The 72,089-nt window shown below is 34.5% G+C and overlaps 2 protein-coding genes across 2 annotated transcripts; both read left to right on the forward strand.

The window, feature by feature from the left end:
* Positions 1-25,137: 25,137 nt before the first annotated feature.
* Positions 25,138-28,924, forward strand: LOC131042880 (uncharacterized). Its single transcript, XM_059212742.1, has 4 exons — positions 25,138-25,141; positions 26,019-28,087; positions 28,192-28,355; positions 28,453-28,924. The coding sequence occupies exons 1-4, from the start codon at positions 25,138-25,140 to the stop codon at positions 28,922-28,924; spliced, it is 2,709 nt and encodes a 902-aa protein (XP_059068725.1).
* A 42-nt stretch (positions 28,925-28,966) lies between these two features.
* Positions 28,967-30,997, forward strand: LOC131859179 (uncharacterized). Its single transcript, XM_059212743.1, has 2 exons — positions 28,967-29,903; positions 30,069-30,997. Exons 1-2 carry the CDS (start codon positions 28,967-28,969, stop codon positions 30,995-30,997), a joined length of 1,866 nt encoding a protein of 621 aa, XP_059068726.1.
* The last annotated feature ends 41,092 nt before the right edge of the window (positions 30,998-72,089 follow it).

Raw genomic sequence — 72,089 nt, forward strand, 5'->3', positions numbered from 1 at the left:
CGATTCTCTTGATAAGTCATTGATAAGTTCATGTTTGTGTTTATAGAAACTCGTTCATGCACCTCCAGATTCTAAATGGTATATTGGATTTTGACGATTGTTTTTGTTGTTGTCTTCGCATGCAACTTAATTTCTTATAGCTATTGATTTGGCTTCTAGGTAGTAACAACGCATGTAGTGGGATCTGTTATGTGCACATGAGTAAAAAAGTTCATTTTTCATAGTGTTGCTTGATATCAATTTAAAGATGCCCTAGTAACCATGCACTTAAAATCACCAATAGTTATGCATAAATGCCCCCAAAAAAACTAAAAAATGAGTGGCTATTGGTACATGTGTAATTTATTAATGAGCTTTTAGCTATTTATTTTTGGATGTTTTTAGAGCTAGTAATTGAGTTTGGGTGTGCAAGGAGTGAATGGTTATTGGAACATGAATATAACTGATGGTGTCTCATTTTTACAAAACCAATCATTAAATTATTTTCATTTTGATTTTTTTCTTTATTTGAAATGATTTGATTGCATTAATATTTTTCATCTATAAAGTAATATTTTTTTTTATTATTGAATGCTCATTGCGATAATATTGACAATAATAATAACAATAATTAAAATATAATAATATATTAATTATAATAGAATAAAATAAAATCAATATAATACATTAAAAAATAATATCATATAAACATAAATTCATTAGCCATAAATTCATTTAGCTTCACATGGAGCTTTCCAAGCCCTTATTGACAGGAAAAAGAAGGAATGCATCTAGTTTGTGCTAGGTACCTTTGACATGCAGAAGACCTTTTTTTATTACCATGAATCTTGGTTATTTGGAGTCTTGACGAAACTAGCAAGAATGAAAGAAAATGTTTATGGAAGTGATAAAATGGAATCACAAGACTGTTACACTCAAAAGAATTGGTGAGGATGGCCTCTATTTTCATTGCTTGCAACTTTGTGGAAGATTTCTTTGTTTTCTACGCAGGTTTGGTTTATTGATTTTTTGGTACTTAAGTTGGTTTTGGTTTCTTACAAAAATTACAAGCTTTGAAGTTGCAGGCATCTGCGAGTCACAGTGCATTCACATGGAAAAGGAACCAGACATCGCGAGCTTGGTTTTAGTATTGGCAATGGAGGCATTTACCCAGTTTCAAGAGGGGCCTATCTATTTTTAGTAACTACAATAAGAATATTAAAATATCTGATGTTGCCCATGGTAGAGACTTATATGAGCTTCACATCATGTGCACATCATGTGAAATCAGTAATTTTTGGGAAAATTAAAAATATAAAAAAAAATTGTATGTTTCTAAATTGTAAACATAAAAATATAATGTTTCTAATTTAAAAAAATCAAAATTGTCTGAATATAATGTTTCTAAATTGAAAAAATCAAAATCAAAGTTATATATACATGTGATTTTTCTATTATCTCTTAATTTTTATAAGATTAGAGTTAGAATAAAGTAATTAATGTTAATCAAAGGAAAGTTTAAATTATTTTAAAATTTGTATTAGTAAGATTATTTTAATTAAAATAAAGTTTAATCTATTTTAAAATGCCTTTATTATATTACAACAGAAGTTAAAGGTATTAATCTCATAAAAATATATAAATAATGAAAACTAATTCATAAGAAAAGTACATAATAATGAAGTTTCTTTTATATATTTTATAATAAAATGATAATAAGTTTTATGAATGCATTATCCTATAACAACAACTGTAACATAGCCATAACTTGAAACCTAACCTAAAACGCAACCCTAACCCTAAAAAATTAACCCTATTTACATAATGCAAAACATATCCCTAACTCTAATTCTATCCCTAATAATGATGTATACACTAGCCCTAAACATAATCCTAACCCTAACTTTAAAATCTAATCCTAAATCCTAGCCTTAGCCCTAACCTTAACACTAATCCTAAACATGAAGTAAACCTAACCCTAACCATATCCCTAAAAATAACCCTAAGCCATAACCTGAACTATAATCATAATTCTAACCACAATATAAACCCTAACCATAACCATAACCTTTGTTAGACAATTCAAATAGCCAGAAGACAACTGAGGTGGGGGGGGGTGGTGAATCAGTTGTCATAGATTACTAGAACTATTAGCTATTTAAAACTTTAATACCAAAACCCAAAACATAAATATTGGAATAGAATTTAAACCAATTAAGCATATAAACAATAATCATAGAATAAAAACCATCCACATGACACCAAGATTTATATGTGGAAAACTTTGTAACGGGAAAAAGCATGGTGGGAAGCCTACCCACAGTCAATTAATACTTCTATAGTAAGTATGTGAATTGCAATTGAGGAGCCTGCACTTGCAGGAAGTCTAATAGCCTAGAGCGCATTGCTCATCACAAAAGGAGCCTCACTAAATACATATAAATCCAGACTACAATCTGGAGAAGTGTCGAACTGAAAAACATAGCATCTCCTATGCCTGAGTATAGTTTCGGTTAAGATCAATACCAGAGGACTAAATCCTCTTACATAAACCCAATTCGATCTCCAATGATCGACCAAATCCTCTACCTAAATGATATTACATTATTCGCACATTACATTCCTTGACCATGACCTCTAACATAACCATGATAATCTTCAATGAGATCTTACATCTATATATACAAACCCTCGACCATAAACAGTTAGGTCGGCCACCAGATAATAAAACAACTATATAATTAAAAACCATGTTGGCCTTAGAGCAAACAAATAATATCCAACACATAGGACATCCCGAAAACACGTCGAGAGGTCCAATCCACATGTTACATTAAAGTCAGTCCATAACCTAGATCAACCAGGACCCAGTATAGGTCCACATGCTACAGCAATGATCTCCATCCGCCAAGTCTCAAAAATGATCACCAACAGTATCCTGAAACTCCATCAAAAGCTACACCAACACCACTTATGCAGTTCATGAAGGATCTTCACCAAAAGCTCTGTCAGTGAAACCCTCACCGAAACCATAAACTAAGCTTCTAAGCAAGCATGATAACATCCAATCACCAAACCAAAACCAATTGATCGAATATAAGCATGAGTATCATGAACAAGCCAATTCCATAACCAAATCATACCAGAGTCTACCGGATCATGCCAAATCCAAATCAACCATAAACCACTCAACCTACTGAGACCACAAGGGTGTCGGTAAAGCATCCAAACAACTATTGTTGGCATCAATGATAAAACATCAATGCAGCACATAATCAATTCCACCAAATGACCAACAATCTCCCCCTTTGGCATTAATGGAAACACTAGATGTGAAAAACATCTAAGTACCAAGAAATGCCAAACAAGTCTCCCCCTATGGAAGCCAACAATATCCCACATATAGCTCTAAAAATATCTCTCCCCCTTTGAATTTTTATTTTTCTTTCTTTGTCTTTTTTACATCAATATCTCTCCCCCTTTGACATCAATGCTAGAAATCTGACAAAAATATCAAAGCAAAAACATAAACCACTGAATAAAAAATCTGACTACTCCCCCTGAGCAGTAGCATCTCACATCAGTACTGAAATGAATGGTATCTCTAATAGTGCATGTCGAACTGATTCCAAACCGCATCAATCAAGTCTCTACCAGAGGGGTGGAAACTCTCAATCTGTCTCTCAGGTACTCAAATAATTCCTTGGGCAAAGGTTTAGTGAAAATATATGCAATCTGCTCTTTAGTGTTCAAATAAACTAGTCTAACTTCATTTGCTTCCACCTTTTCCTTTAAAAAGTTATACCTGATAGATATGTGCTTTGTTTTAGAATCAAATATCAAATTCTTTGATATATCAATAGCAGCAGAGTTATCATAGTGAATAACTATCGGTGCATCACAATCCACCTTTATATCCTTCAACATTTGCTTCATCCATAAAACTTGTGTACAGTTAGTAGGAGCAGCAACATACTGAGCTTCAATAGTAGATAAACAAGTACATGATTGTTTCTTGATGATCCATGAAACCAACATCTTTCCAAGAAAGAAAGCTCCATCAGAAGTTCTTTTTTGGTCATCAATATCTCCAGCCCAATCAGCATCTATATATGCACATAAAGTAAAGTTATCATCTTTAGGGTACCACAAACCCTATTTTGATGTACCTTGCAAGTATCTAAATATAATTTCACCGCAATCTCACGATTTTCTCTAGGATCACTCTGAAATCTTGAAACAATACAAACAACATTCATAACGTTAGGCCTAGTCTGAGTTAAATAAAGCAGACCTCCAATCATAGATTTGTATCTTGTAGGATTTACCAGTGCACAAACATCTTTTCTGGTCAATTTCTCACTTGTAACCATAGGAGTACTTACTGGTTTAGAATCTCCCATACCAAATTTCTTCAACAATTCATTAGCATATTTAGTTTGATAGATGAAAATACCTTTTTCAGTCTAAGTAATCTGCAAACCTAAGAAAAATTTCATCTCACCAATCATAGACATCTCAAATTCTTTCTCCATATTCTTAGAAAATTCTATGCATAACTTATCTTCACCTCCAAAAAAATGTCATCAACAAATACTTCAATATTCAGTATATCATCATCAGTGATCTTATAATATAAATTACTATTAGCACTGCCCTTACTAAAACCAAGCTTCAAAAGATATTTATCCATCCTTGCATACCAAGCTCTAGGTGCTGGTTTCAATCCATATAAAGCTTTCCTTAACTTGCAAACCATAATTGTATTATCTGATAGTGAAAAATGATCAGGTTTCTCAATATAAACTTCTTTATCAAGATCACATTTAGAATCCATCCAATAAACCTTGTAGTTTTTATAAGCAGCATAGGCAAGAAATAATCTTATAGTTTCAATCTTAGCTATAGGTACAAAAGTCTCTCCATAATCAATTCCTTCCTTCTGAGAATATCATTTACAAACCAAACTAGCCTTATTCCTTATAACTTGACCATCCTCATTCAATTTATTCCTAACAACCCATTTAGTTCCAGTAACATTTTTTATTTTTTAGGCTGGGGAACTAAGGTCCATGTGTTATTTTTCTCAATCTGATCTAATTCTTCTTCCATATATTTAAACCAATATTCATCTTTACATGCCTCAATTATTGATACTAGTTCAGCTTGTGAAATTAAACATACCTCATTAATTGTCAGTCTTCTTCTTGTCATCATTCCATTTCTCTTATCCCCAATGATCTGATCTTCTGAATGATTCAATCTCACATACCTAGGAGCCTTCTGACTTTTTGTTCCTCTTCCCTATTCTTCAATTACTATAGAATTCTCTGATACTGTCAGAGTAACTGGTTCAACACTTTGTTCAAATAAAGGTGCTACCGGTTCAGATATAATCATTGCCACTATCGGTTCCTTCTCATAAACTCTGATTTGACTTTTGTTCAGCTCATCTACTTTGACATTAGCACTCTCCATAATTCTCTGCAATCTCTTGTTATAACATCTATATAATTTTTTTTCATTAGAATAACCAAGAAATATGCCTTCATCATATGTAGGATCAAATTTCCCAATGATATCATCTCTCCTGATATAACATTTACTACCAAAATTTTTGAAATACTTAACTATAGGTGTATTGCCAAATCATAATTCATAAGGTGTCTTACCGGTTTCTCCTTTGATATGTACTCTGTTGAATGTATAAACTGATGTGCTCACTACTTCTCTCTAGTAGATATGAGGTAGACGAGCTTCCATCATCATTGTTCTAGCAGCATCCAAGATATTTTTGTTCTTCCTTTCCACAACTCCATTCTGCTAAGGTGTTCAGGGAGCAGAAAATTGTCTTCTTATACCATGCATCACACAAAAGTTATCAAACTCACCGTATGTGTATTATCCACCATGATCTGACCTCAAACATTTAATCTTCAATCCTCTCTAAGTTTACACTTTAGCCTTAAATATTTTAAACTTTTCAAATGCTTCAGATTTCTCTTTTAAAAAAGTAACCCACGTCATTCTAGAATAATCATCAATGATTAGCATGAAATATCTATCACCTTGAAAACTTTTAACTCTAGCATGGCCACATAAATCAATATGAATAAGATCAAGAACATCATTTGATTTATCTTGTATACTCCTAAAAGAGGCTCTGGCCTGTTTACCCATTTGACATTCTTTACATGTCGGATTATAGGGCTTCATAATCTTAGGTATATCCCTAACTGCCTTAGCTGAACTAATCTTTACAATGCAATCAAAATTCACATGACACAGCCTTTTATGCCATAGCCAACTCTCATCAATCTGTGTAATCAAACATGTCTTCTTACTAAAATTCAAATGAACTATATTAAATTTTATATATGTATTAGTTGCAATCTCTAAACCAAATCTATTAATGATTTTGCATTTTCCATCCTTGAACTGTAATTGAAATCCTTTATCTACAAATTATCCTACACTCAAAAGATTATGCCTTAAACCTTCAACATAATAAATATTGTTAGTATTTTTCTTACCATCCAATGATATAGTTCATTTTCCTTTGATCATACATGCTTTGTCATCTCCAAATCTAACTAGACCACCATCAAATTCTTCCAAAGATAGAAACTTCTCTTTATCTCCAGTCATATGATGTGAACAACCACTATCAATTACCCATTCATCCTTGACTTTAATTTTAGCTGCAAGTACCTTCTCTTAAGGTACATTCACTTCTAGTGCCGGATCATCTTCCTAGATATCTAGTAACACCCATTCCTTCCCATTGTCAGAACCACTAGCAGAGTCTTATGTCGGTTCATCATCAGAATTAGTAATGCCTTCCTCATCCACTATGTAGCATGATTTGTCTTTGTTTTTCTTGTACTTGTACTTGTTCTCATATCCAAGGTTAGGCTTAAATGATCTTCTATCTCTTTCTTCAAATCTTGAATTCCTTTCAGAACATCTAGATACACATTGACCAATCTTATTACATGCAAAACATTTAAAAGGTGTTTTTCCTTCATACTTACTTCCTACCGGTCCTTTAGGTACTCTTCTAGCAAATAGTGCTTCAAGTTTCTCAAAATTGTCATCTTCTCTCTTCATATCTTTTAATTCCTTTGCATACAAATCTTTCCTGTCTTGCTTACCAGTTGTAGATGTAGATGCATGAAAAGTAGGTTCAGTCTTCACAGCTCCAGAAGGTCCCAATTCTTCAAGCTCAAAAGCAGATAGTTTCCCAACAAAATTATCTTTGTTGACAAATGTATTAGCCATTGTTCTCAACTCATTAATAGCAGTAGCCTTTATTTGGTAAGCCATTGGTAGGGCTCTTAGAACTTTAGAAACAATTTCATCTTCGCTCAGAGTTCCACCACAATATTGAATCCCCATAACAATCCCATTTACCCTTTCCATGAATGTAGTAACCCTTTTGTCTTCTTCCATCTTTAGGTTTTCATATCTCACTCGGTAACCATCAAGTTTAAATCTTCACTGTAGGCTCACCTTCATTAAGAGTCTCCAACTTATCCCATATATCCTTTCCAAATGATTTGTCAGTTAATCTCATTATTTGTTGATCAGAAAGTGCACGCGAGAAGGCTTCTCTTTGTCTACAATCATTCTCAAGCTCCTTATCCAGGTTTGTCGGAGGAGGATTGCCAGATCCCAAATTATAAGGTGTGACACCATTCTATGTGATCTCCCAAATCTCATTGCCAAGACATCTCAGATAAGTCTCCATCTGAATCTTCCATACTATGTAATTTGTTCCATCAAGCCTCGGAATATCCCTTCGAAAGATAGCTCCAGAAGAACTGGATGAACTTGAAATTTTAGTCGCCATAGGATCTTCCTCAAGCATTTAAGCTTTCTACAAAGAGGACCAAGGCTCTGATACCAATTATTAAATAGTTCAAATAACTGGAAGACAACTGAGAGGGGGGGTGAATCAATTGTCACAGATTACTAGAACTATTAGCAATTTAAAACTTTAATACTAGAACCCAAAACATAAATACTGAAATAGCAGTAAAATCAATTAAGCATAAACAATAATCACAAAATAAAAACCATCCACATGACACCAAGATTTATACATGGAAAACCTGATAAAGAGAAAAACCATGGTGGGAAGCCTACCCTTAATTAGATAATACTTCTGCAGTAAGTATGTGAATTACAATTGAGGGGCCTGCACTTGCAAGAAGGTTAATAGCCTAGAGCGCACTTCTCATCACAAAAGGAGCCTCACTTGTTAGGCCCAATCTGGAAAGCTAATGTACTAAGAGGGGAGGGGTGAATCAGTACTTCAAAATATTTCTTCAATAATAACTTAACTGTTATGCATAAACTAAATAGAGCAGTAACATAATATAAAGTTAAAACAAATAGATAACAGTCATGCATGATTCACTCCATAACACATATATTTTGGTTACGCAGAAACTCTTGGTTAGAGAGAAAAACTATGGTGGGGATGGCACCCACAACTTCACTACTGCAATAATAAAGAGTGCTCAGTTAGAGCTACATGTTTAGCTATTTCTGATAGCTTACCCTGTTAGGAGTAACAAGATCTGTTAGATCTACCTTGCTAAAGGATTTCTACAACACTTAATCTAAAATGTTGCACCTGGTTAGAGGCTTTACAATTTATAGACTTGATTAGAGTCTTTTACCCTGTTTAAGGTTTCTCTTATAACTTCAAAATATTTCAATAAAATCATTACAAATCTCTGCAACTTTACATCTGGAATGTTATAGCAGATTCTATGTGCTCAGAATAGATTACCTTGCTTATAGCATACCTCGGTAACCCATATAGTAACTCGATAAACCCTTCTGTTTACTCTGTTCTTCGATTGTTCTTTGAAAACCTTCTCGGTGACCTCTGTGTCTCTATAATAGTCTTCTTACACTTATGCACTACTATATCTTCCTTTCTGCATGTCTCTTACTGATCTCAATCCATGTTGTATAAATAGATCTCTTATGATGGTGATCCATAAATTGCTTTGATCTTACAAACATGATTTATCGAATGAATAACCATGCAAATAATTTCATTGGTTAGATGACCTCATAATCATACACAATCTTCTAGTGCAATTTCCAATGTGATAATGATTAGATGTGCCTTGGTCTTGTAACACGTTTTCATATGCATGTCTAGGTTCAATGAATCTAGTAACATGTTTAACTCGGTGTATATAAACACGGTGTGTCATCTTTGCTGCTCGACAAACATGAAAAGATACTTAGTAGACAGCTCGGTGTATACTGCATTCTGTAACTACTTTCTTCTGTAACCGACTAGACTATGCATACCGACTTCTCTGTGTATACCGACTGCATGATTTGGTAGTGTTAACTAACTAGAGTATATAGTATAACTTTGACATAAAACTAATGGAAATCTGATAAGTAGTAACAATCTCCCCTTTTGACATTAGTTGAGATGTTTGACAAAAACTACTTTTAAAGTTATAACTCAAAATCTATATACTTTGCAAAATGACTATATTGACAGTATATACAATAGTCAATGAAATAATATATCAGATTTTACTCCCCTTGTCAATATACTGTTCATAACTCTGATTTTGCATGCTTGGTGATCTTTTCTATGTGCTTTGCTTACTAATTTGTATACTGCTCAGTTCATTGCTCTTGGATACTCTACTTACTCTGCTTGGTATACTCCCCTTGTATACTATACTCTAAATACTATATCATTCTCTGTATCATGTATCAAAACTGTATCACTCCCCAAATATATTGTATTATTCCCCCAAGATTGTATGTATTACTCCCCCTTTTTGACAAACATCAAAAACTTAATTTCCATCCGGGGGCAGTAACTGATCAAAAATAGATTTGTAATTGTTCCGAGCGTTGGTGAGAGCGACAGAGAGTGCATCCTTTACACTGTCCATTAAAGAATTTTGTTCTTGAATATTAGCCAATAGTGATATTAAGCCATCAAAAGTGCTTCCCTCTTGTGTAGTAGACAAGGATGTAGCTCGATTGATCTGTTCTTGGACTGATGAAAGATGAGGAAGGAATAATGTCTGAAGTGTCATTATGTCCATCTGGATCTTGTGTTCTTCATTTCTTATGTCCAATTGTTGAGCCATGAGCTGTTGTAACCTTGTATGAAAATTCTGAATTGAATTTGGCTCTGTGGTCAACTTATTTGAGAGATTGGTGATCTCTTTCTCAATCGTCTCTATTTTATTCTTAATGTCTTTAATGAATAAAGAAAATGTGCAGAGTTTCTGAAATAAATAATGAATGTGCTTGAGTTGAGGAGTCAACTCAGCAATAAATTTGACAAGTTTTACTTTGCCAATAGATATAGCTTTTTGTACCTCTTCTATCATATTGGCAGTGAGCTCTTTGTCTTTCAGCTTGCTCAAATACTCTAATGCATCTACTCTAGATGTCTCTATCTTTGTCAGGAGTTCATCCAGTTGAATGTGGATGGCTACATCTGTTAATACTCTAGCTTCAAGTAGCATACTTATTAGGAGTGCTTTTACCTTCTGAAGTACTTTATTTTTCTTTTGAATGGCCATTTGCTTCTCTTGTTCGGCATTTGCTTTGCATAGTTCACCGAAATCAATGAGTGCTTGCCCCTTTAATTTTGATATATCAACATTGGGTAACACTATTGGTTTTGACAAATCAAGTTTAAAACTATGCTTCTTTACTTTCTTTTGTTTACCTTTCACCGATGGAACTAGGACAAGGGCTTGTGAGGCTTGCTGACCCTCGGTAGGTTACTCGATAGAGGAAACACTTTGATCGGTTCCTTTAGCCTCTGTAGTGTCCTTAGATGTCTTGGTACTTGGTGTATCGATTGCAACATTTTTAGTGCTTGAAGGTGCTTGAGATGTTTGTTCTTGAGTAGTACCTTCTCCTGTTGTAGACTTGTGACCTTCAGTGCCTTGTGTTGTATCCTGAGGAGCTTCGGTTGAGATAGGTTGATTGGCCGGTGGATAAGGCTAAACTTGTTCCAAAATGGATTCACTAGATACAAGTTTTGCATATGTAGTGCCTTCTGTCATTTCCTGCTCCATGATATCTTCATCTATTTGAATGGTGTTAGTAGGGTCTTGCTCGATAACATCAGGGTCTTGCTCAGTGACATCAATAATTTCAATTTCTGCTTGTTCACTGACATCCTTTATTCTAAATATTTCCTACCATTTTTCTTTTATTTCATTTTCTACATCTAGGTAGAGTCCATTCATCAATTTTAAAGCTCTTTGTTTCACTTGGAAACGTTTGTGGTAGTTTGACAGATGTTCTTTGATTTCAGCTACTGACATATCTGGAAAGAGATGTACCAGACTTCTTTCTCTCATTTGCATTTTTGTCTCCATTGCATATTTCCACCTGTTATCAATATGCTCATACAATTCTTTTGGAAGAGAATTAGATACATCCAATGGGACCAGTCAGAATTTTAGAAGTGTGCAAATGACAGCTTCTTCAATTTGTCTCTTCTCATCATTATTCCTAGTTTATACTTGACATATCTAAATGAACCAAATCCTCCATATTCTTTTAGATTAGCACAGAATTTTTAAACACTATGAATATTTTCCTTCTTGCTCTTGACAATCTGAAATTTGTTTGCATCTTCTAATTCTGTATCACTAGACTCCTTTGCTAAAATGAGTCTCTGAGTAGATTTCTTGTATGTCTTTGTTACCTTGGGAACAGTAACACTCTTTGTCTTCTTACTCGGTGAGGCTGCAGATGCTCTAGTGTTAGGTCTCTTGGTTGGAGGAGTCAGTAGGGCCTTTGAAGTGTCCTGTTTCTTTCTTTTTAACACTTTACCCTTAGGCAATTCGATGCTTAGTGTTATTGCTATAGAGTGCCTTTGACAGGTGTCGAGGAAGAGTCTTCTCTGAATTTCTCTGACAATGCTTTAATCATCTTTGATGCCTTTCTTGTAGCTTTGGGTACTACAATGCTCATTTTTACCTTTTCCTTTACTTCTTCATAAGTACCATACCTCAGCTCGGTAGCATGCCTTGGAAATGTAAGAAATGCATCAATTTGTTGTTGTGTGATGTCAAAGTCAAGCTCGTAACCCATAGGTGGCAAAGATTGAGTCCTTGGTTCCATAGCATTCACATAATAGTAATCGGTGTCTACTTCAAAATAGATGTCATCTTTGTATTTCTCCACTAGCTTGGGTGGAATTCGGTACCTATTGTGTATCTTCTCTTGAAATTTACTGAAGTAGTCATCCATGATATCATTGAAATTATCTCCTAATTTCTTGATGAAGTTGTTAATCTAATGGGTTATTGGTCGATGTATCTCCCAAACAACTTTACCGACTGTTGGAAAAAAAATTTCAAAGTAGAAAAACATGCATACCAGAACTGAACCAAACTTTAGAGTATTTGTCAAGTTGTTCTCCTTCGACTTCCTGATTGTGTTCAGATTCTCAAATAGGTTCTTCAACAATACCTCACATAGGTCAATTTTCATACCCTTTTTCACAATTTTGTAGGCTAGGTCTACTGCTGCACAGGGAACACTATTTTCCCTTGCTGATTGAAAGAAACAGTAACCAATTACTCTAATAGCAAACTTATGTTCTACATTAGTGACATTGATCAGTTTCAGTCCTCTATAATCAAATTCTACTCTAGTTAAACTGATTAATTATTTCCTTGGTTATCTTGAATTGTTTCTCTTCTAGCCACATGAAATCATCATGAACTCTGCTCAGAATGAACTTGACCCACTGGGGTTTGAACACACAGGGATAGGTTAGGGCTTCAGTTAATCCCTTGATTTTGATATGCTCATACTTGCTATCCATTTTACCATTAGTACATAGCTCATCATATGTGTCTTTCATTTCAACTTGACCGAGTTCTTCAACACGACATTTGGTGAAGAATCTCACATCTTCGACTAACAATACTCGATCTGGGATGAGTGAAAAGGCAGTTTTGTCATCCGGTTCGGATGCAACTTTAGGAGTCAAAGAGTATTTCAGTGAGGGCTTCTCTACATTCTTGATAACTATGGGATCTTGGATCTTGGGCGCCATTGAAGATTTTAGGTAAAAACTAGCAAAGAGTCCTTAGGGTTTGACGGTTTCAACTGACAGACGCTTCACACTCAGTAGATAATAACAATTTGATAAGATCGATAAACTAGCTTAACAGTGCGAAGAGATTGATGTAAATACCTTGGATTTGCTTTTGAATGAGGTTTTGATCACCTTGGAATCACTCTGCTTTGCTCTCTTGAAAACTTGGTGAATGAAAATGACCGCAAAAATGCTTTTAAGTACACAAAATACCTTATCAGGCTCCGTGTAGGTTAGGTCAAAACATGAAATGCACTCGGTTCCTCTTAAACTTTCTTTCCTTTTTGTGCTTTATCTGAGTAACCAAATTTCTTTCATTTACCGACTTGAAAGGCTTCCTGTATTCACCAACTTGACAGGATTTATGTATAGTCCTTCAAAAGACTTTGATAGAATTTCAAACTTACTACTACATCTTAACTATGCAGATTTTAATTTAAGTACATACTAGAATAGGAATTGTTAAGATTTAACTTTGAGAGAATGCATTCCTTTCGTACCTTTACTGATTAATTTGGAATAGGTGCACCTAACTCGGTAGGTAAGGTGCTTTCTTTATTTGACACAATTTCCTTCTTTTTCCAAATCATCTTAAATTTCTCTTTTATTTCTTCAGTGTTCTCTCTAGGTTGATCTCTGCAATCTCCAGCCAAGTGTCCAACTTTATGACAATGAAAACATGCCATACCAGGATTTCTCCATGATCTTCGGTTCTACATTCCAAACCTTATAAAAAATTTGGCACTTATATATCCATATCTCCCACAAAATTCACACCATATCCTTGTATTGTAATCCCATGGTACTGTAGAATACTGTCCGTAAGGATCTATGTGTGTTCGGTAACCTCTAGCTTTTGCTTGGTGTGCATACCATTTGGGGTTCTTTTGCTTAAACCAACACTTCTCAGTACTATGACCATATCTATTGCAGTTTTTACAAAACCCTTTGAATTTTGCCTTCTGATAATTGTTAACAGACTTTGTCCTATATTGATTAGATGTGTGACCATATTTATTGCAATTGTAACAATAACCATTGGACTTCCTGACATTTGGTTGCTTACCTTTTATGATTTGGCACATGTTGGTAGTGTGACCTTGATTTCCATAGTAGTTGCAAATAGGCTTCTTCCTTTTGATGTTATTCCTGATTCCAACTTGCTTTCATGATTCTCCTCTCTTGGTAGTGTAGATTTCCTTCTCGGTAGAGTCTTTTCCTTTGTAACCGAGTCCTGCATCTTTGTTGGGTCTTCTTGTATTCAGTTGCTCATCCAACATCTTTGATGCTTCATAACTCTTCTTCAGTGATTCTTTGGATTTCTTCTCTATTTCAAGTTCATCGGTCAACCTTGATACTTCAAGTTTCAATGCTTGATTCTCATCATTCTTCTGATTTGCTTCATGATGTGCATAGCCTAGTTGATCTGATAGGTTTTGTTGAATTCCAGTTAACCTTGTGATTTCATCATTCTTATCAAATACTAAAACTTCAAGTTGATGTTTCTCTCTTTGTAGATCTCTTGCTTTATCCTCAGTTGTCCTCAATGCATCTAGATTTTTAGTCATCTGTGTGCTGAAATGTTCATGTTCTCTCTTCATTGCTTTGAGTTGATCAGCCGGTGCTTTGTTCTTTTCTTTCAATACTCCAATCATTTCTTCAGTCTCTTCAGATATACTATTCTCAGATGATGTCTCAATTTGTTCCACTAAATCTTGAGAGTCCTACAAATCATCAAATAATCTTCTTCTCACTTTCAGAGATTTTTGCATTTGTCTTTGCATGTCTGCAATCACTTGATTAGCATGATCTATCTCTTCTTGCAGATACACATTCCTCCGAGATTGTTTGTAGCCTTCCATTAATAAGATCTTTCTCTTTAGGCAGTAAAACCCTTTTACAAGATTCAAGCTCTGATACCAATTGTTAGGCCCGATATGGAAAGCCAATGTACTGAAAGGGGAGGGGTGAATCAGTACTTCAAAACATTTCTTCAATAATAACTTAACTATTATGCATAAACTAAATATAGCAGTAACATAATATAAAGTTAAAACAAATAGATAACAGTCATGCATGATTAACTCCATAACACATATATTTTGGTTACGCAGAAACTCTTGGTTAGAGAGAAAAACTGTGGTGGGGATGGCACCCACAACTTCACTACTGCAATATAAAGAGTGCTCGATTAGAGCTACATGTTTAGCTATTTCTGATAGCTTGCCCTATTAGGAGTAACAAGATCTGTTAGATCTACCTTGCTAAAGGATTTCTACAACACTTAATCTAAAATGTTGCACCTAGTTAGAGGCTTTACAATTTATAGACTTGATTAGAGTCTTTTACCATGTTAAAGGTTTCTCTTATAACTTCAAAATATTTCAATAAAATCATTACAAATATCTGCAACTTTACATCTAGAATTTTATAGCAGATTCTATGTGCTCAAAATAGATTACCTTTCTTATAGCATACCTTGGTAACCCATATAGTAACTCGGTAAACCCTTCTGTTTACTCTGTTCTTTGACTATTCTCTGAAAACCTTCTCGGTGACCTCTGTGTTAGTGTAACAGTCTTCTTACACTTATGCACTATTATATATTCCTTTCTGCATGTCTCTTACTGATCTCAATCCATGTTGTATAAATAGATCTCTTATGACGATGATCCATTCATTTCTTCGATCTTACAAACATGATTTAATGAATGAATAACCATGCAAATAATTTTATTGGTTAGATGACCTCGTAATCATACACAATCTTCTAGTGCAATTTCCAATGTGATAATGGTTAGATGTGCCTTGGTCTTGTAACACATTTTCATATGCATATCCAGGTTCAATGAATCTGGTAACACGTTTAACTTGGTGTATATCAACTCGGTGTGTCATCTTTGCTGCTCGGTAAACATGAAAAGATACTCAGTAGACAGCTCGGTGTATACTGCATTCTATAACTACTTTCTTCTGTAACCAACTAGATTGTGCATACCAACTTCTCCATGTATACCAACTGCATGATTCGGTAGTGTTAACCGACTAGAGTATATAGTATAACTTTGACATAAAACTAATGGCAAGCTGATAAGTAGTAACATCACTGACTACATAGAAATCCAGACTACAATCTAGAGAAGTGTTGAACTACAAAACATAGCATCTCCTATGCCTGAGTATAGTTCTGGTTGAGCTCAATACCAGATGACTAAATCCTCTTACATAAACCCAATTTGATCTCTAATGATCGACCAATTCCTCTACCTAAATGATATTACATTATTTGCACATTATATTCCTTTACCATGACCTCTAACATAACCATGATGATCTACAATGAGATCTTACATCTATATATACAAACCCTCGCCCATAAACAATCAGGTCAGCCACCAGATAATAAGCCAATTACATAATTATAAACTATGTCGTCCTTAGACCAAACAAATAATATCCAACACATAAGACATTTTGGAAATACATCAATAGGCCCAATCCACACGTTACATTAAAGTTGGTCCACATCCTAGATCAACCGGGACCATGTATAGGTCCATACGCTATATAAATTATCTCCATCTGCCAAGTCTCAAACATGATCACCAACAGCATCCTGAAACTCCACTAGAAGTTGCACCAATACCACTTATGCAATTCATCAAGGATCTTCATCAAAAGCTCTGTTGGTGAAACCCTCGTCAAAACCATAAACTAAGCTTCTAACTAAATCATACCAGAGTTTACCGGATCATGTCGGATCCAAATCAACCAGAAACCACTCAACCTATCGGGACCAGAAGGGTGCGAGTAAAGCATCCAAATAGCTAGTTTTGGCATCAATGACAAAATATTAATGCAGCACATAATCAATTCCACCAAATGGCCAACAAATCTTAACCATGACCATATTCCTAATCCTAACCACAATCTCGTAAACATAATCATAATCCTAACCCTAATCCTAACACCAATTGAACCATAACCCTAATAATAAATATTTTCCCTAACCCTAGAGCTTAACCTTAACCATAATCCTAATCCTAAAACCTAACCCTAATCACAATCCTAAATGTAACCATAATCCTAACCCAAACCATTGATGCTAACCCTAACCATGATGTAAACCCTAATCCTAGCCATAATCCTAACCAAAACCCTAAACCCTAACTCTAACAATAATCCCTACACCTAATGTTATAAAATCATAAGCCTAATTCTAACATAAATGAAATCTATTATGAATCCTAACCCTAATTTTATTGAATCATAAGCCTAATTATAACCCTAATTAAACTCTAATATGAACCCTAACTATATTTAAAACTTTACCATAATCAAACCCTATCCTTGACAATATCGGTAATCTAGACTTTATTGAACCCTAAACCATAAACTAACAGTAAACTTAAATATAACCCTAGAATTTAATTCCAACCATTACCTAATCCTAATCATAACTCTAACTATAGAATTAAACCCTAACTACAACTTCAACCTTAATCTAACCCTAATTGAATCTTGATCTAATCCAAACTTTAACACTTATTGACCCTAATCTTAATTGAATTCTAGCCCAAACCCTAATCCTAATCAAACTTTAATCTTAATTTAAATGTAACCCTAATGTAATTGAACTCTTATACGAACACTAACTATAATTAAAACTTGACCATAATCAAACCCTAACCTTGACAATTTCTCTAATCTAGAACTAATTGAACCCTAAACCATAACCTAATCCCAAACTTCAACTTAATGTAGCCATAATTGAAACCTAACCATAACCTAACCCTAAATTTAATTACAACCCTACAATTAATCCCTAACAATAACTTGAACCCTAATCTAGTCATAACTAAATCCTAGCCTAAACTTAATCCTAACCCTAATTAAACTATGGTCATAATTCAACTCTAATTTTAATCTAACCCTTACCATAATCAAAGATTAATCATAATTGAACCCTAACTATAATTAAATATAACCATAACCCTTAACTCTAATCCCTATAATTGAATGCTAACCCTAACCTAACCCTAAAGTTAACTCTAACCATTTAAATAGACCCTACCTACAACTTTAACATTAATCTAACCCTAATCCTTATTCAATCCTAATCCTAATTTAATACTAATCCTCACCCTCACCATGCCTTATCCTAACAATAACCCTAATTAAACCTTAACTTTGACATTAAATTCAAGCTTTATTAAATAATCCTAACCCTCACCCTCACACCATGCTTTATACTTAAACACTAACACTATTTGAAAATTGTTTCTAACTCTATCCATAATTAAAACCTATTTATAAATTGTAATGCTAACCCTAACCCTAATCAAGATGTAAATCCTAACCCTAATAATAACCTTAAACCTAATTGTAGCCTAGACCCTAAACTAACCATAATCCTAACAATGATGTAAACCTTAACTATCATCCTAATCCTAATCCTAAACCCTATCCCAAACCATAACCCTAACCCTAACCATTATTTGAACCCTAAACCTGTTAAAAATAATCCTAGGCCCTACCCTATCCATAATCCTAACTATAACCCTAATCATAGTGTAAATCCTAATAATAATGCTAACCCTACAAGCCTAACCCTAACCATGATGTAAACACTAACATTAATCCTAACAGTAACCCTTAGCCCTAACCCTAATAATGAAGTAAACCATAAGCCTAGCTATAATATTAATGTTAACCCTAACCCTAAGCCGAACCATGATGTATATCATAGCCTTTACCATAGTCTGAACCATGACTCTAAACCATTACCCTAATAATAACGCTAACCCTAAACCTAAACTAACCTAATGATAAGCCTAAATCCTAACCCTAAAACTAGGGAATGACTCTGTAACCCTTAGGATGCACCAATCATCTATTACAATGTATAAATAATATATGAAGGTTATTAAAATCTTTGTGCATCCTAAGGGCTAGATAGCTATTTCCCTAAAAAATAACCCTAAACCTAACCCTACCATGATGTACAACCTAACCCTATCCATAATTCTAACCACGATGTAAAACCTAATCCTAACCATGATGTAAATCCTAATCCTAACCCTAACCATATCCATAATTATAACCTTAAACCTAACTATAACCCAAACCCTAAACCATAACCATAACCATAACCATGATATAAACACTAACATCAATCATAACCCTAACCCTAACCATAATGTAAACCCTAACCCTAGTCATGATCCTAACCATAACTATAACCCTAAGCCTAGCCATAAACCTAACCCTAACTCCAACACCAACCATGATGTAAACCATAACCCTGACCATAACTCTAGACCTTAACCCTAGCCTAACCATAACCATAAACCATAACCCTAACAATAATGCTTATCCCTAACCATAAAATATAATCCTGATCATAAGCATAACTCTAACCATAACTCAAAACCTATCCATAATCCTAAGAGTACATCCTATCTATAATTCTAATCCTAATCGTAAACCCCACCCCTAACCTTAATCTTAAATCCTAACCCCAACCATAGTCCTCACCCTAACCCTAAGCATGATTTAAATCCTAATCATAAGCCTAAACCTAGTTCTCTAACCATGATCTCAATCATGATCCTAACCCTAACCCTAACCCTAACCTTAATCCTAACCCTAGGTATGATGTAAACCCTAACCCTATCCATAATCCTAACTATGACCCTAACCATAATCCTAAACCTAACCTTAACCCCAACCATGATTTAAGCAATAAACCTAATTATAATCATAATCATAATCCTTACCCTAACCCTAACCCTAACCATAGCACTAACCTAACCATAATCATAAGCCCTAACCATAACAATGATCCTACCCTAAACTTAACCCTAACTGGAATTTAACTTTAATCCTAATTTATTCCTAGCCTTAATCTAGCTTGAATCCTAATCCTAATTGAATTTCAATACTAATTCAACCCTAACCTTAATATAATTGAGTCATGACCCTAATTCTAACCCTAACTTTGATGTAAACCCTAAACATAATTGTAACCCTTACACTATACCCTAACCATAAACTTAACCTTAACACTAAACCCTAACACTAACCATAATCGTAAACCCTAAGCCTAACCATAATCCTAAACCAAAACCAAACCCTAACCTTGGTGCTAACCTTGAGCATGATATACACCCTAACCATTATCATAATTCTAACCTTAAACCCTAACCCTAACCCTAATCATAACCCTAACCATGATGTAAACCTTAACCCTGACCATAATACTAACATTAACTTTGATCCAGAACATAAGCATAAACCAAATCCTAATCCTAACCATACCCTTAGTTATAATTCTAACTCTAACCCTAACTTTAATTATGCTTACCCTAACCCTACCTTTGATGTAAAACCTAGACATAATTGTAACCCTCACAACAAACCCTAACCCTAATCATAAATTTAACCCTAATATTAAATTGTAACCATAACCCTAACCTAGCCATATTCCTAAACAAAAACCAAATCCTAACGTTGATGGTAACCCTTAACATGATATAAACTCAAACCATTATAATAACCCTAATCCTAATCATAACCCTAACCCAAACCATGATGTAAACATTATCCGTCACCATAACATTAGCCTTAACCCTAACACTAACCATAACCATAATACTCGCCATTAAATAAAGTTTAATTTCGTCGAGAGGCGATCTACAATGGGATCAATGTTGTCCGTAAACAAAAATGGTTTTTAAAAAAAAATTGACATGCTGACTTGGCAGTATAGTGATGATGCTGGCAGTATAGTGATGATGCTGGCAGTATAGTGATGATGCTGGCAGAAAAGTGGATATAATATTTTTATTACGCGGAGAGGCGTTCCTACAGTCGCAACAGGGGGGAGTGGAGGCATCCATGTATACACTAAAGAAAACTGAAAACTGATTGCGGCCATGCATTGTAACCGTTCCAAGCATTCCAAATGCACCGTCAACAATGGCCATTGAATAGCTGGAGTCTTTGTAGAGACGTTACATTCAAAAATGATCTTGCCGCTTCAAATGAGATTTAGGCAATCATTCTTTGATGCGCGATTAGTATTTCTTATGTTAAGAGTGATCGGCTTTCAATATATCAATTTCAGATCTAAGCGAAATGATTGTTGATGAAACGTCAAGGTCTGAGCGAATTTCTTCTTAGATTGAAAAAGTTGGAACATAGTTGGCTTAGATTTGAGCTGTGCAAGGGAGTGAATTCTGCTAGCCATCTTCTATAAATTCATCAGCAATCTACATTAGAACCGCGTATGTGTTTTCTTCTTAATGAATGTATGTGTTTTGTTTTTAATACCTTATTGATCAAAGTTTCTGACGTGCAATTAAAAACCTTATGTAGAAAACATGTCTTTCCCAGATTCGTATTTCTTTCGAGCTCTTATTCTAGCCTGACATGATAATCATTGTCATCACCCATACTCAGAAATCTATGGATGGTGGGCTTCTTACTATTTCATTGCGATCAATTGAAAAGTCTGTAAAATTACAGAAAATCCCTTCTGAATTTGATGTTGCATGGTCATTTGTGTATAGCAAAGGAGAAGAAGAAATATATGATGTTGCTTCACCAAAACCATTGTATGCGCTTGATACACAATTATAGAGAAAATCAGATTAAATTAAATTGCAGTTATTGTTCTCAAGAAGGAGACATGTTAAGCTTATGCGGGGATTTAGCAGGGCATGAAGGAAATCACAATTGCAACAATAAAAATCATACATGTGGCGAGAGTTGTTACTGATATGAGATGTCTTCAAATTATAATGAGCAATGTTCTTTTGGACTTTGATCTGTTATTTACTCTGCCTTTCATGTATCTGCATGTTGTCTGTATACTGTACAAGTTGATTTAATCCTCAATAATGGTGAAACATAGGCCCAACAAAATAGCACGATTTTGAATGAATAAAACCTAGATGAGTAGTAGCGCAATAAGCTCAGTTAATCCAACATTTCCATGTATTGATGTCTATATGTCTGGGTATTTGGGTATTTTTTTTATCTCTGCTATCTTCATGACATAAATGTCTTTATGGAGGCTATAGATGAGGCTGATGAAAGAGTTAATCAAGCAAAGCACTAGGCAATCGAAGCCAACAATAGGGTTCATAAGTGAATAGCCTTAAAGGCGTGAGAGTTCAGGGAGGTTAATGGGCGCGCTGGCCTAACAGAACTCCTAAAATTTGATTCGCTTTAATGGAAATGAAGCACAGTAATGTTGTAGAATTCTTTATTGCAGTTCATGTGTAACACACTTATCTCATAAATGACGGCAAACATATCGAGGATTTGAACTGTTGATCTGTTAATAACTTTTCTTTTTTATTCAATAGGTTTCCACTTTTGCATGCCACACACAGATTTTCATCAGATTTGATTTCTTCATAAAACTACTGTAAGTGTATTTTTATGAGAAACACAACCTCCAAGCTGTCCTGTTTACTCCAAGTTGCCCTATTTGCCCAGCCTCCACTCTCACATGGTCTTCTCTATACGAGAAGAAAAGAAGAGTTTAGTGGCTCTGTAGCCTAGGATTGAATTCAATTTCCACCTCTGACGTTTCACAGACTTGAATGCAATAAAATTGTGAAAAAGTACATCATGTCAACCTCTATTGCTTAATCAATAAAAACCACCAGCAAATTCAAGTATTGATAACATGATAAACTGCAATAGAAGAATTACTGGATCTCTCAGCAACAAGCTAACTTCTGTTGGAACACAAACTGTTTATGTTGCACCATCAAGTTGTTTGCAGCCTTTCCTCCCAATTCTAAATTGTATCATTGTTATTGGAGCTTCCAACTCTGGTGGCTTAAAACATCATTCTTACAAATCCCAAATAAACTTTTTGGCCCCATTCTCTACCTCAAATGATCCAAAAACAGATTCTTGCGAAATCCAAGAAAAGAAATTGGTCTCATTTGTGATGAATGCAACAAAGATCCCAGAGCCAAATCCTTACACACAGCCAACGGTGATGAATCGTGGGTTGACCATGGTTTCCTTTTCTTAGCTACCCAGATTGCTTCAGCCTGTTTTTACTCTCTCCAAACCTTCAACAAAGTATCAAATTGTGTTTTTGACGCAAATCTACAGTAAAGGAATCCATTAATGCCGTGTTCCATAGATGATTCCTTTCTCTAATTTTGTCAGGATGTGTGCGAGTGGAGATTTGAATATTGGTTTCTGGTATTTCTATAAGCGCGTAAGTCCCCACCAGAAAGGGATATCGGGCATCCATCGGAGTTGACCAAGAGAAGATCATTGTACCCGACCTCCACAACTACGTTTTACTAACCATTTTATATTCATCACAATTCAGACCCTCCGGAATGTACTCGTCAGGGCATCTTACAAATTAGAATTTAGCTCTTTCTTTGACCGGCTGTGCTTCTAAATATTTCTTTTTTAATTCAGCCCAATCCTCTGAGACGTTCCTCTTTTCTTCCATTATTTTAACTTAGTTTCATATTTGTTTCTTCTACCACCTCAAAGCTGATACCTGCACCGCACAATACTATAAAATAACCTTTTCTACTTCTCTTCCAAACCCGTTCAAAGCAACAGGAGCAACAAGAGTAGAGCTCTGTTAAAGGCAAACCGAGATGATCAGAGACTTACCATTGAAGAAGTTGACATCTCAAGGACAAATAAATATATAGAAATTTTTCTCTCATGACATTCAAAGTAAATGGTAATAAAAAATAAAAGGATTCGAAGTTGATAAGGTTAATGTTTTAGAAGGTTTGTTAATTATTTTCAATTTCAATAATTAATTAAGTTTGTACTTATTTAATTATATTTCAATTTTAATTTTTGATTACAACAGATATGCTTAGGTAATATCTGCTTATATTTGTTTGTCTATAAGTTCAACTTTGATATTATTGCTACATAATATATTATAGTTGTCTTTGGTTTTGATGGGCAATTTGATTCATGATGTTATTTAGTCAATGTTAACATCTTGCATTCAATTGTTTATCACATGTTTAAAAATGCATTGAAAAACTTTGCACCCATACAAAACTTCAAAGAAATGAAAACACATGCATTTAGTTTACAGTAATAGGAAACATTTATTCAGCAAACACAAAGGACCCCATGAAAATAAGAACATATAAGAGGACTAACAAATGTTTTAGCAGATGCCCTTTGTTTTGTCCCCAGAGTTTTGAGGATGGCGGGCATGGCATCCCTTTCTTCGCCTGTGACTATGGCTATCACCACCATTCGACTCTGTGATAGCTTCTTTTGCCTGCTGCCCCTTTTTATCTTCTTCACTAATGGCTAAGCCTTGAACTGCATGAATTATCTTAGGAGGAAGCTCTTCCAATTCCTTCGATACTCTGTCAACATCTGCAGCCAGGCGCTCTGCCAGCGTTCGGTTGAAGTCCTCTCTCACCACAACACGCAGAAGTGTAATGTGCTGAGCATCTGGAGCCATTGTATAGGCTAGAACAATCCACCCATATTTTCTTAGATGATCTGATATTTCATATTCATCGTGCTCAGTGTTGTCCTTGAGCGAGAAGGATAAGGCCACTACAGGAACCCCCATGTCTTTGGATAATATTTTAAATTTCTCCATTCTTTCCAGATTTTCTGTCAGAGTCCTGGCATTTGATAGTAATTTATTTAAAATTTGATAATTGTCACCAGCCCATGAGATTTTGAAAATTTTAACAATTCTGATGAGCTTCTCAGAATAATTTATTAAATTGTTAAATTCCAGTCATAGTTGGCCATTAGAGATCCACTATATAACTAAGAAAAAAATTGAATTTAATAAAATATTTGTTAAGGGAGGTGAATTAAAAACATTATCAGCACAGTGTAGAATCAGAATTTAATTTTCAATGCTTTTTAGGTAGAATCCATATTATATATGCTCTCTAATATCTAGAAACTCTGTTTTTTAATAAATTATGGACCATTGTTTGAAAGTTTTTTGTTTTCCTTTATAACTTGTTACTACAGCTATGGGTGAGAAGCACTTATTCTTCTTACATTTTATTTTACATAGGTGTAATTTATAGGAAATATAATATTTTTCAAATTAGAAAGTTGCATATCATAGAATAAATTTAGAATATTAAATTTTTTAAAAAAATTAGAAATCATGAAAAAATAGATTTTTTTGCTTGAAATGTTAATTTAGATAGAATTTGTTCAAAATAGAAACTTTTCATTTTGTTTCATATTTTACTTTCTAAATTTACTATTAGTTACATCTTTTTCTTTCAAATTTGAAGATGAATATTATATTTCAAATAAAAAGATAGAACATTATTCTAATATGAAACTCTAAAACTATAGGGTGCACTTAATTAAATGTATATTGATATAGATTTGTTAATTTAATGTTGTGTAGGCATTAAAATTTTTGTTCACCAAGCAAACACTTTCACATTTTCAGGAGAATTTGTCTTCCAAGTTAGTATGCTATTTTTTACAATAATTTTTTTTTTGTGAAATAATTTTTAAAATATATTGTAAATTCTAATTTATAACAATAATCTATTTTATTTTTAGAAATTTTGGTTTTTAATAAATTCTAATTTATTACATTCTCATCTTTTTTTTTAATTTATTTGTATATTCCATACCACCATATGCATTTAACAACAATTGTGTATGAAATTTGTTAATAATGTATCTATCACCATACACTCTCATAACAAGTTCAATCATTCTCTCTATACATAGATAATTCCAATATTCAATTGTTACAAATAATTCTACTTTTCTTCACAGTTTTTTTAAACTTCATTTCTACTCTGATCCTATCACATTATATAAATTAGAAATATAATTTATTGTGTAGCTATGGATCAACCAATATTGAATTTTGAATTGGAAGAGGAGAGGAGGCAATATCAAAGAGCACAAAGAAGAGAGTATCAGAGAGAATATCAAAGAGAATATAGGAGACGACAACGGGAACGTTTGACAGATGATCAAAGGGAAGAAGAAAGAAGAAGACAAAGTGAAGCTCGAAGACAAAGAAATGCTAGACGAGCAGAAGTAACAATACAAGAGTTGGAATTTCTAAATAGAGAGGAAGCTAATATTATTACAAATAGTCATCAAAGAACATCTCAACAACTCTCTCATATTGAAAGAGACCAAAGGCAAGAGGTTGATTCACATTCAAGTGGGCAGTACAATCAACCATCAAATCAAAATATTGAGTGTCATCTTCAGAATGAAAGCTCAAGGTCAATAGAACGAGTTGCAGAGACACCTCGACCTAGAAGTCAATTTGAGAATAATTTGGGTGCAGAAGGTGATGCACAAAATAGACAAAATACAAATGGAATGATTCGAGCTGATTTTCAAAGATTTCAAATGCAATTTCGACACCAATTAGATCGCTTTAGAATGCCAAGCATGTGTTATATTTGTCAAGAGTGTTATCTGGGAATTAAAGTAAATCGTAGCTCACAAGGTCCTATATGCACTAGATGTAGACAAGAGAGAGGAAACAATAGATTTTCAGCTTCAAACAATATGGATCTCGGGCCACAACCAGAAGAACTTGCAAGTTTGACTCAAGTAGAAGAAATGTTGATTGCACGTGTCAACCCAATATTACAAGTTACACATGCAACAGGTGGTCAATACAAATACAAAGGACACACAATAAGTTTTCCACAAAATGTGGAACATATTTCAAACATTTTGCCACATACAATAGATCATTTGCCAATCATTATTGTTCGAAGAAGGGACCAACGTGGCACAAATTATAACTTTACAGTGAATAGGGATCGTGTGTACAAAGCACTTAAATACAAAATTGAGCATGATAAATATTATTCTAATGTCATAGTTAATGAGAATGCTCTCAATGATCTATCTAGCAATTTTGATGAAAATATTTTCAACAGATTGAAGACAGTGCATATGGAATTTGATTCTGATGCAAATGAAATCATATTTGTGGGTCCAATCATGGAAACAGATGAAGGTAATACAATTGACCACACAAATTCAATGGCTTCTAAACTACCTAATGCTCAAAAAGAAATGGAATTAATACATGCATGGATTAATAATCGTGATACAAATCAAACAGCATTGATCGATTGGCCAGCAATTGGTACATCTCCTATCAATGAGTATGTCACATTGGGATTACTTGATATGGCATTTCCAACATTGTTTCCTGATGGTAGATGTGACTGGTTAGAGCCACGAATGAGGCGAGTGCATTTGCATGAATTTGTGAAACATCTACTGCGGTATAGAGATCATCGATTTGGTCAACATCCAAGATTCAAATATTTTATGATGAACATGATTATGAGACATCGTGCACAAAATTCATCTGCAATCTTTGTAAAACGAGGTTTTCATGACATGCCAATCACTATCAATGAATTGCGTCAGCATATGGAAAATATGCCACAATCCCATTTGGCAGATAGGTTGATGCGGTTTGGAACATCATTGAGGGGTACAAGGTCATATTGGGCCAAATGTCGTGCAAAATTAATAGACATGCTTCATCAAATAGGCTCCCCTACGATATTCTTCACATTAAGTGCAGCAGATATGTATTGGCCTGATTTGCATGCACTAATGCCGGGAACATCACCAACCACTCCACGAGAAGCTCAAAATTGGAGAAAGCAGAATGTTATCAACTACCCCCATATAGTTCCACATTACATGCACTTAAGACATTCAATATTTAGAAAAGAAATCCTAGAAAAAGGAATGAATGTTGAAGATTTTTGGTCTAGGTATGAGTGGCAACATAGGGGGTCACCACATGTGCATGGATTCATATGGATGAATGGAGCACCCAATATGGACAATATTGACTGGTCAAATGAAGAGCAACGAAAACATGCAGAAAAATACTTTCATTCCATTGTTCATGCATGGAATCCTAGAGAAGATCCACATCAACGAAATATACAGGCAAGTCTATGAAAACTTCAACATATATATGGTTTATTGTTTGACATAAAGTATTTTATAGCTTATGATGTAGCTAACATATTTGTTTTTATTTTAAATTGTAGGCATTTCAAAATTTTCCTCTACATCCATGTCTAAAAAATACAAGACAACTTGCAGAGATAGATATTGATAAGGACTATGAAGAGATCCTTAACTGTGTAGAACGACATACATTGTGTAGGGAGGGTGCATGCCTGCGAAAAAAAAGAGGAAAGATGGTTTGTAGGTAAATATTTATCAAATCAAATATTTATATAAGAATTAAATACTATACAAAAGAAAAGTAACCAAATATTTATGACAAGTCTTGATATTTTTTATAGGTATAATGCTCCTTGGCCTTTGAATCTCAGTGGGTCCAAATTATATGAAGATATAGAAACAGGTGAAAAAAAAATTGAACCTGCAAGAAATGATGATAGGGTGAATTCACATAATCGTCACATATTGCAATTATGGAGAGCAAATATAGATTGGCAACCTGTTCTTTCCAAACATGCAGTAGTCAAATATATTGCCAAGTATGCAGCGAAAGCAGAGAAAAGCTCTAAAACATATCACCAGATGTTGATGCGCCTCTCCAACATGGAAGACCCTAATGATTTAGCTGCTCGAGCATATAGAAGGCTTCTGACTGAAACAATTATTGAAAGGGACATTGGTGCTCAAGAAACATGTCACATGTTGTTAGAACTTCCATTAGTAGAGAGTAGCAGAAGATTTGTTAATCTAAATGTCTCACGTGAGGTGTTCAAACCTGTAACTATAAATGATGAAGAGAATAATGAAGAGTAGACAAAATCTTTCATTGATGGATATAAAACAAGGCCTCTTTGTATGGAAGGTGTCACATTAATTGATGCAGCTAGATCATGGATATATAATCCTAAAAGAAAACGAGACAACAAATGGGAACCAAGGGAAAGAGCAGCAATTGTTAGAGTTTTTCCTAGGTTTGTATCTCTTCCTCCACGTGAGTCAAATAAATGGATTGACTTTTGTTTATCAGAGTTATTACTCTACAAACCATTTCGTGACATAGAAAGGGATATTGGTCATGATGATGGCTCTATGATAGCAAATTGGGAGTCATTTACCTACAATCCTTGGCATGTCGAACGCATAACAAGTATTGAAAATGCAGAGGCTAATACTGATTCAGAAATTGAAGAGAATGAAGCTATTCAGAGAAATACCACAGAGCATGAATGGGAAATTATATCTAGGCTACATCATGGTCAAAATATACAATTTTCAGAAATAGATATGTTGGGGAGAAGAGACATTGATAGACATACAAATTGGTCTACTGATTATCAAGGTGAAGAGTACACAACTACAGCAATCAGTTTCATAACTAACATGAAGGATCATGGATGTCTTATATATGATGATATACCCCAATGCATCAACTACATGACCCTCAGTGATAAGCAAAAAAAGGCAGTTGATATAATTATGACACACTATCAGAGGAGTCAAAATAAAGTGCCATTGTTCATGATAATTCAAGGAACAGCAGGTACAGGAAAGTCATATTTAATTGGTGCCATCAGTCAAGCTCTTGAAAATGCTGCAATGCCATCTCGTTCTCCCCTTCTATTACTTGCACCAACAGGAGTTGCAGCGTTCAATATAAGGGCCTCTATAGTTCATTCCAAATTGAGAATCCCAATACGAGATTTCACTCAACTACAGGGAACAAGACTTGCCATTTTTCAAGAAGAAATGGCGCATATCAAGTACATTTTGATTGATGAAATGAGCTTCATTGGTCAAAACATGTTGGAAAACATAGATTCTCGACTCTGACAAGCATACCCACAAAGTGCACACCTAAGTTTTGCAGGTATGCATTTAATTTTGACTAATGTGGAAAAATAAATTTCAATAACAATATTATATATTTTTAAAATAATTATTTTCAATTATCTTTCAGGTATATCTATGATTTTGGTAGGAGATTTGGGTCAATTGCCTCCGGTTAATGATAGACCTGCATATGCCAGTAATAGACGGGCAAAGCTACTATGGGAGGAATTCAAAATTGTGGTTACTTTAGATAAAATATTCAGACAAGATGGAGAAAATATTCAGCAACAAAGATTTCGTCAAATTTTGACAAATCTAAGAAATGCAAACCCTCAAATTGATGATTGGAAGCTACTAATGATGAGAACCCCTACTAACATAGATGTTGCAAGTAATTCTGAATTTGAAAATACTGTCCATTTGTTCTCCACAAATGACAATGTTCATAGTCATAATAAAAAAATGTTATATTCATTGAGGCATCCCGTTGCACGAAGTGTTGCAACAAAAGCAGGAAGTGTTAATATAGCAGAAGATTTCTCAACTGGTGAACTTGATCTAGAGTTATTGATCAGTAAGAATTCAAGGGTCATGCTAACTTCAAACCTTTGGATACAAGCAGGTCTTGTAAATGGAGCTTTGGGATATGTTCAAAAGATTGTCTACAAGCCAGGAAGTGCTCCACCTGACCCACCGACATATGTGATGGTTGAATTTGATAATTACTTAGGATTACCATTTGAAGATCATCATCCAAATACAATTCCAATAACACCAATACAAAAGGGCAGAACACTTCAGCTACCATTGAGATTGGCATGGGCATTGACTATACATAAATCTCAAGGATTGACTCTTCCAAAAGTAACTATCGATATAGGACCAAGAGAAAGAACTGGATTGACATTTGTTGCAGTATCTCATGTAAAATCTCTAGAGGCTTTGAGAATAATGCCACCATTTACATATGATCGTTATGAGAAAATGAAAAAGGGTAGACAACTTGCGAAGCGCAAGGTTGAGGAAAATAGGCTCAAACTTTTGGAAGATAATTGATGTAATATATTTTTTGTTGAATTTTTTTTTATTGTCTTTGACACCTCTGTTCTTTATTGCCACTATAATTATTTCTAATATTTAATATATCATATATGCTTTCACAATGTCTACTCAATAATTATAAATGATAAGAAATATTACATGAATTCAATCAATGAAAGGTTTTTTGTTTCCATACAAATCTCTAGAGGGCTTTAAAATAATATTACCATTCATTATGAGAAAATAAAAAAGGGTAGACAACTTTCCAAAAATAAGGCTAAATAAAATAAACTCAAATTTGTAGGAGATTAAATTTGTGTATATATTTTTTTGATCAAATTTGCTTCCATGGCTCTAATACTTGTGTTATGTCTACCCACAACAAATAATTGTTAACATTTTATACACCACTAAATGCTTCCACAATATCTATTAAATAAACAAATATAAATTATTAGTTAATGTTACATAAATTTAAACAAGCCATTTATTTATTTATTTCCATATCCAGTATAAATTTCATTTGAAATGTGAAGGAGATTTCCTTTTGACAACCATATTTCTTAGATGCACCTAATATAATCTTGCATCATTTTTTATATCATCATGGTAAAGAAAATTCGTACATGTATGAATTGTTATGGTCCTCCTTGTGTTTAATATACTAACCTAGAAAACAATGTATGTACGTATATCTCTTTGACTAAAAATGTATGAATATATATTTTAGGTACTTTAATAACATTCATTTGCTTAATGTTTATTACCCTTTATGTGATTTTCTATTTAAATTGGAAAGTATATTCCTTGAGCAATTTAATAGTAATTTAAGAGCTAATAATAATTTGCATGCATGTCAGGAAGATGTCAGATAATATACGTACAAAATGGGTGTCCACTTGGATGTCAATGTATCACCCGTATCTTCCACGCAATGTCCTCCTTCGTATAGAGGAATTGAGTGTTCGCTATTGGGTCAGAGACAGGATGGTCAAGAAAATTAACAACAATGGATTAAGGACCACTCAATTCAAATTTGACAATTATGCTGTATATTTTAACTTCTTATATGAATCGAAGATCAAAATGAACTTAGATGTCAGATTTAATAATCTTCAAATTGAGATTGTAGATTTGTGTGGTTGGTCGATTTCTCTATACCATGAGATTCGAGATCTTTACCTTGCTGGATGCATTTGGAGAATCATTATTAGACCAACAATAAAAATTGAGAAGCACACTCTATCCGATCAACTTAGTATGAAGTTTATGAGATTTCTTAAGGGACAATCACGGATCAGTTATCACACAGGCCCACCTGAGGAATGGTTTCTTACTACTCTTAAGCTCGGGTACTCTATAAGATTCACAATGCATCAAGTTATGCCATCATTCAGGTTGTTGCATGCATACTATGGGATACCTGTCTTGTATGCAGTGAAGTCCAATGTGACAATTAAAGTTTGGACTATTCTTGACGATACTGAAGATCGAGAGATATTACCTGTGCATCCATGGTTAAGAAAGTGAAATTAGTCTATAGATATTATTTGATAAATGTGTGCAAACTATTTAAACATTGCATTTATGACTATATTCAATTATTCTATTTTTATATTATTATTTGATGCAATAAAGCCTAAATTCAATTTTAATAATATTTTGTAACTATTATTGTAAAATTGCTAAGAATGTGATATTTTATGGTTTATGTATTCTTTCTTGCATCAATGACTACAAAAAAATTGTCAATGTTTGTTATGTTGTTAATTATATTTTATTGGTTATTTAATAATCAAATAGAAAGATTAATTTTTTTATTGTCACGTCATTTGCTTATGATTTTATAATTTTTGTGGTCTTTCATATGATTTTGGTGACATCTCAACATAGTAAGCCAGCTAATATCATATTTTAATGGTTGAATTTTTCCAATGACTATTAGGTATTTTCATTATTTATTTCATGTACAATTTGTATTACTTAATATTATTTTTTTATAATTTTATTTTATTTCAAATTATGAATTATTTTATTCTCATTGTACCTTAATACTAATCTTAGTTTTATTGTTTTTTTTTTTTTTTTAGCAAAAAGTTGAAACTATGGATGCTTCACAGAATGAATCAGAAATCATTGTTGAGAGTCCTCATGCCTCTGTAAACTCTAATAATTTTGTCGAAACCCCTATCGACAAATGTGCAAGAACCATTTTAGAGTATTGTGACAAAATCGTCAAGGAAATTGAAAACACTGCCTTAATGATAGATGATGTCGAAGAACTCGAAATATTGGAAATGGAAGATGTTGCAAGGAAAACTCATGAGGCATATACAATAGTGGCTGGATTTCCAGCTATGTTGAAAGAAGTATATCGTGATCACTATGAAAACAAAGGTCGTAATACTATTCTCATCACTGAAGAATTTGCAATAGGTTTACACCATTACAATGAAGTGTTATTACTATAGTTACTTTGTATTTGATTTTTGATACTTTTTATTTTTACAAACATTTTACACATTTTAGAAATATTTATCAATTTTGTTTGACTTATATTAAGATATAAGAGAAATAATATTTTTTTGGTAGGATTAGTGTGGGATATTATCTAAGGTTTTCATTAAAATTGTTATATGTAAATACATTTTCTTCTATCAATTTGATGATTTATAATGCATGTGTTGAATTGTTCTTATCTTCTTGCAACATACCTATAATAATATATTTATAGTGATTCTATAAATTGTTGCAATTTTTTTCTTGCATAGTTCTCACTTGCCAAATAGAAGGTATGGTGATTTATTCATTGTTTATGAATTATGGGATACTATGTGAGATTTCTATTCGAAAATGCTATATGTAAAAATATTTTCTTCTATCAATATGATGATTTATAAGGCATTTGGTTGGTTATTTTGATCGTCTTGCATAACTCCTCTAATAACATATTTATAGTGAATCTTTTGATTGATGCAAGTATTTTTCTTGCATAGCTCTCATTTGTCACATAGAAGGTAAAATGATTTATTCATTTTTATGAATCTTAAATATTTTGAAATTAGATATCTCTCGGCGAATTTTACATAGATTTTTTAAAATATAAGTATACTAGTATATCTTAAATTGTAGTATTTGTTTTGGTCTTGCCGTTCACATATATATTATTGAAAATAGTCTAAATAGATTTAAAATTTCATATATCTCTGTGTAATAATATTATAATATAATCTCTTTTAATAAAAAGATAGTATATAATTATATATTGATTTATTTTATGTTTTCTATGTTGCACTACGCGGTTGCCACTAACATATATACCTTCAATTTTATTTTAATATATATATAATACATGGAGAGATATCCTTCTCAAGGTGCCTATTTGACTTTATGGTGTAAAATAAATTTAAAATAGGCGCCTCGACAATGATTCTCTCGACATATTTTATATAGATTAAATTAAAATTTATGGTATATATGCTATTATTATAATCAATATAAACTTTTAATTAACTTGAATTAATTATATGAAATTGTATTATTTTTCTCTTTAATATTTTTTTTTGCACTTTTTTTTTTAGTGAACAGATTTGCCCTTTGTTTTCAACAGATTAATCTTAAACTCTATTACCTTATTCTGAGAACAAATCATTCACTGAATAGCTGGGTAAGTGTTGTTCAAATCACTTCCCTCTGAATTTTTGCATAGGTACAGCTCCCTATCTTGGTTTTTCATGAAATATGTTTTATTTTTAATTATATCTGAATGAAAGCTTTTAACCAGAAAGCATGTAAGGCCGCCTATTTCATTCTTGGATGAAAGGCTGCAAATTTTCTCATGTCTCATAAACAATGAAAGCTATTTCCTTAATTTTCAAAACATGTAACTACAGTAACTGAAACAAAGTTCAATATTCTTCTTGCAGTTAAACTAATTAAAGACGAAAAGATTCAAGGAAAATAAATCCACCCTCAATCATGAATCTTTTCTAGAGTAAACAGCACGTTCAAAGGAAAGAACATCAGAAGAATAATGAAATACTGCAATGAAATGATCAATTACTATTACTTGATCGGATGAACATATGCAAAGACCTGTTATCTATTCGGATTCAAAATACACAGATCTTTCTTCTCCCCAAAAATAATATGATCAGATTTCATATATATATCCTTATGCAACAAAGACACAAAAATATATCTGCCAATCTTTTCACAATAGGTCCCAATCATCTGATTCTTCCTTTGAATAAGAATAGAAAATACCAAAAACAACCCTTCAGTCGAAGTTCCCAAAATTGGTTACTAAAATCTCACACTCTACCATCTGTTTTACTTAATTTATAGTCTAAATGGGGGCAGTCTCTTTGAAAACTCGAGCACTCCCCAATAAAACATTTACAAAACCAACAAAGAGTATTTTGGGACAGTTACCCTGAAGTGTTTGCATAACTATAAGAAATGTTTTTAAACATAAGGAAAACTAGCCCTAAGTGGATGCATTATGTCATACTCAACCATCATCATCTTCTCCATCTTCACGGGCATCATGAGTAGCTATGAGTTCCTGGATCATTGATTGGCTTGGGACTTTCATTGAATTGAGTTTTGCCTTTGCCACTTCTTTATTCCACTTGTGTTGCACCATATTCTCTGAGTGCTTTGACAGTTGATCGTTCCCAATGAAAACCATAGATTTGATCCTAGCCACCTTGGTTATATCCTCTGATGTGAAACTACTCCTAACTCTGATCTTCTCCATGTTCAACCGAAAAGATTTGATTGCTTCTTGTGTGCTTGACCCGTAGATTCCTAACCCCCAGTCATGATTGGGATTAACAACTTTATTATCCTTGACTATACTGCTTTGCAAATCCTGGAGTTCATAGATAGAGGTTCTTGCATCTGTAATTACCGACTGAAAGGTAAGCACCCACCACATGATAGTTTTCTTCAGCATGAAAAGTTGGCATTCATCAGCTACTAGCTTAATTGAATGTTCTGTCAGAAACCTGGTAGTCCCATATTCTTCGATTTTGGCAAACAGAGGCAGGACATTTTTCCATTTGTGCTCTTCTTTCTCCCATGGTACAAGTTGGTTTTGGATTTCAAAAATCAGGCTCTGTACTTCATCACACAATTTATGGGAGTTGGTTATGTATTTTTCACCATCTTTGATTACTTGTTCAATCCACTTCTCAACCGCTTCAGTGATTCTCTTAGCTCGTTGAACTTGGCTCATCAACTTCTTGTTTTCCGGAGAAGTTGGGTCAAAATTCTCAATGGCATGGGATATTGGAATTGCTCCAAGGCAAACAATACTATTAATGAACTGAGCCAAAACACTTATGTGTCTTTTAAGTTCTCTGTTCTCTCGTCCATCCTTCTCTGACCGGGTAAGCATTTTCTTCGCTGACACTTGAAAAAAATGGTTATCTGTATCCCTGCTCATCTTTCCCAACTCTACTTTTGTGATTTCAAAATCATCAGAACCGGCCTCTTTGTTCTCATCTTTCGGTTTGTAAGAGGCAATCTCCGCCGTCCATTTACCAGTTTCTTCGTCATTGTTCAGGTGAGTGGTGGTCTTGAACCTCTTTGGCTTTGGATTCTTCTCGAAGTACTTAGCAACCATTTCCTGAATCGGAATGGTCACGGGAAGAAAGCTCCTTTTCTTGTTCACTGAGGTTGTTAACCATTTAGGTTGTAGCGGAACAAGAAGTTCCTTCAATCATTTTCAGTGGTGGCGTCATTGCCACAGTCACTATTTGGGAGTCTAGAGAAGAAGCAACTTCACCATCCAAATCTTCAATTTCAAAAATTTGAGCCTCAAGCACGACATCTTTTACTCCCATATCCTTGACCTAGTCCATCTTCCTCTGGGTGACACTACGTGATCGAGTATGCCGAGGGGTACTAAAATCCAAAGTTGGGCTAGACCTGCGTCTAGGCTGAGCTGACTTGATTTCCTTACCTTCACAATTGTATAATCAGACGACAGCTAGTAGCAAGAAAGACTCCTATCTAGGGATAACATAAACAAAAGTCCAACAGCAAGTAGCAAATGCAGAACACAAATGATTTTCATACCTTATTGAGAAAGGTAATGATACAGATACATTAAATGCAATGATTTCACAATTTCATTCTGGATGCAGCAAGTTGGTAGATTAGACCCTTGCACGCATGCATTGAATGCATGGTGGTGTACTTTAAGAAACTACCAGTTCCCGAAACATTCACTTATTTCAAAAAAGCCAAGGAATGACATCACTTTACAATATGGTTATGCCTCTCCCTATTTAGCAATGAATGCACTTCCCAAAACATTAGAAACCACGGGAACCATCAACATTGAACCCATATGAACATCTTAAACCAACTTCTTGAGTGTTCAAGTAGTTCAAGATGTACATCATGTCAAACTATTGACCACTTGCTGTGTCGAACACGTTGAACATATTTGAACTCTTTGAACTCAGTTCAATAAGTTCAACACAAATGTTATATCACCGAACAAGAAAAACTTTATTAAAGAGCCGCTACAAAACACTTACAGAAAATGTGAGTACGAAAAACTTTTTCTGAACACCTTGGAACCTATTGAACCTAAATGAACCTCTTGAACCCAATTCAGAATGGTTCGACGTGTTCAAGGAATTCAATCAATTGTCTAAACCTGACTTAAATGACTAGAAAAAGGATTCGAGGACGCATTAAGGACTTGAACCAAGGTAATATGGCATGAACTAGGACTCCAACATAAAAAAGAAAAGATGATCCACTGTTGCCATGAGGAATAAATGGCACAGTAACATTTTTAAAATTTTAAAAATGCTTTGCAAATTATAGTATTATATTGTGAATTATTTATTATAATTATCAAATATATAAAAATTAATATTAAAAAATACTGTTCAATTAACAAATTTTATATTCAAATTGATTCATTACAAATGAAAACAAACCCTCATTTTTAAATCTGTGAAAAAAAAATCTAATTAACAAAATTTATATTCAAATTAACTTTATATATATATATATATATATACACATGTATATATATATACACATGTATATATATATATATATATGTATATATATATGTATATGTATATATACATATATGTATATATGTATATATACAAATGTATGTGTATATATATACATGTATATATACATGTGTATATGTATATACATATGTATGTATGTATATGTATATACATATGTATGCATGTGTATATATATATATATATATATGTATGTATGTATGTATGTATGTATGTATGTATATATAGATATATGGGTTGGCTCTCTCCTAACAGATTCTATTAGGTAGGCATTTGATCGATGGATAGATCGAGGGACTCAACCGACTATATATAGCTATATATGTATATACATATACATATGTATATGTATACACACACACACACACACATATATATATATACATATTATACATATGCATATGTATATGTATACATATAGATATATGTACATATGTATATGTATACATATAGATATATGTATATATGTATATGTATACATATAGATTGTAGTACCCCTACCCTAGTCTATTTCTAACCTTGGTTTAATCTGGATTAGTTATCGTAATATTATGATTAATGCCAGATGTTGAGTTTATGCATAGCTATTGATGTGGTTCTCACACTAGTTGTATGCAGGTTATTCAGTGTACCTAGTTCGTGATTTTAGTATCGGACTAACGCTTTCAGTAAATTTTATATATATGTATGCATGTATGATCTTTTGTTGCAGGAGATTCCAGGTACGAAGTCGCATGAGTGCGAGGTTCGTCGTCACCTGGTTTTGCAGGTTTGAGCATACTTTTTAATCCCTAGAGTCGGATTAGGTGGTCGTAAGACCTTAGTCGGCCTTAGTTGTGCTCCAGTGAGCATCGCCAGTCGTCGTCGGTAATCCCTGTTTGTCTGGGTTTGCGAGTCGTTTGTTGGTTGACCTTCTCGGTTTGCGTGCCTGGTGTGTTTGGTAAATTGATGAATTAATCCTTAGTAATTATCGTGATTAAATATGCGTTAGTGCATTGATGATTAATGGATTAATTAATTTGGTTTCCGTTATGTGATTTTCGTTGTTAATGAATTGCTTATTTTAAGTTGGGAGTGAATTCGATCAAATGACTGTTTTTGAATATTAAATGCATTATTATATATGTTGTCGAAAAGAAAGTTGGTTTTTATTATCGCAATGGATTGATTGTATTCTGTGGCTTCTGATTTTGAAAGGTTAAATTTAATTAATTGAAGAAGTCGATTTTTAATTGGAAAAGCAAGTTATTTTGTTGATATTGTTGAAAGGATTAATTTTATGAATTATTTTGTAAATAAAGTTTTTATTCCAAAAATAGAAAATTTTGGGTCAACTCTTCCATATAACCCAATTTGGGAAATTTGGAGAGGATGGACAATTTTGGAGGATTTTGGATGGAGAAGGAAGAATTTGAGCAGCTGGAGATTGGGATTCTTCAGCCGATCTTGCCAGGAACGCGAGATCAGGTAGGATCCAACTCTCATTGTTAGTTGTTGTTTAAAATGAAAATTGGGGTTTTATCTTGGCCTTGGATTCTCCATTGAATGCCATGTTTTTTTTGATTGATTTAGTAAAATAACCAGCTTGGCTGGGAGTGTTTTGAGATGTGTTAATTCCTCTACTCTTTTTGGGCGTTTGAAACCCTTGGATGTTTGAATAGAATGAGAAAACCCATCAAGAAAACGTGATTTCAATCTCAGTTTATTTAAACCGAATTCATGGTAAATCGAAATTTTTCTTATCATAATTGCGGTGGGCGTTTGGATTGTCATTGTTTTCGAACTGTGTTTTCAGAGGAAAAAGAAAATATGTATTTTTATTCCGAGCTGGGTGTCTGGGATTATTTTCGGACTGTGTGTGTATGTTTTAAAAAAAAAAATATAGAAAACAATATTTATTTTGGGGTGGACTGTGCGTTTTGTGTTTAGCGGACTGTGGGTCGGGGTTTGGGAGAGCGGGGAGCGGAGCTCCACCCGCTCCCCTCCCCTTCCCCGCTCGTCCCCCCCCACCTTCTCCCCGTCTCCTTGCCGTGCTCGCAGATTGGTTGGGGCTGCGGCCCACGGCGGTGGCCACAGGGGCCGCGGTGGCCGCAGGGCGCCGCGGCACCTGCGGGCACCACCGTGGGCGCCGCCCGCGTGCCCTAGCCACGCTATTCTTTTTTTTAATGCGTTTTTTTGTTTGCAAAAGAAAACATGTTTCTTTTTAACGTGGTTTTTATAATGTATTTTTTTTTTTGTATTCAAAAAAAAATAGAGATGCATATAATATTTTTAAAATATCATTTTAATATTGAGCTTTAATTAGTGGCGTAGTTATGATTAAGGGGCATGAAAATGATAAATGTTAAATTGGAATTGTTTAATTTTATAATGGAGATTATAGATTAAGCATTATTCTATTTCATTCCGCGACTTATGCCTCCTTTCAAATTAAGTTTTAAGACTGTTAACTTCGCAACTGAACATCATTGATGTCATTCCGAGTGATCTTGGATTAATAAATTTAGATTTTACCTTCTAGCTGATTAGAGCATTTGGCTAATTGAGGTGTTACTGTTTAAAAACAAGATAGAATAATGTGTTATGGGAAAATCGTTGAAATACGATGTAGTTACTATTTGATGATGTTAAATATTATCTTAGAACATATCATTTGAGTAATTGAGAAGTAATGAAATAATTATCGTGGAGTGTTTGAATTGAAACGATATGCATTGGAGATTAAATATCTGATTTATTTGATTAATAGTTGTCTGAGTTTAATTAATATGGAATTGGTTAAAGACTCTTTATGGCTTAGTTTGCCTGTTCGATGCTTGAACCCTTAGGAGATAGAAAACCAAGAACAAATTATGCCTTGATGAGGTAGATAACTGTAACCTGTTTTTAGATCTTGTAGAAAACTTGATCGTCTGTAATGATTAAATCAATTTAAGGAATATTGTCTTTTCTGATTATTGCCTTGCGAGTTTAATTACTGTATTCGCTTTAATTATGAAATGGCATGTTTGCTTTGTTTAAATAGGACCCTGTCGTATGAAATGTTTTGGTGTGCCTGTTTTAGTCCTCGATTTTCGAGTTGACTGTTGTGTTGTGAGGTTGTCATAATTGGTCATATCCTCTTGAGTGAGTCGAATGATGATTCGTGGTGAACCTTAGTGGTCAGGTCTCTAGTCAGAGCACCGTCAGTAAGTGATTACCCTTGAGTCGTGTTTGACCTGATGGTTGTATCTTCTTGAACTCCGTCCGTCTTACCATGTGTATTCCTTGGTTTGAGTTCGTCTGAGTTGGTCTAGTGTCGTATGGGAAAGTGGCTTTCGATTGGGGGCCGCGCCCAAAGTGGCTGCTGGGTAACCCGTCGAAAGTGAGTCTAATAAGTGATAACCTAAATAGATTAGAAAATAATCTCTAAATAAGATAATGTGCCTCACACATGGGACGAATGCTATCATAGATTCGGCATGCTGTGAGAAGGCCTGAAATGGCAAACTACCTTCCTTGTCTTCACGAGAGGATGTGTGGGTCCACATGAGGCTTGGATGGGCCGGAAGTTCGGATTAGGTTGTCAGGGTTACCAGTGTATGGGCCGGGACCTATGAAGACTTGCCATGGTATCCATACCAGGTTGTGTGATGACACTTGTCCCTACGTTCACTAGTGTGTGTCGTTTGTCCTGTTAGGAGTACCTTTGTGAGTCGTCCTTTCTGTCTCTGCCCTTGTGAGTGTCGGTTTCATGTTAGACCCTTGGGTGGTGATGGTTTAGTTTTATGGATGCTCTCATGGGCTCTTATGTATTAGCTTTGATTATGTTCAGCTGGATCCTGTTCCTTGTAAGGATCGTTTATGTAGTTATTGACCGATGTGGTCGTTTGTATATTGCTTATGTATCGCCGTGATGGCTGGATTGTATTGGTGTAACCTCTTGTATTCTTAACCTTTTTATCTATCAGAGGGGGTCTTGCAGTTGAGCAGACCCGGAGATGTAGCCCTTTAGGGGTGAACTCCGAGATCATTATGGTGTCATGTGATGTATTCTCTTATGGTTCCTTTATTCAGCTTTTCATGTATGATTTGCTTATGTTAAAATGGTTAAGTGGATAATTGGAATTAACTTTAAATGCTTATATTCAGTTCTATCTTGAATGCCATGTGGATCGAATGCATAATTGGTTGAGATGCGATTTATCGTAATGCATGTGTGAAATCATCTTTTGAAATGCTATGAATTGGAACATGAATGAATGTAACTTAGAGTAATGAATCTTACTCAGTTGATGTTAAGAAATTTAATTATGCTTGGAAAGATCTCTTATGTTTATGGTGAAATCCTAGTGTATTAGAAAAGGTAGATGTATGGTTTGTAATTTTAAAATGAAAAGATCGAATGAAGTTTATGAATGGATCTTAAATGATGAATCTTGCTTGTGATTTATATTTCCATCCTTTGAAAGAAATTATCCTGATTGTGAATTATCTCGTTATTAAGATATTCAGCTTTCGGATTAATTGTGTGTGTAAAGTGTATTGTGAAAATTTAAGTAATCTCGTTGGGAAACTCTTTAGGAGTTAGTTGAAGTCTTCCGCTTTGTAATCTGAATCTTTGTTATCTTGTTGCATCTTATGTGTTGTAACTTTAAAAAAAAAAAATTATTGCACTCTATTCTTGTTATTTTAGCTTATCCCTTCGGGGTTTCCTGGCGGGGCATTACATTTGGTATCAGAGCCCATGTTGCAAACATTGGGATCTCTGGTGTCGCGTGTGCCCTCTATTTGTGTGAGGTGTATCGACCTTATGTGTATGCTTGTCCTCCTTTTGCATGTGAGTGATTGAGCAGACCTTAGCTGGTGTGTAACGTGTGTGTTCACACCTTGTTTTCGCCTTCTTGATGTTGGTGTCTGAGTGCTTATTGATGTCTTGGTCTACGATTACTCTAATTTTGATAGAGAGTCGTATGTACCTTCCTTTTTGAGTGTTGTACTCTTTAGACTAATCCGTTTGGATTGGTCCGTGCTTGTCTTGAATCTGAAAGTGTGAATTATGCTTGTTTAAGATTATGATCTAGCTTAATGTTGTCCACTTGAGGGACTTGTATGGCAATTATTGAATGCTTAATTTGTAGAAAATTAAATGATCACCACCATTCCTCTCTTCCTTTCTGGAAATTAAATGATTAAGATATGTGTAATTATCTTTGATTCGAGTTTTCTTGATTGCGAAAGAGAAAAGGGTGTGACTTCTTGAACCCTTGAGTGAGCCTTATGACGCTTATGTTTTTAGATTACTAAAAGGGCTATGGGTTTAAAAATTTATATTGGGTGATGGGAGAAAACTGTATGTGTTTGGTTAAAGAATTCTCCATGTGTATGTTGTAGGAGTAGCATGATTAAATTCTACCTTAGTAAGGTGCATTTTATGCGAATAGATGAATTATGTGAAACTGCTTGGTGTGTAGAAGAAGTGTTAAAAGGAACATGTTATTGTAGCTTCGAGGAAGTATTAATGTGCTCCCTGAAAGATTGTTTAATGTGTTTTCCGAAAGATTGTCTTATGTGTTTTATTAAACCAGTTTGATTGAAGATATACTTTAGCAAATGCTCCATTGAACTCACTTTGGGTATGTGTAATTACCTTAATGTGTTTAGAAAATGCGAATGGAAAAGCTTGTTTGATGTGCGTGCATTAATATGTTTTATTTGGGTAAGAGCTCTTTGCTTATCTTCGATCGTAATGTGATCTTCTCTAATAGGTTGCAAATTACGACATGTGTCTATATTGTATTATCATTAAGTGAGTGTTCTTATGAGGTCTTGCATTATCGAAAAGATTGCTTCTCTTGATCTCTGTTTGGTTTGGAAAACTAGAACCTCCTGTTGCAACCAAGATTAATGGAAATGTTTGTTAGGTTGATTGTCATCCTTCTTAACGGTAGCGAAATGAAAACCGTGTAATTGAAATGATAGGCTTATAGTGAGAAATTTAATATTATAGCGTGATCTTGATTGATCTTGTGTTTCTGTAGGAAATAGTTTGGCTATCAAACTCTTTTTCCCTTCTCCTTGCCTAATCATAAGATTTTTTTTTAGAAATGGTATTTAAAAATGCATTGAGTTAAATAGAATGTTTATAAAACATGTGAAATTGTTGTTTGCTTTTGGCTTCTTAGTGATAGATGAAAGTCTTAAGCTTTAGAAATGAATTTGCTTAGCTAGTAATTTAGTTATGAATGCTTAGTAAGATTCGAGAAAGATATAGGAATGATGTTATTTCCTTATAAGATTATGAATTGTTTATGATTTCAGTACTTGTATCTAGCGTAAACTTGTTTCGGTTGATTATGTAAAAAAAACGTAATTGGAATCTTCCTTGTATAGATGTTAGCGTACTGAAAAGTACTCCCCGTAAATGTGATTAAACCAGTATTGGTGTTTTATGTGCATTGTGAGAAACCAGTGCTTATCTTGTGTGCCCATGGGTTGGTGAAGTAATCAACCATGGAGGATATGTTGCTTATGAGTATGGGAAACCATACTGTTTATGTAATGTTGCTTATTTGTTTCCCTACTGAGTACCAAACCTCGGGTTGTGGGTAACTCGGTATGTTAAGGGGTAGTATTCGAAGCGACCGTTCCTTGAGTAGTATGGATTGGCGTGCGAGTAATGTCGACGCGAAGCGACTTTAGCTTCTCTACTTCGAGGAATGATATAGTTGTACTACTAAACTGTATCAAGGTGTACTCAATACTTTCCCTTTGATGAATCTATTTATAGGTTTATGTGTGTTAGCCTATTCTCTTCCTTATCTGAGCATATAGATGGTAGTTTTTGTGCATATTGTTGGATTCTATTGGAGTATCTGTTGCCTTGTCTTCTTGAGAGGCGTGTTATTGTTCTTACATAAGTTGCCAACTGGCCTGTGTTGGTAGACTTGTGGGAAGACCAGAGTCATGTATACCTCTGACTTACGGCGAGTATCCTTCTAAGATACGTCGCTATGCGGGATGTGGCTTGCGCGTGCTTTTTCCGCGAGGTGCACTACCATGCGGAATACGTCCATTGTGTGTTTTCTCCACTTGGGGTATTGCCATGCCACGTGACGACGTGATGCGGGGTGATGTCGAGGTGCATACTGCCATGCCATGTGGATAGTGTGACTATGTCGCACCACATGATGAGCTACTGCAATAGCTAGTCAGTTGTTCCTTCCTTCCTTGTTGGTGGCTAGATGCTAGTCACACAGTGATGTTACGTGCAGTTGTGATATTCTTTATAATTCTTTGGGGATCAGCAGTTTATTTTACCATTGACTTTGAAGGTTTGGCCACGATCTTGTGATCTTTTGCACTTTGATTTGGTGTTGAAATTCTGGATTATTTTCTTACCTTATTGTTGGAATTGAGGATTTATTATCTTGATTCTTCTGTATTTTGGTGGCTGAACTGGTTTATCCTTATTGTTTTCGGATGCTGATCTTGTGTCGAAATGTGAAATTCCTCTCCAAGGACGTATGATACGGAATTGGTAGAGTGTGTGCGAGGAAGTTGTTGTAGGGAACCGTGAGGATGGGGGTATGTGAGGCTGTGATGCAGCTAGTATCCACTACCTACCTATGTGTGGTGACTATCTCTTGGAGGCTAACCACCTTGTTCAACAAGGGATATACACAAAGGTCTTGTATGGAAGGTAGCACCGCTATGGTGTACCTAGCACCATCAAGTCTTTGAGTGAGATATTGGATTCTTATGATCATATTGTTGTTCTGAGATCAGGCATAGAGATGCTGATCGTGCATGTTATCATTGACCGAGCATTAGACATGCTCACATGTGGCCTTTTCTGTTATGCATTCCAGCTATGTGGATGGTTATTATTTGTATCATGGAGTAAATTGTGTTAACTTGTCGCTATGTTATGGGACATAGTCTTTGGAAAGGTTTTCTTATGCCTGGCAAGTGTAAACAATTGAGTTATTTATGTTGCTCTTATTTCATGAAAGTTTATATGGTTGTAGAAATTGATGTTTTGAGCTAGTTCTATGTTATTAAATCTTATGATAAAGATGGATTGGTAAAGGAAATTGATCTTATGGCATGTTTTTCTGTCATTTGTGATCGATGATTATGGTAATTGTGGTTTACCTCTTTAAAATGCTTTAATTTGATGTTACGAAAGGAAGAAAATTCTTGGTTCGTTGCTATGATTGTGGATAATTCCTAGAATATTCTAAGGAATGTATGGTTTTAGATGTATCTTGCCGATAGATTATGGTGTTTGTAAAGGATTTTGCAATTATATTTCATTTATTATGGAAAGTTTTCTATGTGCAATTTGATCTTTGTTGAATGAGTTTCAGGGCTGATGCGTACGACATGTTCTTCATCTAGCCTTACGACTTCCAGGAGTAAGTCGGAACCTAGGGGGGGAGAATGTAGTACCCCTACCCTAGTCTATTTCTAACCTTGGTTTAATCTGGATTAGTTATCGTAATATTATGATTAATGCCAGATGTTGAGTTTATGCATAGCTATTGATGTGGTTCTCACACTAGTTGTATGCAGGTTATTCAGTGTACCTAGTTCGTGATTTTAGTATCGGACTAACGCTTTCAGTAAATTTTATATATATGTATGCATGTATGATCTTTTGTTGCAGGAGATTCCAGGTACGAAGTCGCATGAGTGCGAGGTTCGTCGTCACCTGGTTTTGCAGGTTTGAGCATACTTTTTAATCCCTAGAGTCGGATTAGGTGGTCGTAAGACCTTAGTCGGCCTTAGTTGTGCTCCAGTGAGCATCGCCAGTCGTCGTCGGTAATCCCTGTTTGTCTGGGTTTGCGAGTCGTTTGTTGGTTGACCTTCTCGGTTTGCGTGCCTGGTGTGTTTGGTAAATTGATGAATTAATCCTTAGTAATTATCGTGATTAAATATGCGTTAGTGCATTGATGATTAATGGATTAATTAATTTGGTTTCCGTTATGTGATTTTCGTTGTTAATGAATTGCTTATTTTAAGTTGGGAGTGAATTCGATCAAATGACTGTTTTTGAATATTAAATGCATTATTATATATGTTGTCGAAAAGAAAGTTGGTTTTTATTATCGCAATGGATTGATTGTATTCTGTGGCTTCTGATTTTGAAAGGTTAAATTTAATTAATTGAAGAAGTCGATTTTTAATTGGAAAAGCAAGTTATTTTGTTGATATTGTTGAAAGGATTAATTTTATGAATTATTTTGTAAATAAAGTTTTTATTCCAAAAATAGAAAATTTTGGGTCAACTCTTCCATATAACCCAATTTGGGAAATTTGGAGAGGATGGACAATTTTGGAGGATTTTGGATGGAGAAGGAAGAATTTGAGCAGCTGGAGATTGGGATTCTTCAGCCGATCTTGCCAGGAACGCAAGATCAGGTAGGATCCAACTCTCATTGTTAGTTGTTGTTTAAAATGAAAATTGGGGTTTTATCTTGGCCTTGGATTCTCCATTGAATGCCATGTTTTTTTTGATTGATTTAGTAAAATAACCAGCTTGGCTGGGAGTGTTTTGAGATGTGTTAATTCCTCTACTCTTTTTGGGCGTTTGAAACCCTTGGATGTTTGAATAGAATGAGAAAACCCATCAAGAAAACGTGATTTCAATCTCAGTTTATTTAAACCGAATTCATGGTAAATCGAAATTTTTCTTATCATAATTGCGGTGGGCGTTTGGATTGTCATTGTTTTCGAACTGTGTTTTCAGAGGAAAAAGAAAATATGTATTTTTATTCCGAGCTGGGTGTCTGGGATTATTTTCGGACTGTGTGTGTATGTTTTAAAAAAAAAAATATAGAAAACAATATTTATTTTGGGGTGGACTGTGCGTTTTGTGTTTAGCGGACTGTGGGTCGGGGTTTGGGAGAGCGGGGAGCGGAGCTCCACCCGCTCCCCTCCCCTTCCCCGCTCGTCCCCCCCCACCTTCTCCCCGTCTCCTTGCCGTGCTCGCAGATTGGTTGGGGCTGCGGCCCACGGCGGTGGCCACAGGGGCCGCGGTGGCCGCAGGGCGCCGCGGCACCTGCGGGCACCACCGTGGGCGCCGCCCGCGTGCCCTAGCCACGCTATTCTTTTTTTTAATGCGTTTTTTTGTTTGCAAAAGAAAACATGTTTCTTTTTAACGTGGTTTTTATAATGTATTTTTTTTTTTGTATTCAAAAAAAAATAGAGATGCATATAATATTTTTAAAATATCATTTTAATATTGAGCTTTAATTAGTGGCGTAGTTATGATTAAGGGGCATGAAAATGATAAATGTTAAATTGGAATTGTTTAATTTTATAATGGAGATTATAGATTAAGCATTATTCTATTTCATTCCGCGACTTATGCCTCCTTTCAAATTAAGTTTTAAGACTGTTAACTTCGCAACTGAACATCATTGATGTCATTCCGAGTGATCTTGGATTAATAAATTTAGATTTTACCTTCTAGCTGATTAGAGCATTTGGCTAATTGAGGTGTTACTGTTTAAAAACAAGATAGAATAATGTGTTATGGGAAAATCGTTGAAATACGATGTAGTTACTATTTGATGATGTTAAATATTATCTTAGAACATATCATTTGAGTAATTGAGAAGTAATGAAATAATTATCGTGGAGTGTTTGAATTGAAACGATATGCATTGGAGATTAAATATCTGATTTATTTGATTAATAGTTGTCTGAGTTTAATTAATATGGAATTGGTTAAAGACTCTTTATGGCTTAGTTTGCCTGTTCGATGCTTGAACCCTTAGGAGATAGAAAACCAAGAACAAATTATGCCTTGATGAGGTAGATAACTGTAACCTGTTTTTAGATCTTGTAGAAAACTTGATCGTCTGTAATGATTAAATCAATTTAAGGAATATTGTCTTTTCTGATTATTGCCTTGCGAGTTTAATTACTGTATTCGCTTTAATTATGAAATGGCATGTTTGCTTTGTTTAAATAGGACCCTGTCGTATGAAATGTTTTGGTGTGCCTGTTTTAGTCCTCGATTTTCGAGTTGACTGTTGTGTTGTGAGGTTGTCATAATTGGTCATATCCTCTTGAGTGAGTCGAATGATGATTCGTGGTGAACCTTAGTGGTCAGGTCTCTAGTCAGAGCACCGTCAGTAAGTGATTACCCTTGAGTCGTGTTTGACCTGATGGTTGTATCTTCTTGAACTCCGTCCGTCTTACCATGTGTATTCCTTGGTTTGAGTTCGTCTGAGTTGGTCTAGTGTCGTATGGGAAAGTGGCTTTCGATTGGGGGCCGCGCCCAAAGTGGCTGCTGGGTAACCCGTCGAAAGTGAGTCTAATAAGTGATAACCTAAATAGATTAGAAAATAATCTCTAAATAAGATAATGTGCCTCACACATGGGACGAATGCTATCATAGATTCGGCATGCTGTGAGAAGGCCTGAAATGGCAAACTACCTTCCTTGTCTTCACGAGAGGATGTGTGGGTCCACATGAGGCTTGGATGGGCCGGAAGTTCGGATTAGGTTGTCAGGGTTACCAGTGTATGGGCCGGGACCTATGAAGACTTGCCATGGTATCCATACCAGGTTGTGTGATGACACTTGTCCCTACGTTCACTAGTGTGTGTCGTTTGTCCTGTTAGGAGTACCTTTGTGAGTCGTCCTTTCTGTCTCTGCCCTTGTGAGTGTCGGTTTCATGTTAGACCCTTGGGTGGTGATGGTTTAGTTTTATGGATGCTCTCATGGGCTCTTATGTATTAGCTTTGATTATGTTCAGCTGGATCCTGTTCCTTGTAAGGATCGTTTATGTAGTTATTGACCGATGTGGTCGTTTGTATATTGCTTATGTATCGCCGTGATGGCTGGATTGTATTGGTGTAACCTCTTGTATTCTTAACCTTTTTATCTATCAGAGGGGGTCTTGCAGTTGAGCAGACCCGGAGATGTAGCCCTTTAGGGGTGAACTCCGAGATCATTATGGTGTCATGTGATGTATTCTCTTATGGTTCCTTTATTCAGCTTTTCATGTATGATTTGCTTATGTTAAAATGGTTAAGTGGATAATTGGAATTAACTTTAAATGCTTATATTCAGTTCTATCTTGAATGCCATGTGGATCGAATGCATAATTGGTTGAGATGCGATTTATCGTAATGCATGTGTGAAATCATCTTTTGAAATGCTATGAATTGGAACATGAATGAATGTAACTTAGAGTAATGAATCTTACTCAGTTGATGTTAAGAAATTTAATTATGCTTGGAAAGATCTCTTATGTTTATGGTGAAATCCTAGTGTATTAGAAAAGGTAGATGTATGGTTTGTAATTTTAAAATGAAAAGATCGAATGAAGTTTATGAATGGATCTTAAATGATGAATCTTGCTTGTGATTTATATTTCCATCCTTTGAAAGAAATTATCCTGATTGTGAATTATCTCGTTATTAAGATATTCAGCTTTCGGATTAATTGTGTGTGTAAAGTGTATTGTGAAAATTTAAGTAATCTCGTTGGGAAACTCTTTAGGAGTTAGTTGAAGTCTTCCGCTTTGTAATCTGAATCTTTGTTATCTTGTTGCATCTTATGTGTTGTAACTTTAAAAAAAAAAAATTATTGCACTCTATTCTTGTTATTTTAGCTTATCCCTTCGGGGTTTCCTGGCGGGGCATTACATAGATATATACATATATCTATATGTATACATATACATATGTACATATATCTATATGTATACATATACATATGTACATATATCTATATGTATACATATACATATGCATATGTATAATATGTATATAGATATATACATATTATGTACATATTTGTATATGTATATGTATAATATATACATATACATATATACATATATCTATATGTATACATATACATATGTACATATATCTATATGTATACATATACATATGCATATGTATAATATGTATATAGATATATACATATTATGTACATATTTGTATATGTATATGTATAATATCTATATGTATACATATAGATATATGTATATATCTATATGTATACATATAGATATATACATATATCTATATGTATACATATAGATATTATACATATACATATATGTAGATGTAAATGTATAATATCTATATGTATACATATAGATATATGTATATATGTATATGTATACATATAGATATATGTATATGTGTACATATATACATATATCTATATGTATACATATACATATACATATATGTATATCTATAATATCTATATGTATAAATATAGATATTATAGATATATACATATACATATACATATATGTACATATATGTATATATCTATATGTATACATATAGATATATACATATATGTATATGTATACATATATACATATATCTATATGTATACATATACATATATACATATATGTATATGTATATGTATATTTATATGTATGTATATAATATATATGTATATGTATATGCATGCATATATGTATACATATACATATATCTATATGTATACATATAGATATATACATATATGTATATGTATATGTATACATGTATATATGTATACATATATACATATATATATGTATACATATATACATATATCTATATGTATATGTATATATGTATACATATATACATGTATACATATAAATATACATATATATGCATATGTATATGTACACACACAGAGAGAGATATTAAATTAAAATATTACTTTACACATTAAAAATGTTAATACAACCAAATCAAAAGAATAAAAGAAAAAATCAAAATGAAACTTATGAAATAATTTATTGTTTTATTTTGAAAAATCCAAACATTGTTATCATTATAGTGATATGTGCTCTTAATTTATATAACTTACATCTCTACCATAAATACGAATACTAGGCATTGTAAAGCAAGGTTCGTTTCTACTGTAACAAACACTAGCTACATTTTTACTATGACAAACACTCAACAAAAATGGTCGGATGAAACATAAACAAAATTTGAAAGTGGGCCCACATAGGACATCACACACTAAGTCAAAGTTGTGTGTGTTGTTTAAGCCAGTCACACTTTATAACATTATAAAAGTTGCTAGACAAATATTTTATTAGGGTTTTTTGTTGTGTGTTGACGATGGGCCCTATGAGAGAAAGATTGGACATTTACCTTTACGTATATATGTCACATTGCTTCTAATTACATTTTTCTAGCTTGTTATATGTGGTGGCACTCGTCTAGTTTTGAACAAGTTGGTGCAAGGATTGTTGTGTGCCTACTAGTGCCTTTGTCTTATGGAGTAAAGTTTATTTGGTATGGCTTGCATACCAAAGGGTATCACCTCTCTCTTAGCATTCAAGGGCTTATTTTATTTGGTGTTTAGAAAGTGCCTTGTTTAGGGGTTTTTTTTCATTTTTGCATAATTTTTTGCAAATACAGGTCAATTTTTGCAATCTAGATATCAATGAAAAGATCTTTTTATCAAATTTACAATGGACAAGGTATTTTCTAGTTACTTTGTTATTTGATGTTGCATTTTATTTGTTGAAGTCTAGTCCTAGTTTTGCACAATTTCAAATGTTGATATCTATTCATGATATGAGAAGTGTATCTTAAATGTTTGTGGAGTCTCACATTTAAGATTTGGGGGACACATTTGAGGATTTCTCTCTTCTATTTGATGATAGTCACAACACCAACATTATCACTTCCTCTTTGTCTTCAGATCATGTTAAAAATTAGTTTCCATTGATTCTTTGTTTATCAACTTCTATTGTGATTGGGTTTGTTCTTGATTGGTTTATGAAATCTTCATCATCCAAAGAGTTGGCAACATATAAGTAGATTTTAGAGACATCGTATGTTAGAATTTTGTTTCCTACCAATTCTAATGTAGAATGGGGAGTGTTCTTACATTTTTAATTTGTTTATCTTTGTCTTAAGGGGTGATGTGTTGCTTGTAGGCATTAGATCATTTTTTGTTTCTAGGCATACTTCATTGGTATTAGAGCTTCTTCATTATGGAGATATATTATGTCTCTCTTCTTCCTTCTTATGTGGGATTCTTGATTGTCTATAAATGATGTGTGTATTCCTTGGGGGGTGTGATAAATTCCTCCATGCATCATCTTAGTTTTTTTTTAATCTCTCTTTTGGAGAGGGGTTTGCTCCCGTGTGGTTTTCTCCTTTTCTCTATCTGTGAGAGTTTCCATTGCATTGCATAAATTTGTTGTACATGGGTACTGAAAATAGTTTGGTAGCCAAGACCCATCTTGCATCTTGCTCATATTACATAGTAATCTATTACCTAAGTTGCACTTAAGGGAGGGTGCTGGAGTAAATGAGGATTTATCCCATTTACATAAGCTTAAATTTACTTAGGCTTAAATTTACTTAGGCTGACATAGTATTTGATTAGTTGCATTTAGTTGAATAATATTTGGTAATGTTCATAATGCATTTAATAATTATTGATGGTTGTTGAATAGTTGCTATACCTACCTCATCACACCTTTGTTTTATAAGAATCATTTATACATATTTTGTATCTCATCTCAATACATCCATCTCATTTGGTGAAATATTTGTTTCTCTCTATGAAAGTTATATTGCAGGTTGTTGATCCTAGCAATGAAGTTTTACTCCAACAATGTACCTATCAAGTTACATTCTAGACTAAGTGAACCACCTCAAAGTGGGGTTTAAATTTATTCTCATAATTTCTTATAAATCTCTAATTATGTAATGCCCCGCCAGGAAACCCCGAAGGGATAAGCCAAAATAACACAAGAATGGAGTGCAAATTTTTTTTTTAAAGTTACAACACATAAGATGCAACATGATAACAAAGATTCAGATTACATAGCAGAAGACTTCAACTAACTCCTAAAGAGTTTCCCAACGAGATTACTTAATTTCAAAATTCATTTCACTCACACCATTAATCCAATAAGCTAAATATCTTAATAACGAGGTAATTCATTATCAGGATAAACTTCCTTCAAAGGACGGAAATATAAATCACAAGCAAGATTCATCATTTAAGATCCATTCATAAACTTCATTCAATCTTTTCATTTAAAATTACAAACCATACATATAACATTCTAATACACTAGGATTTCATCATAACATAAGAGATCTTTCCAAGCATATTTAATTTCTTAACAACAACTGAGTATAATTCATTACTCTAAGTTACATTCATTCATATACCAACTTATTGCATTATAATGACGATTTCACACATGCATTACGATAAATCGCATCTCAACCAATTATGCATTCGATCAACAAGGCATTCAAGATAGAACTGAATATAAGCATTACTAGTTAATTTCGATTTATCCACTTAACCATTCAACATAAATTAAACATACATGATAAAGCTGAATAAAGGAAACATAAGAGAATACACCACATAACACCATAATGATCTCGGAGTTCACCCCTAAAGGGCTACATCTCCGGGTCTGCGCAACTGCAAGACCCCCTCTGATAGATAATAAGGTTAAGAGTACAAGAGGTTACACCATACAATCCAGCCATCAAGGCGATACATAAGCAATATACAAACGACCACATCGGTCCATTAATACATAAACGATCCTTAAAAAGAACAGGATCCAGCTGAACATAATCAAAGCTAATAACATAAGCGGTCCAGAAGAGCATCCATAAACTGAGCCATCACCACCCAAGGTCTAACATGGAACCAACTCTCACAAGGGCAGAGACAAAGGATGACTCACAAGGGTACTCGAAACAAGACAAAACGAAACACACTAGCGAACGTAGGGACAAGTGTCATCACATGACCTGGTATGGATACCATGGCAAGTCTTCATAGGTCCCGGCCCGTACACTGGTAACCCTGGCAACCTAATCCGAACTTCCGGCCCATCCAAGCCTCATGTGGACCCACACATCCTCTCGTGAAGACGAGGAAGATGGTTTGCCATTTCAGGCCTTCTCACAGCATGCCGAATCTATGATAGCATTCGTCCCATGTGTGAGGCACATTATCTTATTTAGAGATTATTTTCTAATCTACTTAGGTTATCACTTATTAGACTCACTTCCGACGGGTTATCCAGCAGCCACTTTGGGCACGGCCCCCAATCGAAAGCCACTTTCCCATACGACACTAGACTAACTCAGACGAACTCAAACCACAGAATACACATGGTAAGACGAACGGAGTTCAAGAAGGAGAACAATCATCTGGTCAAACACGACCCAACGGTAATCACTTACTGACGGTACTCTAACTAGAGACCTGACAACTAAGGTTAACCACGAATCATTATTCGACTCACACAAAGAGGATATGACCAATTATGACAACATCACAATACAACAGTCAACTCGAAAATCGAGGACTAAAACAGGAACACCAAATCATCCATACGACAGGGTCCTTTTAAACAAAGCAAAACATGCCATTTCATAAATTAAAGCGAATACAGTAATTAAACTCGCAATGCAATAATCAGAAAAGACAATATTTCCTCAATTTGATTTAATCATTAAACGACGATCAAGTTTTCTACAAGATCCAATCAGATTTCAGTTATCTATCTCATCAAGGGTAAGTTGTTCTTGGGTTTCTAACTCCTAAGGTTCAAAACATCGAACAGGCAAATTAAGCCGTATAGAGTTTTTAACCAAATCATATTATTAAAATTCAGACAACCATTAATCAACTATAATAAGATAATTAATCTCCAACAAAACATCATTAAGTAGAATTTACAACGTATTCCAACGATTTCCAATAACATATTATTCTCTATTATTTTTGAACAATACTACAACAAATAACCATCTTCCCTAATCAGCTAGAAGGGGAGGTACAATTTTCTAGCACAAGATCAATCAGAATGTAAGCAACAATATTCAATTGTGAGAATCAACAGTTTTTTTAAAACTTAATCAGGAAAGGAGCATAGGTCGAGAAATGGGATTGAATAATTAATTCACTTATAAACCCATTGTAAGATAAATCCATATCTAATTATCATTTACCACTATATGCCACCCTAATCCAGATTAAAACTAATTAAAATTAACATGAAAATTACTCTCCTTTAAATGATATAAATATCATATGTTTTTTTTGAATGATAAACAAAATACATAACAAAAACAAACATTTTTAAAAACTATGCTTAAACAAAGGGAAAACGCATAGGAAAACGCAGCTAGGGCGGGCTGTGCCCTAACCCTAGCCGCAGGGTAAAGCGTGGGCGACGCCACTGCGGTGCCCGCAGGCTCCGCGGTGCCCTGCGGCCACCGCGGACCTGCGGCCACCGCAGTGCCGCGGCCACAGCGTTGCGAGGGTAAGCAAAGGAAACAGGGGCGGTGAAAGGTGGGGGCGAATGGGGGGAAGGGGAGGAGGAGCGGGTGGAGCTCCGCTCCCCGCCCTCCAACCCCAAGGGTTTCGTTTAAAACAAATTCGCCCGGTTCGTTTCCATTAACCAAATCAAAACATCAACGCACAGTAGCAAGTTAAAACAAACGCCCAGCTTCGGTTTTAATAAATTTCGCCCAGCTCGATTCGAACGAAAATGCACAGTTTGGTCCATTTTAATAAATTTGCTATTTAAAACAAACACACAGTTCGTTTCAAAAAGGGACGGAATAACCATGAACTGGTTCGAATTCTAATTTCGATAATACCTTCAAGAATTCCATCTTTCTCTAAATAGGGATATGAGTTTAAACGCTTCCTTTCAACACAGCAAATCCCATCATGATAAAACACAGTCCAATAAAGAGATTAACAATATGGTTTCCAGCATGGTAAGTTCTCCCAACCCCACCCAATCTTTCAACAAAGACTCATATTGAGCCAACAGGATCCATTTAAACACAATAACTAAAATTGAGAGATAAATCCTACCTGATCTCGCGATCCTGGCATGGCTGAAGGAGAGCCCAAATCTTCAGCTCCCAAAATCCTCCAATTTCATTCCCCAAAAATCTTCTCCAAAATTGTTTTTTTTTTTCTTCCCATTTCCCAAATTTGGGTAATATGGAGGAGTTGACCCAAAAATTCCATTTTTTTGGAATAAAAACTTTTATTTACCATTAATTCCTCAAAAATTTTATCCTTTTCTACTAGCAACAATATAACTTGCTTTATCAATTCAAAATTCGATTTTCTCAATTAATCAAATTTAGCCGTTCAAATTTAATAATCCAACAGAACACAATCAATCTATTGCGATAATAAAAACAAACTTTCTTTTTCGACAGCATATATAAATAATGCATTTAATATTCAAAATCAGACATTAATTCAAATTTACTCCCAATTTAAAACAGGCAATTCATTAACAACGAAAAACGCATAACGAATTCTCAATCAATTTAATCCATTAATCTTCACTGCACAAACGCATAAATACTCAAAATAACGCTAAGGACTAATTCATCAATTAACCAAACACACCAGGCACGCAAACCGAGAAGGTCAACCAAATAGACGACTCGCAAACCCAACCAAGAAGGGATTACCGACGATGACTGACGATGCTCACTTGAGCACGACTAAGGCCGACTAAGGTCTTACGACCACCTAATCCAACTCTAAGGATAAAAAGGTATGCTCAAACCTGCAAAACCAGGTGACGACGAACCTCGCACTCATGCGACTTCGTACCTGAAATCTCCTGCAACAAAAGATCATACATGCATACATATATAAAATCTAATGAAAGCGTTAGTCCGATACTAAAATCACGAAATAGGTACACTGAATAACCTGCATACAACTAGTGTGAGAACCACATCAATAGCTATGCATAAAATCAACATCTAACTGTAATCATTATATCAAGATAACTAATCACGATTAAACCCAGGTTAGAGATCGATTACGGTAGGGGTACTACAAATTATCCTTATTGAGTTATTTTTTAACCTTTGGTTCCATGTTAGGTGTAGCATCCCTAGTCTTTGACTTTATCTACAATATATTATTTTAATCCTTTATTTTTTGTTGGAAAGGCTTAAGAGAAAATTAGATCTCCTTTTAAAATTGCATTCTAATTATGCACTTTTTATATTGTTCGGATTTTAAATAATGTATCATTTCATATTGTCACTACGCTCAACAAAGACACACTTCTTTTCTTTGAAATATAGTTTGAATATATTCTCCTTAGGGATGTGTGTTGGCATATGTGTAGAGCTTGATGACATGATGATATTGTATGTTGTCATTGATGTCAATATGTAAGTATGAACCAGTATATTGATATAAGCAAACTGGCAAGAGAACCGATATGATGTTGTAACTAGTATATGTGAAAATGTGAAGCGGCATGTTGGAATGAGAACCGGTATATGGGAAGTTTTGTATCAAGGTTTCATTTGGCATGACTACCGATTGGTAGTCTTAGCTTCAGGGTTTCCGGTTGATGCATTCCAAGCCTATGTGAATCAACTGATGATATCTTGTGATAAGTTAGCATTGTAATGAAGATCAGATCATGTTGCCACATCAGCCTTGTGAGTGTGAAGGATTTCCTTGAGGATCTTGCATGGAGATTGATCCTATCTACCTTGAGAATGTGCAAAGTCTCTGTAAACGGTGGAGAGCGCATGATGGGTTATCAGCTTCCTAAAGTGGTAAAGAATGAGTGTTGGAGAACGTCTTGAGATTTGTTCAAGACTGTTGTATTCAATGCAGTGTGATTAATGGTCAAGATTGAACCGACTGAATTGTTAAACCTAAATGTTTAGGGTTTATGCTACCGACTTGTCTGTTTCCTATAAGGTCGATGATGTTTTTCATTTTGGATTTTTTGGCAAATGTTATGTGTGTATCCAAGTGAAGAGATACTTTATTCTTTCCAAACCAGAGAAGTGTATCGATACCTACAAAGTGTGATTGCAGAAGCAAAGGAGCTAAAGAGGATCTGCCTTGGCCTATTGACTTTTAACCATTTCAGCTGTTGGAAAATCCCTTAAGCGAGTAGCTTTAACAGGATTTTGTGTAAATCCTTTAACAAGGTGACTCAATTCAATGAGTTCTTGAAATCCTCTTGCGAGGTAACCTTTAATAGGGTTCTAATCTTTAACCAGGTATTTAGCCATCCCTTAACCAGATGATCCCTAGCAGGATCGTTTCCTAGCATAACCTATTGTAAAAGTCTTTAACCGAACTAGGCTCCTAATAGAGTGGACTTCAAAAGAGTTCAAAGAACAACTTGTGGGTATTCATCCCCACTGTGGTTTTTACCAATTGGGTTTCCACGTGAAAAAATAGTGTGTCATGTGTCATGCCCAAAATTTAGGGCAAAAACGAAACAATTTTTTTTTTTTAAAAACATACTAAATTACTTAACAAGTTTGCTCACACGACAAGCGTTATAGTATTTTTTTCATATTTAAATTCGAGCTAGTTCTGAGATGAACCAAGCATCGATAGATTGTTAAATATTATTAGTGGAAAAATTAACTGGTTTCAAATTTATCTCCACGAGATACCTAGACTTTGGGTTTATTAAATCAATCAAGCTAAAGGAATAGGAGAGGAAAATTAATTTAATCTCCAATATGACTATATAGTCTAATCAACCATTTTTAAATTTCTCTTTATTTATTTATTCCAAATTATAACCAGGATTATATATATATATATATATATTTATAATTAAATACTTATCCAAAATGTGACCAGAATTTATATATATACATGTATATATATATATATATATATATATATATATATATATATCCATATATATATATAGATACACATATATATATATATTTCATATATTTAAATATTTTAATTCTAATTCAAAAGCACATTAACTTTCTATATATTAATCCATATTTTCCCCAACCCTAATTAGGGTTCTATTTTCTCACATATATATTATCAAAACTAATTAACATATTATTTTTAAAAACCAATCTACCCTAGCCCCACCCGGGCTATTTTATTTTTTTTTAACAGACAATTTTTTTGCTGGGCCGAAGACCCCAAGGCGGCCATGTTCTTTTTTTTTTTGTTTGCAGGCTACGGAGAATGGAGGCGGGTATGGTCGTGGCACCACTGTGTGGGCGCACAGTGGGCGCCGCAGCACCACTGTGTGTCCACACAGTGGGCGCCGCTAGCGGCTCCCCACTGTGTGGCCACACAGTGGCGGTCGCGGCCGTCCACTGTGTGTCCACATAGTGGGAGCCGAAACGGCTCCACTGTGCGTGCACACAGTGGGCGCCGCGTGGCCCTCACTGTGCGTACACACAGTGGGGTCCGCGAGGACCCAATAACACTCTCCCTTTTTTTAAAAAAATTTTAAAAAAAAAATATATATAATATATAAAAATATATATATATATTTATATATATATATATATATAAATATATATATATATATATAAATATATATATATATATATATATATAAATATATATTTATATATATATATATTTATATTTATATAAATTTATATCCAAAGTTAAAAAGGGGAAAAATATTTCAATAAAAATATATATATATATTTTTTAAAAAGATTTACATGCAAAAATTTTAAACTAGAATAATAAAGGGAAAAGCATTAAGTTTATCCAGAAATATATATATATATATTTATATACATATATAAAATAAGCTTTTAATTCAATGCTAACTAAAATTCCATTTAGAATACTTTTTTTAAGAAAAACAATATACTCACTAGAATAAAAAGATTTATTGATTTTTCCTCTAATTAAGTATTTACATAAAACATCTTTTTTCTTTAAAATACTTAAGATCTTTCAGCATAAATAAACTTCTATTTTACCACAAGTAAAAATATAGATAAAATTTAAATGAAAACAATTCTCTCTTTTTTTTTTTCCATAATTCAAAGAAGCTTTTGCATGCAACACAAATTAACTTTTCTTTTTCTAAAAACCAGAAGTAGAAATAAAAAGCTTTTCTTTTTTAGAATATCTCTAAGATATTCTACCAATTTACAGGATGTTTCTCTGAATAGTCACAACAATAAAACTTCAAGTCTGCTTTCAAAAATTACAACTTGCTTCTCTTTACTATGAATGAGGCATACTTCTATAACAAATTTAAACAAATATCTGCTACTGAATTTAAGTATCTTCAATAACAATCTTCTATGTCTCTTTCATGGTTCCTATTCTCTTTCCTCTAAATTTCCTGCATAATAGAAAACACAAATATGACCACGGAGTGCTCACCTCCCAGCCTAGGCTAACTGGTAGCCACCCCTGAGCTCGGAGAACCAATTCCTAGACGGGTAACAAACATGCAAACACATAGAAAGCAATGCATACAGACTTTTTTTTTTCAGACACATTCCCAACTTGGCTTTCACAACACCACACTTTGGTGATGAACATTTTCAAAGGGTGGTAGTGGACCAATACCCTGAGGAGAACTGCAAGTATGAAATAAACAAGAAGCCACCTCATGGCACAATAATAATATCAAGAATCTCAACCCCTTATTCCTTATGCCCCCCAAAGGCATTCTAGCCTTATATCCCTCCTTATGACCCCCATTGCACAAATAGGCCATGCAGCAAGGGTCACACAAAGATCCCTTGTGATCGCTCTCAAAAGAGAGTCTCTCACTCGAGGTTTGTCACTGCTACCACCCTCAAGATCCTCTTCTCTCCCAAGAGTAAGAGATCTTGAGAAAACTCCCAAAACAAAACAATCCATAAAGCAAAAATACCAAAAGATTTTCAAACATAAACTTTCAAGAATACAGATTTCTTACACCAACAAACTTTCAGACATAAACAAGAAGAAGACATTAAAATAATAACTAAAAACCAACCTTAATCTGCCCAAAGGTTACTATGATACTTGATGAATCTCTATCCTTCTACCTTAATCAATCTTTCTTATTCCATAACATTATTTTCTTTTCAAATTTTTTTCTGTCTCCAAAAATGGAGAGTGGGTGATTACCCTACTATTCCCAAAAATCTTCCTTAAGAAGCTCACTCTCTGAGTTCTCACAGGATTCTAAAAAAAAACCAAAAAGAAGAAAGAAAGCAAAAATGCAAAAAAAGACTCTCATTCCAAAACGAAAAATCTTGATTAGATTTAACTTCTAATTTTCAATTTTCGCTCAACTCAAAAAAACCAATTTTTAAAGCGTTAAAAAGATCATTATAAAGTAGAAACTTGCCTAAAATTACCCCTAACCCCTAGGTATACCTTATGGGCTTTAGGAAACCCTATTAAACTACCCCTAGGTGTTCATTTAACCCATTTTAAACCCCTCTGAAGTTTATTTTCGGGTCAAACATAAGTTGACCACTCCAAATATTATATTCCCAAAGTATTTATGACAACACATTAATTTATTTAAGAAAACTAAAATTAAACACTTTCCCACCAAGAGACAAAATAAAACATTTAAATTTAAATCCACACGTGTCAAGTGACACTAATAAAACACTTTTACAAAAATAAAACATGAGATTGTCTCTCGTGGTTTTTACACATTAAATTTAATTAACACTTAACACTCATGCAGCATATACTGATACAAATAAAATACAACACAAACGGGGTGTTGTCTCTCCAAATAGACAAACCCTGGCTTACGAACATACATAAGTCTAGGTTTGATTCTCCGTAATTTTCCATGGTCACATGGTAAATTTCCTGCGCATCTCAATTTACACATTAGTACTTCCAAATATCCATATATAATATAATTCAATAATATAACAATACACATCATTACTTGCATACAATTTTCATCTTCACAGATTGAATACATCTTTTATCAAGCAATTTCACATAAGCAATTTCATCCCAATTCACATAAACTAAACATACATCATAGTTCTATATTCAGAGTAAAGTCCTGCAAATTCAATAACGACATCTATCATTGCAATATCATCCTATCTAACAATCATGTAGTGTTCTATCTCATAAAGCATGTAAGTAAATCATCAAATTATAGCAATGTTATCCAAATCCTGAAATCATATAAGTTCTAAGTCTCAAAATGCATCAAAATAAAGTATCCATGATAGTCTAAAATATAAAATCCACTGAATGTCAGACTGAGTCGAGGTGAGGCCTCACATCATGTGTGATGCTTTTCATGTGATGGTTTAGTCTTTTATGTTAAGTGGTAATTTAAGTTGATTCAATGGTCATAACTATTTTTGATGTATTTCTTGCTTAAGCATTTGGGTGAAGTTGTGATAAGGTATTAGGTCTTTAATTGATCTAGGTGTTACCGGTTTGTATTTTTCATAGTCTCACAGTGTTTTACCGATAGTGTCCTGACTTAGATCGGTAATGCTGCTTACTGGTTAGTGCAATTTTTGTTGTTTGAGTTGTCGAGAAAGGTTTTGTCTGTACTGATTCACCCCCCTATCAATACCAATTTGGTACTAACTGTTCATCATTATTCATCAATTGGTATCAGAGCATCCTCCAAGTCCTCTGTGTTGTAAGCTTAACCACTTGATGAAAAGATCCTACTCCAATGATGAAGAGGGAAGGTCCAAAGTTCAACAAAGAAAACTTTAAAATGTGGAAGGATAGAATGAAGATATACATCAAAAGCATGGGTGCTCAACACTGGAACTATGTTGAGAATGCTTATGTTATCCCTGTCGGTACTCTCACCAATGATCAAAGAAGAGAGATTCAAGAGAATGGGCAAGTCATGGAAACCTTAATCAGCAGTCTATCTAACATTGAGTTAATTGATGTTCAAGATAAAGACAATCCCAAAGAAGTATGGGATGCTCTGGAGAATATCTATGGTGGTGATGAGCATGTGAAACAAGCTAAGGAAGAGAGCCTTAGGGGAAATTTTGAAGACATGCGGATGGTTGAAGGAGAGACCATACAACAATATGGAATAAGAATCAAAATTGTTGTTGAAGACATCAAGAGTGCAGGAGGTAAAATAGATAATTCCACTATTGTTAGCAAAGTCTTGAGATCCTTGTTACTATTCTATGCAATAAGGGTTGCTTCTATTCAGGAGTTGAGGTCTATAGATAAGACAAAGGTATCCCTAGACTCCATCATTTCTATGTTGACTGCATATGAGCTAAATAATTATGATGGCAGTATTCAGAAGACTAGATCAGCCTTTAGAGAATCTGCTGCACTATCTAGAAAGGGAAAAGAAGCTAGCACCAGTTGTAAACCAAGACAAGGTAGAAAAATGGATGATGAGGAGATCCTTATGGAATTTGAAGCTCTTCTTGCCAAGAGACTTCCTAAGGGAAATGGTAAATACAGAGGTAAGCTCCCTTTGAAATGCTTCTCTTGCAATAGGATAGGACACATTATTGTAAACTGTCCTAATGGTGATAATAAGGACAAACCGGAGAAGTTCAAGAAGTTCAAAGGAGAAAATGGGAGAAACTATTTTGTAGCAGTTGATGAAGGTGTCACTGATGAGGAATCAGAAGATGAAGAAAGTGAAGACATTGTGTTTGTAGCAATTATGGAAGATGTGTCAGACAAGAAATCTCTTGTTTCCCGCTTTGATAATTCCAATGAGTGAATTATTGACAGTGGTTGTTCTCACCACATGATTGACGACCGAAGTAAGTTTCTGTCTCTAGAAGAGTATGATGGTGGTGTGGTCCAATTTGGTAATGATGCACCATGTATGGTAAAAGGCAGAGGGTCTATCTCTCTAAATGGAAAAGGTAGTGCTGATAATGTGTATTGGGTGGAAGGTCTCAGGCACAACCTTTTGAGTGTTGCCCAGCTAAATGGTAATGGACTCACTCTGGAATTCAAAGATGGAGTGTGCAAAATAAAAGAAAAGGGTGGTGAAGTGATGGCCACTGGTATGCAGACCAGAGGTAACTTATTTCAGCTGAATGCAAATATCAATACATGTCTAATGGCTAAGTTTGATGATAGCTGGATATGGCATCGGAGACTCTGCTATGTAAACTTTGATAATATTGTGAAGGCAAGTAAGATCAAGGCAGTTAGAGGATTGCCTATGCTGAGCAAACTGGAGAATCCTTTGTGCAGAGAGTGTCAACTTGGGAAAATGTCTTCCTCAACCTTCAAAAGTAGATCTTTCACTACAGACAATTTACTTGATCTTGTGCATACTGATTTGTGTGGTCCTATGAAAACTAGGAGTGTGCAAGGAGATAGGTACTTTATGATTCTCACTAATGACTTCTCAAGAATTATGTGGGTCACATTCTTGAAAGACAAGTCTGCAGCTTTTGGAAAGTTCAAAGCCATCAGAGCACTGGTTGAAAAAGAAAGTGGTAAGAGAATCAAATGCCTTAGAACTAATCAAGGAGGTGAGTTCACTTCTAGTGAATTCAATAAGTACTGTGAAGAAAATGGCATCAAGAGGCAATTGTCTACCCCCCAGACTCCACAGCAAAATGTCCTAGTAGAGAGGAACAATCAGAATGTAGTTCAAGCAACCAGAATGATGTTGATTCAAGGGAAGGTTGCTCACACCTTCTAGAGAGAAGCGGTGAGCACTACAGTATGAACTATGAACCGAGTACTCATCAAGAAAGGTAAGGATAAAACACCTTATGAGTATTGGCTCGGTAAGACTCTTATAGTAAGCTACTTTAGAGTGTTTGGTAGCAAATGTTATATCAAGAGGAGTGAATATTAGAGCAAGTTTGATGCCAAATGTGATGAGAGAATATTCTTAGGGTATTCCACCAAGAGAAAAGCTCTCAAGTGTTTCAATAATAGGACTCAGAGAATTGTTGAAATTGTCAATGTTAGAGTTGATGAAATTTCTGATAAACCTGAGGAAACTAGGAGTGAGAAAATAGTAGATGAATTGGTTGCAACCTTCTAGGAACCAATTGCAAAACAGTCGAGTACCAGTAACAGTGCTTCTATATTGGTAGATGTTGATGTTGATGAAGATGATGATGAAGAAGAAAAGAAAGAGGAAACAACTAAGATCATTCCTAGGTATGTTAAGTTGAATCATGATCCAAAGCAGATCATAGGAGACAAGGATGCAAGAATTCTTAAAAGAAGAAAGGTTAGAGAAAACTCTTGCATGATCTTTGAATTTGAGCCTAAAACATTTAAAGAGGCACATAAAGATGAAGACTGGATCAACGCAATGGGAGAGGAACTTGACCAGATAGAAAAGAATGGCACATGGTCTTTGGTACCCAGACCTGAGCATAAAAATGTCATTGGCACCAAATGGGTTTTCAGAAATAAGTTGAATGAAGATGGTACAGTCGTAAGAAATAAAGCCAAACTGGTGTGTAAGGGATATGCTCAAGAAGAAGGAGAAGACTATTGAGAAACAACTGAAATCTCTTGAGTACCCATCCGCAATCAAAATTTTTTGACTACAAACCTAATCTGGGGTATTTGCATGATCTTCAATAATTTGCCTACCCGTAAGGCCGAGTGCCTTAGTTACCAGTCGTGTTTGCTACCGGTGTAGGACCTGATGACTCTACTAGTTGTTCTGCCTATGGCATATCAGATCTTCTTACCCATCTCATCTCGTGCTCCTTCCTGGTGTCTTCCACTTTTGCTTTTCCCTTCTCATGTGAATTTCCATTAGTTGTCAATGGGTTCTTACTTCTGCAATATTTATCTATATGCCCAATCTTGTTGTATGCATAACAGACAATATTGTTCTTCTGAATTGCCTTGTTAACCCCTTGATTTCCTTGATTTCCTTTTGATCTACATTGTTTAGCCATATGTCCAAATCTACTACATGCATGACATCTTACATTTCCAAGACCGATGAATGATGCATTGTTTTGATTATTCCTATTTCTGCACTGACTAGGCACATGACCATATTTATTACAAATAACTTGCATGTACCATTGAATTTGTGAGCATTAGGTTGTCTTACTGGTGATATCTAGTTCTGATTGTCATGTTTTTGCTTCTTTCTAGATGATTGATCTTGTTGTGCAATACCAGAGCTTTCTCCTTCTTCATAACCAAGACCTCTTTTGTCATTAGCATCCCTCTGATTCTTCAGCAAATCATCAAGTTTAGCAGAGCTATCCTTGAACTTGTCCTTGTACTCATTTGCAGTAACCAGATCATCCCTTATGATTATAATTTTTCTTTCAAGTTCCTGTTCATTGTTCTAGGACTGTGTTTATTCATTTTTTAGCATATCATTATCATGTGTTAGTCTATTGCATTCCTTAGATCTATCCTTCAATTCTTGAGCTACGTTTTCTTCATTTTTTTTTGTGTCCTCAATCTCCTTACACATTCTCATAGTTAGGGCGTGCATCTCATTCTTCAAGATAGTGTTCTCCTAAGTAAGTTTCAGACAATTTGATCCTTCATAACATCTACCTCATCATTGTTTTGATTTTGCAATTGATCAAAAAGTTCCTTTCTCTTAGCCTTGACAACTGAAAGTTTTCCTTGCAATGAAATGATGTGTTCTCTGGCTTGCTTTAGTTCATTTTTCAGTTTAGTGTTCTCCATTTTCTCATTATCAAGATCCTCAAGAGCTAGTCAAAGTTGTTGTTGTAGACCAGTTTCCATTGATTCCAAATTTTAGATCTTCCTCAAGCGGTTAAACTTCTTTCAAGGAACCAAGCTCTGATACCAATTGTTGGAATCCAAGAAGACTAAGAGGGGGGGTGAATTAGTGTTCTACCGGATTTAAATACAAACTCTAATGAAATTAGGCAAAGATTGAAGGAAGCCTCGGATAGGCAGAAAAGTTATGCAGACAAAAACAGGACACCAAGGGAGTTTGAAGTAGGAGAGAAAGTCTTCCTAAGGGTTAGGCCACACAAGAGTTCCATAAGATTTGGGAAAAAGACTAAGCTTGCACCTCGTTATGTCCGACCTTTTGAAATATTGGGAAGAATTAATCCAGTTGCTTATCGGTTGGCCTTACCTCCCCAATTGAGCCGAATCCATGATGTCTTCCATGTATCTCTTCTTAAGAAGTATGTACCTGATGAGAAACACATTTTGAATTGGGATGCTTTGCAGGTCCAAGAAATGGGGGGAATAATGATAGAGCCATTCAGAATCTTGGAGAGGCGCCAGTGCCAGTTGCGCAACAGAGAGGTTGATCAGTGCAAAGTACAATGGGACCAGTATGACGAAAAGAATGCCACGTGGGAGGATACTAAGGAGATGCAACAGCTGTTTCCTTTTTTGTTTTGAACATGAACTATAAACTCTTTTGAATGCATTTAATAAGTGCATCGGGACGATGCACAGATTAAGGGGGGGAGGATGTCACAACCCTCCTTTATCACCTTTTTGATTTAAATACAAACTCTATTATAATTCCTTGGATAAATTATTGAATGAATATTGTAAGGGAATAAAAATAATAAACCACACACACACATGGAAAATGCATATATATTTTAATTTGTTATTTAATTTCCCTCACCCAAATTAAGGCACATGTTGCAGGAGGAATAAGAAGCTTCTAGAGGCTTCTCCACCTCCTTGCATGTAACTCCTCCCACTAAGCCTAATCAATTTGCATGGAGGCCAAATTGGGAGAGAATCTCTTTTTTTTCAATTAAAAAACTAGGTAGTGGGAATTTGAAATTTCTTTTATAAAATAGGTACAAGTTTCAAAATGAGTGTTAGCTATTCCATAAGAAATTATGCAAGTTAAATTCTCCTTTGTAGTCCATTTTCATTGGCAGCCAAGATTTTGTTGGGAGGATTTCTCTTCAATTTGGAGGATCAAGGAAGACTCTACACCATTTTGCAAGCACCCAGGTTCCTTCAAGCTTAGTTTTGTGCATCTTATTCTTGTTGTAGATTAGATTAGATTAAATTATTTTATGAAAATGAAATTCATTTGTGTTTTGATAAGAAATTAGTTTTCAGATTTTGATAAGAATTAGATTAAAATGTTTGATAAAAAGTAGATTAGATTGTTTGATGCATTGTTTAAATTCTTGATAAGAAATTAGTTTCAGATTTTGTAGAGAATGAAATTCATTGTTGATAAGAAATTAGTTTCAGATTTTGTAGAGAATGAAATTCATTGTTGATAAGAAATTAGTTTCAGATTTTGTAGAGAATGAGATTCATTGTTTAAATTCTTGATAAGAAATTAGTTTCAGATTTTGTAGAGAATGAGATTCATTGTTAAAATTCTTGATAAGACATTAGTTTCAAATTTTGTAGAGAATGGGATTCATTATTTAAATTCTTGATAGGAAATTAGTTTCAGATTTTGTAGAGAATGAGATTCATTGTTTAAAATCTTAATAAGAAATTAGTTTCAGTCTTGAAAGGAGTAGATTAAATGGTTTAGGAGAATAGAGTCACTTGATGAAAATTAGATTCATTGTCTTCAGTTTATTTTTGATAAAAATTAGATCTCCCTGTGTGTATAAACAATTTTCTCTTTTCTCTGTGAACAAATCTCCCTGTGTGTATAAATAAATCATCTCCCTTCTCTGTGAACAGATCTCCCTGTGTGTACAAACAAATTTACTTCTTTATCTGTGAATGAATTTCCCTGTGTAGGAACCAAAAGAAATGAAAGAAAAAGATATAAACTATTCCTTTCTCTGTGAAAGAATTCCCCTGTGTGAAAAACAAAAGGAATGAAAAAGAAATAAACTATCTCTTTATTTGTGAATGAATTTCCCTGTGTAGAAAACAAAAGAAATGGAAAAAAAAAGAAGAGAAGAAGAAACCCTCTGGTTACTGCTTCATTTTGTTCCTGAAATTAATCTGTAACATTGTCATTCACCTATTATTTACCCTGCTCTGAGTAATCTTCAATAATTTAAAAAAAAAAAAATTATTATAATACTCCTGTATAATAAAAATGATAATAATAATATTATAACATATATATATTTATATACATATACATATATATATATATATATATATAAATAAATAACCAAAAAGCAAGAAATCATATCGAACGTTAGAAAAATCTCCCAAAAACTCCCGTAACGCATGGCGTTTTCATTGGACGTCGGCAAATGTGCATGGACGGTTACGGTGAACCGTCGCAGAGTACGGAGGGGCCCGCGGGTCCCCTCACCTCTGCGGACCTGCGCATGCAGGGCCGCAGGGGTGATGGGACCCGTGGTCCCCACCCCGCACCCTATATTATACCAAAAAAATAACAGTGCCTTAATTAAAGTTTTTTTTTTCTTCTTCCCTCTAAATTGTAAGTTGAAATTTTACTTTGGGGTTTTATTTTGTAAATAGATTAATACTTTATGTTAATTGCTAGGTTATTTAATTTTTAGTTGAATAGTAATGACATTCAGGAATTAATACTTATGTCAATTACTAGGTTATATAGTTAAATTTTTAGTTGATAGTAATGGCATTAGGAAATAATGTTTAATTTTGTTGTTTATTTTGGTAGACTTTAAGATACCGTATTTCGACTTAGAGAAAAAAAATTTGGGCTTATATATAGCAAGATCATATTTAATTGCCCTTAGTAAGTATTAAAATTGTAGATTATATCCTCTTAGAATTAAATTTCTCAGCCCATTAAGAATCGTTGGGACACTTGATTGGTCTTTAATACAAATGCTTAAATTTAATCGTTATTTTGGATTCATAGCATGCGAATTATTTATAGAATAATTATATCTTTCATGCAATTACTATTATGCAAGTTTCATTTGTTATGCAAATTACACTTCAAGTAGTTACTTCAATTTATTACGCTTTCATTTTGTTATTCGTAGTTAGAAAACTAAACAAAGGAAGTTGGAAAACCAAAACTAGCAGCGTTCGGTATATATGCTGCCTCTGGGTCACGCTTACGGGTAATGCCGTCGTGTTGAACTACTGCACTTAACACCTAATAAAGCTGCATTAACGACGTCTGTGGCATCGTCCCTATAAATCATCGGGGAGTAATAAGGGACATTTGGAAGTTAAAAAACCAAGGGGTGGGTAATCCCTCTTGGATCGATAATTTAATAAGATAACTTTTAAATGAATTTCACATCCGTTGAGATAAACCATAGTAAACCCCTCTTAGGGATGGTCAAGTTAAAAGCTCTCGTGAAATTTACTTTCTTTATTTATTTATTCATCTCGAAGGGATATTGGTGATTTGCAATTGGGTGACCCTCATGATAAGTATTAGGATCTAGTTATTTTGTTTAGGCCACAAGCAATAGGCCATCTTGAGCCTTCGCTTAAGTGCTACCATCGTGGGTAGCAACCGCAGAGAAACTATCTGGGACACTGACCCTAGAAAGGGTTGCGTACCCACAAATCAGTTTACATCAAACCATAGATTCGAAAATAGAACTACATACTTTACGCCTTGATCCTGTGCCGAAGCGGGTATGTAGGCAGTCTTGGGACGGAGTTGTCCCTCGTACTCAGGCATTCGTGGGTGGGGTCTAGGCTTGGTTGAGTAAGAATCCTAATTGAAAGATAAGATAATCAAACTTAATTCAATGCATACTCGGAAGGAATCCCGTATGGATTCGCTTGACTTCCCGAGGCTTTAAGCCAAATTCCGAGGCGGAATTCAAGCTTGTATTATTTTTTTATTACTCCTAAGGACGGCGACCTCGGTGCATTCTTGTTAGAAGAATGTAGTACTTAGTGAGTGGCTCAGGACCCGAATGGTCCCGATGAGCCTAAGTCTCTGGCCAGAGCATCTCCTATCCCGTTTGGATGGATGCCTACCCCGTATGGGTAGATGCCTATCCCGTATTGGATAGATGGAATTTATGTCCCGTATGGACAATTGCCTAACCCGTATGGTTAGAAGCTCATCCCAAATGGATGAATGCCTAATCCTAATTGGATGGATGCCCAGAGTATGCAATTGAATAAAACATAATAAAGGAAAAAAAAAATATACTCAATTTTTGTTGAATCAATTTTGGTGGGTTATTACATGTGGTATCAGAGCAAAGGTTCAAATCTAGGCCTTGTGCTCACTTAAATTTATTCAACTAAGGGAATGTTTTACAATAATAGAAATTAAATTTTATTCTACAAAAAAAACAAAAACTAACTACATAATTTAACTTTCAGGTAAAACCTAGAATGGCAAGAGGAAGAGGAAGAGGAAGAGGAAGAGGAAGAGGAAGGGGTAATGGAAGACGTACTAG

Source organism: Cryptomeria japonica, chromosome 10, assembly GCF_030272615.1.
Source record: "Cryptomeria japonica chromosome 10, Sugi_1.0, whole genome shotgun sequence".
NCBI lineage: Eukaryota > Viridiplantae > Streptophyta > Pinopsida > Cupressales > Cupressaceae > Cryptomeria > Cryptomeria japonica.

What these genes read in the sequence shown, in the direction of transcription:
- LOC131042880 (XM_059212742.1), top strand. An exon ending in CACATCAACGAAATATACAG is followed by an intron (nt 28,088 to 28,191) that starts GCAAGTCTATGA and finishes TTTAAATTGTAG; the next exon opens with GCATTTCAAAATTTTCCTCT. An exon ending in AGAGGAAAGATGGTTTGTAG is followed by an intron (nt 28,356 to 28,452) that starts GTAAATATTTAT and finishes TATTTTTTATAG; the next exon opens with GTATAATGCTCCTTGGCCTT.
- LOC131859179 (XM_059212743.1), top strand. Translation starts at nt 28,967, where the DNA reads ATGGAAGGTGTCACATTAATTGATGCAGCTAGATCATGGATATATAAT. An exon ending in TGATGAAATGAGCTTCATTG is followed by an intron (nt 29,904 to 30,068) that starts GTCAAAACATGT and finishes ATTATCTTTCAG; the next exon opens with GTATATCTATGATTTTGGTA.